The sequence below is a fragment of the Nicotiana tabacum genome, chromosome 7, assembly GCF_000715075.1.
Source record: "Nicotiana tabacum cultivar K326 chromosome 7, ASM71507v2, whole genome shotgun sequence".
In the NCBI taxonomy this organism is placed as follows: Eukaryota; Viridiplantae; Streptophyta; class Magnoliopsida; order Solanales; family Solanaceae; genus Nicotiana; species Nicotiana tabacum.
The window spans coordinates 95,143,560-95,215,648 of NC_134086.1; the positions used below are offsets into that span (position 1 = coordinate 95,143,560).

Consider the following 72,089-nt stretch of genomic DNA (forward strand, 5'->3'; position numbering starts at 1 on the left):
ATACGATGCAGAAGCTCTGACCCTAGTGGAAGTAGGAGAACCAACTTTACGGTTCTTCCGAGCAATTGAAGAAGCAAATAATAAGGCTTTGCTGGTAATGCTGGAATTGCTCGATGAGCGTAGGGACTTAGCACATGTGAGGATGGTGGCTCAAATAAAGGATGGAATGATATTATAACCGGAGGGCTAATCTCTGCTACTTTAAAGTAGGAGACATGGTTTTGAGAAAAGTGAGTTAGAACACTCAAAAAATCAACGCTGGGAAGCTGGGTTCGATGTAGGACAACCTCTGTCAGGTTTCAGCTATCACCAGTAAAGGATCATACAAGCTGGAGAATCAAGATGGAGTCAAATTTCCTAGCAGCTAGAACATGACTCATCTCAAATGGTATTATTACTGATAGATCCTACATGTACCGAAAGTATGTGCTCTACTCTTTTTTCCTTCGATCGGTTTTTGTCCCAATCGGGTTTTTCTAGAAAGTTTTTAACAGGACAACAACGAAAAGCAAACTACGACGGGAGCCTCATCAACAAAGTTAAGACCTTTAAATGACAAGACATCAATATGATAAGCCACTATGTGATGGTTAGATAATCTTTGGCTCGATGGCAAAGTCCCTAATGGGAAGCAAAGCTTGCCATTGAACTAAAGATTATTCAACCATTCACAAGTATTTTTCTCAACGGAGCAAGACTTTTAGTATTCCAATTCGCATACTTCGCACTGAATACTGGAGGGAATAATATGAGAATACGGCAACGTGATTGCCACAAAAATCGAAACTACAATACCTGGGAACAATAATGTCTCATCGAGACCGGGGACTACACAGCCAGCCCCGCACAAACAAGTTGTACAAGTAAGCCACATGTATTGTTAATTTCTTTTTTAAGCAAACAAATGCTTATATACTTTTAAAGATATAAGGAATAAAATAAATTTATTTTATTTTTATCGTGCTTCTTGTCCAAACGATGAAATTTATTTTATCATTTGAAAGTTAATAAAAAACTTCAAATGCTTGTGTCAGAATTAACAGGAGACATCCTCTTCAAGAGCACCGTAAACATAAGAGGGCCCTCTCTTATGAAACCCTCATAGTAAAGGGTTGGTTCCAGAAGAATTTATGCCCAGAACCCAAAAGCTATCAGACAAAAATACATCTGAAGCCTTATCTAATTCAACGCAAAAAGAATAAACTTTGTGCATTATTTAAATAAAGGTCTTCTTTATTTATCAACATTGTACAAAAGACAAAGGAAAATAACAAAGAAAAGAGAAAAAAGTGTCAACTTCATCGCCATCAAAACTCGGTGGAGAGAGGCATCTACGCACCCCCAGGGAGAAGTGGGCGGATCTAGCGTCGGTGCAGGATCTTGGCCTTCATCAATATTTTCTTCAAGTTTCTCCTCGATTCCTGAATATTTGGAGCCGGTACTAGAAGAATCAGTTGCATCATCCTGAGCCGAGAGACGTTCTTGAGCAGTTAACTCCAACGCTCGGGCCTTGGTGATTTCATCAACGATATCAATGATGACTGCTTTGGCCTCCTCCAAGGTTTTCCTCTACATATGATACATAGAGTATGTCTTTTCAAAGATGAGAGAATCCCCTTGGTGTTGGAGCTTTACCTTGAGTCTGTCAACCTCAGCTAAAAGGCCATCTCGCACGGATCTTGTGGGCCAAGGATAAATACAAGATCACAGATTGTAGACATGTGAACCCGATTTTTCTCCATGATCTTCTTATACCTCTCTTCCACCCAGGACAGTTTTTCCTCAGTAGCAGCAACCTTTTCGACTTTGGAATTCAAGGCTGCCTCCAAATTATTCACTCATTCAATGGAGGCAGACTCGCGCTCGGCAGCAGTAGCATAACATCTTGGACCTCAACCCATTTAGCTTTAGCCTCTTGAAACTGTACATTTAGCTGAGTGGGTTCTTGGCTAAGGCCATCACTTCTTGCTCGCTTTACTGCAGCCGAACCTCTAGTTCACTCGCCTCAACAACTTTTGCTTCCAGCACCGGGAGGCGAGCAACAATTTGGTTCCTCTCGGACGACACCTGATCCCGCTCGGACATAATTCCCTCTTTATCGAGGATCAATCTCTTTGGTTACTCTTGGAAAATAGTTGATCCCTCTCGGACATAAGTCCTTCTTTAGCGAGGATCAGTCTCTGAAGGCCCTCGGAAGTAAGGAAGTTGCCTGCTAAATGTATATCAAAGTTAGAAAACCCCAGTATAACAGATCAACAAAAAATATTAGTAGGAGAACAAGTGTGGTATTGCTGCTGCATTGTGCATGGAGTTGTTCAACATACACTCCCTAGAAAGGGAATGTATCTTCTTCTTATCTTTCTCTGAAGCCAGTGACTTCAGGTAATCGTCAAGCTCCACTGGCCTAGACAGAAGATGGCACTCCTTCAAAATTGAGAGAATAACGCTCCACCTTCCTCGGGGATCCGGAGAAGAGGGTGAATAATTGTGCCCCAAATTCCCGTGATCGAAAGACTAAGGAGGAGAAGCAGCTTCTTCTCGGACATTGATGGCTGGTGGAGGAGATGTAGCTATTGTTGGTGATAAAGGCGCGACTGGTGTGGAGGGGAATGAAGTTGATGGTGTTTTAGGCTGACAAGTAGCTGCGATAGGGGCAGTGCTGATTATTGGTTGCTCACCAACCAAAGGCAGAAGAAGGCCGATTTCCTACCTCACAGGACCAGTAACAGCAAAAGGGATCGGAAAGCGAGAATTGGCATTATCTATTATCTCAGAGCCTCTTGCAACAAGGGATCAGCATATGCTGGATCGGCCAAAACTGCAACTTCGAGGCACATGACACAACCCTGCGGGAGTCGTGAATCAAACAAAAAGATATGGTTACTAAGTTTTCTTATGTACATACAAAGGCGGAAAGTAGAAAGAATCAGCATACCGTATGTCACGACCCAAACCGATGGGTCGCGACGGGTGCTTGAGTCCTACCTGTCAAACACCCCTAAGCATGCGTCTAGGGTATGAACCTGTATAATATCTGTTGAATTACGAAGATAACATACATGAAGGAAACTTTACAACAAGGCATATGTACGTATATATGCAGAATACAGTGGACGAGCCGGCAAGGCTGCAATAGACAACTATACATCTAATAACTGAAAGCCGACAAGGCTGCAATAGACAACTATACATCTAATAACTGAAAGCCGACAAGGCCACATACAACCCAACTAGACATATTGTCTACAGGCCTCTAATGGAAACACAACTGTACAAAGACGGGACTGAGTTACGTCATTCCTATATATATATAAAAACGTATCGTACCAAAATCAAAAGCAGCTCTGGATCAAGTGGAGCACGCCAACACACGCTGATCAAGGATCCTAAGAAGGGGGACCGTCAACTTGCCTACCTGCACATGCGAGCATAAAACGCAGGCCCCGTGAAATAGGGCGTCAGTACGAAAAATGTACTGAATATGTAAGGCATGAAAATTAGTACATAAAAGACATAGATGAAACATGGAATATAGAAACACGTTTTTAAATCTGAATAACTTTCTAAATTCTAAAACACTTATAATGTCATGTACGTGCGTATAAATGTCATGCCATGCATAAGTATGGGTGTACATTATATCATCAAGCCACTAAGGGTATCCCATCATATCGTCTCGGCCACTGTGGGCAACATCATCAACATATACCAGCTGATCAGGTGGTGGTGCGTATATAACGCCGTAACCTTTTCCCATATCCCATATACATATATTTACATATATACGCGTATATAACTCCATCTAGTCATGGGTCAATGCACATGTATGAATGGGTGAAATGCATTAAAATATGTAAAAATCTCAATATTCCTTCCAGATAAACTTTTCCAACTGTGTATTACTCTGAGACCCATGAACAGAAGATAATAAAAATTCACATGGGGAATTAAGAATATAGACACCCCGAGTATTTCTATGAATAGAGTAATTTATGGAAACTGTACGTTTGCTCGTTTCTTCAGTATAGTTTGTATCATGCCAAAAGAAAGAAGGGAGGGCCTTCACATACTTGGAGTAGGGAAAATCCGTATGATATTTTTGGAAAAGATTGCACCGTACTCCTTTAGAATTGCAAAAAATTTTACGTTGTTAAGCTTCTAATAATAATTCTCGTTGAATTTGATAGAAGAAGCCTCACTACTACTGTTTTGAAATTCAGAAAGCAATGTTCTATTGTAGAACCTTCAAAATAAATGAATTGGAATTTTGAGATTCTGAAAGCAACGTCTGTTGCAAAGCCTTCAAATGAAATGAATTGGAATTTTGAGATTCAGAAAGCAACGTCTGTTGCAAAGCCTTCAAATGAAATGAATTGGAATTTTGAGAGGAGTACGCTTTTGGTTCCTTCGAATTTTAATTCATATTGGATTGTGACAAGACAATTTAGGATAGTCATCCATGCTCTTTTATGCCTAGGTCGCCACCTAGGCATAAATGACTACTTAGTCACTTCTTGACATGGTGGCTTCTTGCCACGTGTTTGGGGGATAATTTATAAAAAAAAATTATCCACTTATTACTTAATTGGGTAATGTCCCGTTATCTGGTAATTAACCAATTACCCGTATAATTTAAAAATTACCAAAAATTTCTTAAAATTCTACTTATTTTTAATATACTTTATACATTATACTACCGTGGTCATATGGTACCTTGCATGTACTAGTTTATAATTATCGGGTATTATCGCTCGACCCGTATTTTTTGTCAAATTGGCCAATTTTAACGAAACTCGTTTCCTTTAATTCGTGTACCCTTTATCCTTCATAACACTTACTTATCGCTTATTATAAATAGCATAAATACGTTAACCTCAAGATAATCTCATCCCCGAGTCTACATCGATCAACTGAGGATGAAACTTCTAACGTACGAAAACACGAGATGTAACACCGCGGTTCTTGGCCTTCCATCCGTATTTAGGGGCCATCTTCTTCTGTTGACGGGTCTCTAGCGTAATAATATCTAGAATCTTCTAAATCCATTAGTTCAGGCCTTCAATCCTTGGTAGTGTCCACCGAGTGGCTGAAATATTGGAAATAAAAAGGTTAGGAATGACAGGAAACCGTCTTTTTACGGGGAAAAAGATAGATTACAAACTTACGTGAATGAATCCATGATTTGGGAAAAGATAGAGTTGTGGCCGGGATGATATCCCTGGTAGCAATAACGAGAAACCGCTCTATCCACCCACGATCATTGTCATCATCCATGCTGGTAAGCAGAGCATGGTGTACGCACTTGCTAAAATTTATAACTCCCCCATGAAAGATTTTGGGGGAGTAGAGGTTCATAATATGCGCCAGGGTTAGGGGTTTTCCCGTCTCCGTGCACAGCTGGCGTAGACAAGCCATCGTTCGCCACATAGAAGGTCTTACTTGTTCCAACCAGACCTGGTACCGGTGGCATAACTCCAAGATCACGGGGTCAAGTCCCCCACTCAAAGAAAACGGACCCAAAGTGAAGGGGTACGTATAGATATGCATAAAAAATTCTTGGTAAAGGTAACCCGCTCTACCAGGTCAATGGTAATGATGTTTAGGTCATGGCAGTTACAATCCTCCTTCACAATACTCGACGGGGTAATAGAAGAGGGATACCTGCTAATAGCCCAAGTTCGAGGATTTGCAGAAGGGAACTTCTCTTGGAAATTATTAATAGTGCTCAAGTGTTTAGGTGTGATGGTGCATACTGTAGGGGGTCAACATTAACATCAACCTCCTTATCCATGCTTCTCTTTGGGCCTCCATCAAAGAGAAGACCAGAGTATTCAAAAAAAATCAGTAAAAGAAGCCATAATAGCTGGAATATGACTGAGTTTTGAAGAAAGTCATAAAGAGATGAAAGCAGAAAAAGATTGAGATCAAAGAAGGTAATGAACTTATGAGGGATTTGGAAGTGAAAGAGATAAGATGATGATTATAAGTAAAGATATAGATGGCAAAAATCATGGTTATGATTACCTCGAAAATCGGCGAAAATATTGCTTAACCGTGGGGCAACACTGTTCGGGATATTAAACGCTAGATGACATACGTTTTATCAAGCGTCAGAGATTACTCAAAAGGCTTCAGAAAATTTTCCGCCAAGAAAGGAATCTTCACCAATCCCGATGACACAAAGACGTGCCACCAAAAAGCAGGGGGGCTATCTGTATAGGGTAAAATCAGTTTATATTGAATGATCGAATGATAGAGTGATATGTGAAACCGGAGACATGCGGAAGATAAATCAAGTAAGAATTAAGACCGGGAGCAACAGCTGCAGCTAACATCGGATAAGTCCCAAAGGGAGCATAACCAATGTTGAGCAGGTCGAATGGTTGTCACTAGATGGCATTTAATGAGGAATATTCTATAATATGAAATAGGTAGTCGTCGCAGAGAATTTTGGCATTCATGGCCTACCGTTACATGTTTATCAATGGGCCCATTTATTGTCATTTAAGAGGGGCTTGATCCTAGGATCTTGTTTCTTAGGCATATCTATAAATAGTGGTTTCAACAACCATTGGAAGGACACGAAAATCTCTGGCAAAACTTATGCTATATTTTATTCTCAAGCTAAATAATACAACATTACTTTCTATTTTATATAGCTCTTATTTCTGTTCTTAGAAGCATCACTCCCGGAGCTAGGCTTGTCATTTCCTTTGGTTTTAACGCTAAGTCTTATTTTTAATCTTATTTATTTATCGTTTTGGATCAAATCAGTTCGCTTTCAATTGTACCGTTTTACAGGTAAACAAAATGCATATAACTTAACTGAATTTAGGTTTTGTTCACTAATTGTGTAAAAATCTTGTCATCATATTTACTTATTATTTATTTTATGTTAATGATTAAATTACATATATAAAGTTAGTTGTAATTACCTTATAAATTCGTAAAACTAATAGAATCCTAATATTCATCTCTGAATTTTTATTAAACTGTAAAAATATCAACTTTAATGCTCATAAATTACAACTTTATCAAGTTCCTGGAAGGAGATAGGATCTGGTTGGTGACTACCTTTATAGATTAGATAGTAAATCTTTTTGTTTTAAGATGTAGTTAAGAGTTAAAGAAGATCTTCACCTTTATTTAGGAAAATCTTAGAAAAATTCGCATGTATCTGAATTCTTCAATTTTATTTGTAAGGATATTAGCATCAACATTCTTCTTCTACTTCTTTTGATAAAGAAGTATAATGAGACAAACAACAAGAAGACGACTAAGTCCAAGCTAGACCTAGAAACGCAACTATTTCTCTAGCAAAGATGATTAATTACACAACAAAACGTGTTTACGTTTCACAATATCTTTTTTCCAAATGCTTCTTTTCAACATTCATCATTTGATTGAACCCCTGGACTGTAGTTTGTAGCATACAATTTCTGGAACATATATCAAAACAGAAATACAACATTTAAAAGGACCAAAAGAAAAACTTCAACTATCATGTAGCACCAATCTTCCCTATATGGTAAGGGGGGGAAAAATTTCACAAACTCAACATGACAACATCCTTGGCTTTATTTCAGAAAATCATCAGCAAACTAGCCTTATTTTACACAGTACAGATAAGGGGTACAGATTCTTGAGTAATCTCCTCATTTAGACCATAATCCTCAGCTATCCACAGAACTGAATGAGCCAAAACGATAGGCAGAGCTGCAGCCAAAGTGATCAAAAGATGGATTCCAGCATCAGTAAGAATTAGAGCAAGGGATGTCCCAATGGCTAGAAGTGGCAGAACAATAGGCTTAGTATCGAACACGAAAAGCCAACGAAACAGAACTGTATTAGCCACTGCTCGAAGCAATAACAAGTACAAGATTGTCACTTCCTTCATGGCAACTAAATAGACTAATGAAACCTTACGTTCAGGAATAAGCGCGATGAAAAGAACTATCCACACAAATTCAGCATAGTAGAGCCCGAATTTGCCTAAGTTTCTTATAATTCGGGCTGCAGCTGATTCAGGAGTGGAAGGGATACTAAATGGACATGTAATTTGGAAGGAAAATGGTTGGTTTTTTTCAAGATTCGAGCTTTCTTTTGATTCATAAGGTTTGGTTTCGGAAGGAGGATTTGCAGAAGTGGCTGATGACCTTTGCACTGGACCATAACTTTCCATTGGTGAAATGAATGTGTGAGTGAGAGTATGGAGATTAAGAGTCTTGATTATATAAGGTAAAAACGAGCCATTGTCCAAGTCAATACTATGAATTTTCTTCTCTGACTTAAGCATAGACTTTGGAAAATCAAATACGAGAATAATTAGTCTTGGACCTGGTCATATATCATGACTTTTATCCCATTGGTACGTACTACACACATGGCAAAATTGAGTTGGCAATAATACTATTTGTCACCACTATGACTGAACCTGTTTTGACCCCTTGTATCAAGGCCATTCAATAAAACCATCACTTATTAGGTATACACACATCACATGACTTGACCTTTGATTATGGTTTAGAACTACCCTCAAGTTTGAGCTCCGTCAGATGTCAAGGAAAAATAAGGCTTTTTGGGGTGGGTTGGGGGGGGGGGGGGATTTCAAAGTTCTTGTAGAAACAAAGAACAAATTTTAATTTTCTCTCCCGTTTAGTAGGTTGGTTGATACCAGAGTAGTGACACATATAGTGGCAAAATGTGACAAGAATATACAGTGTTTGAACTCTATGTTGGATTTCAATGAAAGAGTGCCATAAGAAAATTTGGACTTTCTCCCAGAGAGACAACACATTTTACATCCACGTCCCAAGTTTTCTCAAAAAGATATACTGAAGCTTTGAACATGTCAACTATTTTGTTGTGACCACCCAGAAGAAACACACCTTTCTGCAAAGATGATCCAATGTCAGCAACCAGCTGAAATTTCCAGCTTCATTACATAACATGTAACGAGCACGGCTGATGTCTGACCCTTCGTTCTCCATTCAGTTTTTGCAAAAAGGAATCGTGATAAGACTAGATATTATGCCTCATCAAAATTTTCTGACCCACTACTGGATGCTTTCAGGGAATAACCGGGCATCCTGGCCAGCTTCTATTTGTGATATCCGTGTTTCTTATGTTACCATGAATAAACACCTTCGGTCCCTTTACCTACATGATGCAAACAGGTTAAGGTAAGAAGGATGCTTCCCAGAACATTACAATTATCATTTGACATCGTCTAAGATATCCTTACCAGTGATATTGAAGGAAAACCAATTCGTACATGAAGCCGAGAAAAACCATCCACGCTCATCAGACATTTGAATCCTTTGATATAAAAATTCTCACTGTAACAGCAGGATTGGCAGGGATGAGGCTGATGTACTTACTATAAGTAAAATCCATTTAATTAAAACGCTATCAGTGAAGAACGAGGCTTGATTGTGCTTAAAAGCTAAGCCTTTAAAGCTGAAGAGAATAGAAAGAAATGTGAAGACACGAGGTACAGCTACTATTCTGATTCAGCAATTGGCATAGAGTAAAATTCTTATGTTTTTACAGCCAAAAACCAATCACGAGAATATTGAAAGGCTCAAAACAAGCCTTTGAATCCATATTGTCAAGTCATTCAAACCCATTGACAGCTCAAAGGTATGTAGAGGCAATATAGGTCCATGTATTTCGAAACCCCCGAACTAGATATGGTCAAGACAAACATTTTAAGAGATAAATTTATATAATTGTAAAGCAGCTTTCTTGGGTGTCATGAAAGGCTTTAAAAATAAATTCCTAATTAATACTAGAGTAACAGACCTAGTTTTCATCAGTAACACCAACTCTATTAGTTTAACAACAATAATGCAATAGCCTCCTTACACTTCAGGGATCCATGCCCCTTAAAGCATCTACGCATCATAAAAGAGACGTCAATTAATTCAGATGCAAATTTGTTTGTCTGATAGATTTTTTAAGAGTCTGGTCCCAGGATGGAAAATACGGAATGTCACACAAGCAATGCCTCTCCATTATAGATATCAACATTTCTCAAGGAGGCACCGGAAAAAAAAATAAAGCGTCATCCTTGGCAAGGTGATAATCAACTCATTTACAAAGTCAATTCAAAATTTTAACGAACTCATCATATCATGTTCTGTAAATTCAATGTCATCCTTTATCGAGAGTTATTCTTTTGGTATGTGAAGCTTAATCACCATATTTCCAGAGATAAAGACCACCAAATATGTGCTTCTTTTCCAAGGTAAGTACAGTGATCCATTTGGGTCATGCTAAGGTCCATCATTGCTCATTTAGAACTAATCCCTAGTTTTGCAAATCATGCATGGGTTAATGAGGATCCTATAACGGGGAGGAGGGGCAGTGGTGTCACTGAAAGCAAAAGTATCTTCCGTCAGATGACACTGAAATATACCAAGCATACTTGGAAATAACTTCAGCTCTGCAATCAAAGAAAGATGACAGCTATATAGAACTTGCAGCGGAAGTGTTTGGGGAGTCTGAAGACCAAAGCGCTCAAGCTACCCGATGATCAAATCAAGCTCTAATTCCCAACAATCACCTCACTCTTTCACACTCTCTACATTGTCTTTATTTAGACTCAGAATACCACTTCAACTCATTAACTTAGAAGCTACATGCATCAGCCAACAAACCACTAACGACTGATCATAAGGGCTTAGCCTCTAAGATATAGAGAAAACTGGAAATGTTTCTTTTGTTCCCCAAAACACTGTCTTGCAATCTATTTCAAGAATTATCACAGCCATTAAGATAAATAAATTGCAAAGAACTCACTTCAGAAGATATGTGAAATTTCTCATCTGAAAGTCTTCCAGATAAATATTTTCTTCTTTAGAGTACCTGAACCCAAAAACATAGCAATCTTGAAGCTAAATGAAATTGGAAGGAAAAAAAGAGAAACAATAACATAAACTTTGAAAGATGCGCAGTTGTTGAAGGTTAAAAGTATCAATCAGCCATAATCCTTGCAAATGCTATTACTTCAGTTAAGCAAACCAAAAATCTATATTTTCTCAATTACTAATCAAATGCCGTACTCTCTCCCTGTCGCAATTTATGGATGGTGTTTGACTGGGCACGGAGTTTAAGAATGAAAAAAAGACTTTTGAAACTTGTGGTCTAAAACAAGCCATAAAAATTATGTGGCTATAAATCATTACATTAAGGGTAAAACGAGAAGTTTAAAGTTAAGTTATTTACTAAATATAGAAAGGTATCATTCTTTTAGGAACCGACTAAAAAGGAAAGAATGTCCATAAATTGGGACGGAAGGAGTATCAGTGAAGCAGATCATCCAATTCCTAAATTCAATAATTTTTCTTTGGTAAAAATGTTCCAATTTTTGCTTCTTTTTAGTTCTAATCAAAAGGGATAAAACTTATGGTTTAGTCTAGGGAAGCATTTTCAAAAGATTGGATTTTTCAGAAAGCCCAGGTACTCAAAGGACTTTCAGACAGCTATCTGGAGTAGCTTTTCTAGTAAGAAATTAAGTGTCTTTTCTCGAGTTTTCAACAGATACAAATATGCATTAGTACACAGTTTTGGGAAAGGAGATCCTGCAAACGATTTCTTCAAATGAGATCTCCTCCCAGGAAAGACCACTAAGTGAATTGCATCGAGATGATAAAGCATACCTCCATGGATAATTATCTTCACAAAATCGGGATATTCCATTCATCGCTGAGAAAGTGTCAATATGAACCCAGAGTTCATCCGAGTTCTTTGTTATACCACCTAGGTGAAGATTCAACTCGAGATTGTAAGCAAGAAAAACATAAAAGTTAGGAGAAAATCATAAAGTAAAACGAATGAGAGAACTAATAAGTTATACTCCCTCCGTTTCAATTTATGTGACATAGATTGACTCAGCAGGGAGTTTAAGGAGAAAAAAAGAAACTTATGGTCCTAAAAGCTTAAAGGATAAAAGCTTTATGGGGCCATAACATTTATGTGGCTATAAAAGCTTCTCATTAAGGATAAAATAGGTAAAACGGAAAGTGTAAATTTAAATTGTTTCCAAATTTAAAATGTGTCTTTTTGAAACGTACTAAAAAGGAAAATGTGTCATATAAATTGAAACCGAGGGAGTAGTGACTAATAGAGGTACATAATAGATCAGCATTGCAGGATCACTGGAAAGTTAAAAATATAACCCAGCTATTAACAGAGCTCCAATTAACTGCTTGAGAACTACAAAATTACTATAAAGTTAGCGCCTCCAGATTAATTATGCAAGACCAAGATCTCTTGTTCAGATTTAAAGGCTGTTAGGAAAAGAACCCAGTAAAGAAACAGCTTTTTTGCATTAAAAAAGGACCACATTTCTTCAATCCTCAAGAACACCATGAGCGTTTATAATCATGTGAATCCATTTTAAATTGAGTACCTTTATATTGTACATTGCTATCTTACTTGTCCCCAACACTAAGGTACCGGGCACTTTCAGGGACTACCACTTCCACTCTTTTCCTTTTTTTTTTCCTAATAAAAAATGTAGTTAAACAAATGAAAAGGAAGAGGAAAAAACAGGACATTATTTTGTGATTTTTATTGGTTTGAACCTCATAAGTATAAGAGGACCAAGCAGTCCATGGCTCATGTCAATCTCAAAAGAATGTGAATAAAACATAGAGAGAGCGCTCACCTATCCTATGCAGAGGTTTTAGAGCATAACCACTAGGATAGTTTTCATATGATGCCATGAAAAAAACTGCCGTGCAGGCTAGACTAAAAAGTAAAAAATGTGTCAGAATACACCCAAATAATCAAATCTGCAGTACGAGCAAGTCCATCCCCATCATACCTGCCAAGCATTAATCCCAGCATAGTAATGTACAGAAACTTCCAGAATCTCTTTTTCCGGTTATTATACCTGCATAAAGTTGAGACTTGAGATAATGCAACAGAATACGATCTACACAAATAATAATAAAAACCTTATGCAATATTGGTGAGATTCGAAAAGAAAACTTCTTCTGATACAACAGCATACTAAAAGTTCAGGCAAAGACTTGAAGCACCATGAGAAAGACTTCCCTAGATTTTGTCAACAATACATGTTAGCTAACATCAATGACACAATGGTGGCAAATACAGGTTGACTGATTGCTTAAGTAAATCCTAGATCTCCACTTCAGAGTGCAACTAGGAAATGCTAGATGTAGGACGAAGTCCAAAGTTCTGAAGGCGCAACCAACCACTCTTCAATATTTTATAATGCCAATCATTTATGGTTGAAATAAGATTCACACAGGACCGGCCATATGCTACTCTAAAGAGAACGACTACACATGTATATACTCGTATAAAAATGTCTTTTGGAACTCAGTAAAAATTAAAGTGAGATCATGCTAAGCATAAGAAACAACATACACTCTGCTAGCTGCAACAGCTGCTGCGAAGTTGAAGATGGGAATGGAACTAATTACGAAGCGGAGCTCCTGCAGCATTGACGATTATCAAATGAACAAATTACCACAATGTTAACATCAACTATACAACTCAAACACAGAGCTACTAAGCTATACCTTGTGCGGAAGCTTCGAGTACAGTAGAACAAATGAGAGAACTGGAAGGATGTAGAAGAAAACCCTTCTGTCCAGTAAAACCCCAAACTGGAAAAAAGTAAGATCAAATTCAAGAAAAGAATCAATCGGACCAAGTGAAATAATTGATACCTCAGTCCTAGAATAGCAAAGTAGCATTACTGCTTCCAAAATATTAATGGTATGCACAGTTTGCAGTTAGCAGTTAGCACTGCCTAGAAATTTAACAGCACGATGGCTACCTTCCTGTTGCTGTTACATGAAGCAAGAGGTCATTTCCCTATATTTGTGGCTATCCTTACATGCTAAACATCTCTGAGGACGAATAAAAAAGGTTCTCTTCAGACTGCTTTTTACTCAAAAGTTCCAGGAACTATTGAGCTATGACTACCTCGAACTTCATTTAATGGGGCTAACTTTATCATTGCATTCTTAAGGGGATTTAGGCCTCAATTGCTGCTTCTCAGATACCTCTGGCTTTCTCTTTGACGATTTATAGAATGGTGGTCCTGACAAATCCCACCATTTTTATAACTGGCATGCATAAGCTGAAATTGTTACATGAAAAACATACATACCAAAAAAAGTGGGTATGCTGCAAGCAGTGAGCGGGGAAGCGCTGATGTGAAATACCAGTGGAAAGGATGTGTCTGTTCACATTTATTAAGGAACACCAAAAGATATGGAAACCTTTGGTAACAAAAAGTCTAGTTAAAAGAGTTCTGCTCAAAAGTTAACATCAATGGCATAATCTATCAAACAAAAAAGGCTGCCCACAAATAAAAGCTTCAGGAATAAAATCAAATCTATCAGAATAATATAAAATAAAAAGGCAAATCACGGAATTCACAGGAAATGCACACAGAAACCTTTAGCCAGAACAGGCAAAGCTTTATATCAAGACCTCCTTTACTGGGAAGGGGAAAAAACGCATATTTGTGCCGACAGATACTAAGACCATGGGTTATCCAGTAGAACACCTTGGAAATACATAGAAACTAAATGCTTAATTACATTTACCAATGCAGGATACACCCCATTCAGAACTGCGGTTCAAAACAGAGTTGAACCAGAAAACTTCTAGCTCAGGCCACAACAACCTTCTCCACATGACTGAATCAACAAGAACAGTAAGGCCTGTAATATAGACAAATTATTGTTTCAAACTTTCAGATAACATGACATCCGTATTTCAAAAAAAGACTTTTTTCCTGATAAAGTATATAGCAGATAAACTTGGTAATTACACAAGTTACTTCACCAAATAACTGATATTCCTTAAATATTGTAGTTTACGAACCTATAGAGAGGAAAGCAGCAGCTAAGCAGGATGTCAGTGCTTTCCAGAAAGAAACCGATTTAGTCTACACATAAGAAATAAATATCCATATTAAGCAGAATAAGCTGCATAAGCATACACCTCATAAGGTTATCAAAAATTACAAAACAATGTCACGAAACAAATTCCACAAAGAAATTTATTCTGAAAGAATCTATCCACTTCATTATGCAGTACTCGCCACTGGATATCTTTTCTTTCTTTCTTTTTGGTCATCCAAAGTTCATTTGAGTTTGTACCTTTCACCCATACGAACAATTGTCAAAGCAATCAGGTGTGACGTGAATGCATCAAGTGCATGCAACTCTATAATAAGAAATAAACGTCATATTCTCGGTGTAAGTGGACAAATAAGTCTTTATACAAAAATTCTCAATGCAGGAGATGAAAAAGACTAATAAAAGCAGGGATCAGTATCAAAGAGTAGGAAAGCTTTGCCAGCAATTGAGACCGAAATATTTAGAAGTATTGCAAAAATATTTGAGATTAAATTGACAAGAGAAGCAAACCGCTAAACCATGTGCGCGTGATTTCTCGCCTATCATGAGCTTGACTTGTGCTCTAAAGTCGTAATTATTTATTTAACAGTTAGCGTTTTAACAACATTCGAATAGAACTCAATGTTGTGCGCTAGTTTTCAAGGTCAGATAGGGCTTTGACGATATAGGGGTTGGCAGAAGAAGTAAAGCAGTCAAGATTCCTATAAAGTGAAACAATTCTTCTTAGGAAAAATCCAGGTCCTGTGGAAACTAATTTGAGCAGACAATAACAATACATATGACATTATGCATCACTCACATGAGCTCAAATGATAAGATTCCTTCCTATCAAGATTAAGTTCAGGTGATGATCCCATTCCTCTATCCAACCAGCCATTTCGGGTGTTGCTCCAAAAAGAAAGGAAAAATAAAACTCAAAAGAGCAAGTAATGACTCTTAAGTAGACAACGGTTCAGCTCACCAGCAAGAGCTCCAAACCCAAAGGAGCAATGAGCAGAAGTATGTCGCATCTGAAGACTAATGTTGCAAACACCTGAACCAGAAAACAGACAGTTAATGTGATAACTACAAATAGTCATTCTCTATGGTTGATTTTGTTTTTTGCCTTAGCAATTTTAATTATTGTTTGATAACACAGAATAATTACTCATCTTTTAAATCATTACAGCCGTATGGACTAGTCAAACTAGGTATAAACTTAATATTTTACTCAGAATTCCTTGCTCTGTGGAATTGACACCCGGACTCAAAAGTCAAATTATATTTTGCAGCGACAGCTTATTCTTTTTAGGGTGTAGTTGGACGTGATCAATTGTCTAATTATTCTGGCCTTGCTCATTCTTGGCCAATTCCTCAGGTTTGGCTGGCAGGTGTCTAAGATGTTTTAATAGGTAACACAGAAAATTGTGAAACTTGCACAAGAAAGAGCACTCAGGAGCATTGCTATATTTACAAGAGCCTAGAAAGGGGATACAAAGACCTAGAAAGAGAAAATAGAATACACTTATTGTTTATATAATAACCCACAAGTATTTTAAGCCCAGATAAATGTGCCTAATACATCTTTCAATTCTTTTATTATTTTTACTTTTTCAATTTTTGGATCATTCACAAGTTGCATTAACAAACAAATAGCTTTTTTCATTGTTTCCAGCAAGCTTGTTTTCCCACCAAATACCACAAAGCTCACCACTTAGAGAATGTGGAAGGAGGCTTTACTTCACTGTTTTTCCTAGTTCCTTTTTTCTACTTTTCTGTTCCCAAAATATATAGCTGACAATGAATAAGTTACTTAAACAGATAATGACAGTACAAAGTACTGAAGGTGGCACATTTACATAACTTGAAGATCTGCAAACACATGGCTTCTAGCGAAATCATACTAATCATTTAACATGAAGATCTGCCAACACATGGCTTCTAGCGAAATCATACTAATCATTGTTAAATATGTCTGTCACATAAAATGATTTGATAGTTAAATGGTGAGGCAAACTTACCATGCAATTTAATGCTGCATATAGACTCCCCTTAAACCAATAACCATATGCCAAATTCACTAGGAAAAAAACAAAGTGTTCAATCAATGCTCAAATTCACTGAGACTAGCAAATTGCATGAAGTAAAGTGACAGTAGAATCAATGCTCATATAGCATGAAGTGACTATGTAGAAGGTATTAAGGTTTCAGTAATAGTGTGTATTATGATCCATTTGTACAAGACACCACAAACATAGGCACGATATCAACAAGAAACAATATGGAACAAGTAGAACCTTGTTACATAAGGTGTAATACAATGCTTGCGATTATAAACTCTGCAAGCCACTGCTTAGTTTAGTTGCCGCCTTACCATTAGAAATCTCCTGGGCCACTAATTATCCTTTCTGGTTTGAGGCTTTAAGGTTTGTGGCTTTAGGGGGAAATCTAATACTACCTAGAAACTTTTTTTTAAGGTTTTGTGAAATTATAGAGTTGTTACATTCATAATTTGATGAACATGATTGTTCTCTATTTCCAGCAAGACTAGTGCATTTGGAATGGATCTTCAGATCCAACTTGAGACCATCATCAGCCTACAAGTGATGAAGGGCAGAGAATGGCAGGACATTTAAGCTGTTTGGAAAAACCAAAGTCATTCATGCAGAGAGGCCAAGCATAGTCTTACTTTGCACAATTGTTAAGCGCTGAGTTAATTTTGTGGATCCTTTCATACTAATAAAGAAACACATGGGCCTTACTGACTGAAGAGGAAAGGTTATAAATAAGCGTAGAAGTAGGCCCCTTCTATTATCTAGCAGCAGCTTACTAGTTTTCTTTTCAGGAAGTATGGTCATAAATTTGGGATTGATCAAAAAGAAAGATAACATTCAATTCGAAAGGAGAAATAGTTAGCTACTTTAGTAGTGAAAAATATGAATTTACCAATACTTACCTAAAGAAAATGCCAGTGTATTTGGAAGAGGACGGGTGCAATAGAACAGCAAATGAAACTGTGATGCTGTCAGGATAACAAAGAATGCTTCAACTTGAGATCCAAACTTCTTCTTGATCTGCAGAACCAATTTAACATCACATCATTAGCTGGCACCTTTTACTTCTCCAGCTCAAAAAAAGGGGCAAGTTTCGGAGTACGGGAGTCAAACCATTCAATTTTCTCAATTAAAAACACAATTCCCTTTGTCAAAAGAAATTACATTCTGAAACTACACAAGTACTATGTCACAATTTTTTTTTATGACAGCGATGTCCAGGCCAACATGTATTCCACCTGGTACCTTCCACCAGCACAGACACCAAGTTCGAAATACATTAAAAATGTATGAAAAATTGTTTGACTCCCAGATAGTGCTAGTGTCATATAAAACAGAAAAAAGGGAATAATAACTTAAAACAAATTTAAATAATGCTGGAAAAAAAATACAAAAAAAATATTGCTACATTTGATCAGATGGATCCTGGACATACATATTAGATACTGTAGAGACTCTGAATTTATCGTGCAACATGTCTTTTGAAAACGATGCTAACACTTTTCTGGACTTCATAGATTCCCTAAAGTTTTAGAGGGGAGCTAAGATCCTTTTGCTGAAGATATTTCCGCACTTTCCTGGTGCAGTTTAATGAAATTTCATACTTATCACAAACAAATGGAAGATTCATAAGAGACCAAAATACTTCAGCCCAACACCTATCTGAAAACATGTCAAAGTTGATGGATAGAGTTCCAATAGAAAAGCAATTCGCTATATTCTTTGTATACAATCGGATACCTGAATGCGAAAAAATCGCAACGTAGACAGAACGATACCACCCAATACCAGTCGTACTACACAAACAAACTCGGAGTCAGTCACTACAAAAATCACAGAGCAGATAACGGAATAACACGTCAGATGCTTTTAGGCTCACTATAAACAGAAATTAATGGTCAAATAAACAAAGCACTCATAGAGAATTAACACCATTCAATGTTCATATGAAAGTGTCTCTTTCCAGCCTAAACGTTGTAAATTTAAACTGAAAACATGTCATCCTAATTATTTATTGTGTTTCATTGTTCATATGAATCCAAGAAAGGAAAGCAGACATGAGATCACTTTACAGTAGCCAAGACTTGTGCAAGCCCTGTTCCATTTTAAAACTTCTACACCAGACTATTCACTAATAATGTAACATGTTCAATCATATGACCATTGTGTATCAAATGCCGGGAAAATGAATATACACGTGCCTATTTATTGGATATTAGTAGATTAAGTTACCAGCAATAACTCAACTCACTGTTGTCATTTTAGCTTAAACGCATTAGTGATCTCATTTCTCAGGTTATTAGTGCTTACTTCCTCTAACAAAGTCATTCATTAAACTTGACATTTTCTACTTGTATCAAAATATGACTACACGAGAACCATTGAGTTTAACAATAAGCAGCTAATTACTTTAGCATCAAGTCCAGCTTTTCAGATTACGGTTCATTTATTCACAGTTCCAGCTTATATCACCAACCTCCTCCCACAAAGCAACACCCCAGTTAACTTGTACTCGTAACCTGCTAATTGCTATGAGTAAGTTACGTTGTGTAAAAGGTGACATCCCAGACAATGGTAAAGCAGAAGATTGCAACATATTTTTACGTTTGGCATCCAAACCAAGGCAATGTGAGTATAAGTTGGAGATCACCAATATGTTATTGAAAAATTGTAGGATGTAATGTGAAATTTCTTCTGGTTTTTATGTATGCCAAGTTAAAACAGAGATGTTTTTGAGTTTCAAGTGATGAAAAAGACATTCACGGCAACAGACGCGGTCAAAAGTTCATACGTAAAAATCACGCTTCGACGAGTCAAACCTCATCATGTTTTAGACTACCAGACACCTTCAAATTAGATTCAAGCTTCAATTATAATCTCGAACCACACAAATGTTCCCTCACAATACCATACCTGCATAGAGACTATACAGCTTTGGCAAGTGTAGCAAATTCATTAAGAGAACAGCTGGAGATGCCAAAATAGATACAAGAAAAGCCCCTGCAATATAGATGGAATTTGCAGAAAAAGAAGTTAAATTTTGGAGACAATGAGCGGAAATAAACCTGAAGACCGGACTGTGCTTTAACTGACTAAAATGGTATTAGAAATATAAATATGCATCTAAGACTAGACACTCTATGTATTTTACACATATTCCTTCTGATAGATAAATCTTTTGCCTCATGTATCGCGCCTTGAGTTTATCCAAGTAAAGGAATAACAGGATCAGCACCTGTTCTTTTCTTCTTATTTTCTTGACAAGGTAATGTGCAATTATATGTATAAGAAAATGGACCTTGGGTAACTCAACCCAAAGCTAGCTCATGAGGTGAGGATTGGGGTGGGATCTTCTAGATCATAAGAAAACCCACATACAATATCTGCACAAGTGTGTGACTGATAGGAGGACTTGAACAGGCTACATAAAGTGTTTAACGACTAGGCAATCTAAAAGCTTAAAGTGTTATTTATCATCTCTAGTCTAGCAATACATTAGGAGCATCTACAAGCAACAAGCTAAAAATCTTTTGCAGTTATTTGACAATTCAAGTTGGCCATCTTTTTTTCTTTTTTGATAACTATTTCAAATTGGACATTCATGCCAAATCATCACATGGTAGAAATAAGAACCATAATCTCTTGATAAGCTTAGCTGAAGTAGAAAACTTGCCGACAAATGTGCGAGGTACAACTCCAGGGAACTCCAGATGATCGTACTAAGGGTGCAGAACAAAGATAGGGAAGAAAAAAAGAAAAACCCAATGAGTATAGGAAATTCACCAGAAGTGTGAGTGATAAAATTAAAGGGGGAAAATAGGAAAATAGAAGATCATTACCTTCTCTATCTGATGCCTGTGGTACAAAATATCATGCATAGCCTATTCAAAGAAGGAGAAAATGTTAGCACCACTTGACGGTACAACACTTTTCAGCAGAAAAAGGAAAACAAAATAGGGGAGCATAGTCAGCAAGCACGGTGAAGAAAAGAATTAAAATACAGCCTCCAAACTATGCAGTTCTAGGATATAAGATAGCCTTCAAACTATACTATAAATATTTTTTTCTAGCCTTCATACATTCTTCTGTTCGTTTACCTCCTAATTAAAACCATTATAATACACAAGGAATTTACCAAAAGTAACCAAAATTACGCAATCTTGTGATTTTAAAGAGAAATAGCAGTAATCCAATTCATCTAAATAATAATAAATCACCGGTAAATGAATCGAGACTAAAAAGGTAGTACCTGGACATTGAAACTTTCTTCTACCTTAGTGTAAGGTACCATGAACACGTAGAATGCAGCAATTGATCCCAATACCAAATCGTAGCCTATAAAGAAGATCGTTTCAATAGGCTTACTACTTGATTTCACGAATAAATTACAAGTTCAAAACAAAACGGAAAAATAATTATTGGGAATGGAACTAAGAATTTTACCATAAAGCTCCAACAATTTCTCAGACTTCCGTGCCATTGTAGAGAGAAACTGAATAACTTAACGTTTGTGTTTTTATCGGTCCCCGAAAGCCAGTCAAAATGTCGGAAAACAGAAGGTAACAAAAAGGGCAAAACGACGACGTACAAAAAAAGACTTGTTATATTTGAATATTTCATAAAACTATAGATTTATGAAATTGAGAGTACTTGTGTACGCTCAAATTCTTACTGCTATGCAATTAAATAGTAGCAGCAAAAAAAAAAGAAATTATCCCATTTTAGTTACATGGTGGATAAATTAGATAATCCACAAAAGGAAATGAATTTCAAGGTTGAAATGCAAACATAATCCTTATGCTTCAATAACAATTCATCAAGCTAATATGATCACTGACTTAAAAGTGTTCTTATATTTCGCGCTCATATAAAAAGTTTCACTAAAATAAAGTTTTGGATAAGTTATCCGCAAATTATATCTAATCTAAATCATAAAATATTAAAATACTTCAAAATATCAAAAAAATCATAAATGTAAGTTTTTTTCATCTTTTACGTTATAATTTAGTCTAAATAAATGCACATTTGCTGTTAAACAAACTAGTTTAGTAAAAGAGTCAAATGATATACTCTACTATTTATCTAATCACACTTGAGAGACTGAGAGAGTGATCTAGAATGATCAAACAACTACACTTACAATAATAGTTTGATTAATTATATATATGCACCCATAACAAAAACATTACGCGAAGAATTCCTGCCGTAAAGGTGCCTGTTAGAGAAAGAATATTGAAGATTTAGGAGACTAACTCATCACAGAGCCGTCACACCCATAAATTTCAACAATCAGTCTTCTATAACATCAACAAGATATTTAATCTGTCTGTAATAAAGCATTGCAAGCATCACTTGTGCAAAGACAAAAAGGCCTAATATACTACTAAAACTATTTCTAAAATAGTTCAGTGCAAAGTTTAGTCATGTCAGCTTATTGGTAGTTGGAGTCCCCTACTAGATAGTTCTATAAGATTTCCTATGCAGATTGGTTGGATGTGGCTGGATCAGCAGCAGAAACAGAGAGGCTTCCCATCCATGCTGGTGGCAACATTCCAGTTTGCTCATGCACAGTCTCAAGTAAAGGAGGCAATGCCTTGTAAACAGAAGCCAACTCTTGCAATCCAGCTTGTCCGCTACTGGTTCCATCTACCATCTGCCCAGCATTGGCACCATTAGTCCAGATGCTGATCTTTGGCTGAAGTCCCTTGATCCCTTCAGCATTGATTTTGGCAATGTCTATAAACATTCCTCCCTCAATCATCAGGTAGTCTCGCAACGCGTTGTAGTTTCCTCCCAAAGCTGAGAGCAGATTGCGGACATAGACTCCCTGTGCTTCTGCAGTAGCAACCAGTCCTTCAGCCTCTTTCTTCTTGGCGTAGAGTGCAGCATCAGCAGCTAGTTGAACGGCATACGTCTGAGCATCTGCTGCTAGTTTCTTAGCCTCTGCAGCTTTTCTTTTTTCATAAAGCTCTGCTTCTGCTTCCTTCTGCTTTTTGTACAGCACCGAGTTGGCCTCTTGCACCTGAATAAGTGTTTACATGAAAAACTTTGGATGAGTAATAGCATGATGCATAAAGGATGGATTCATATGACTGCATAAAGTCTTAGATTTACAACTGAAAATAGACAAGGAAAAGAGTCACTTCTTTATACTCCTGACAAAATATACCTATTGGATAAAGTCCACAATGAAAGAATGTAATTGGAGACACTAGCAAACTCACATAACAGTTAAACTTGAAGTCATCACATTATACTGATTTCCGGAATTCTACCTTGATAAAATAACAAAATTATTGATGATCACTAGCAATCTAACCTACTCTTGATAGACCAGAAAAGAAAAAGTCAACTCCAGAAGTTTGTTTCACAGGCTCTAAAAAGAGGCAGAAATGAACTCACAGAAATGTATTAGGAAATAACAACTTGCCTTAATCTCATAGTCAACAGTAGCCTTACTGAGGTGTTGTGCTTTGAGGCTCTCTGTCTTAGTCAATGCATTCTTCCTCTCAACTTCTTGCTGTAATTCAGCTTCCCGAAGTGCCACAGCTTTCTGGGCTTCGATCTCAGCCATTTTTGCCTGCTGAGACCACCGAGCCTTCTTGGTTGCCAGGACAGAATTTGCCTCAGCCACCTCAGCTTCTCTCTGACTTTCATAGATCTTAACATCAGTCTTGACTTTAACCTCCTCTTTCTTTCCGACACCATCCCTTTGTGTGGATATGACCTTTGTCTCAGCATCAATCTTGGCAGCATTTTGACGTGTGAGACCTTCTCGCTCCTTAGCTCCTATCTCACCCTTCATTTTGGCCTCAGCAACATCAATTTTTGCTTGGTTTGCAGCTTCCATTTGGGTTTTCTGCCCCAAGTAAGAGAAGTATTCGTGGCCTTCAACATCAACCAGTTGCTTAATGTTAGCATTATAAATCAGCAAGCCAAACTGGTTGAGCTCAAGCTGAACTTTGTCAAACACCTCCTTCTTGAAATCTTTTGTGCCTTTAAAGATTTCCTCCATGGTCATGGAAGCAGCCAAAACACGAGTCTCTCCCTCGATGACACCTTGAACAAGGTCCTTCACATCGTGTGAATCACGTTGATGGTGGGAAAGAAGTTTAGCATATTTGACAAGTCCCTCAGGGTCATTTACACAAGGACCGATAGTGAAAACAGCAGGGAGAAGGAAGGGCAGCTTCTCAGCACTTATAGCATTGACTTCAAAAGTATAGTTCACAGGAGTAACATCAATGACCCGACATTTCTGCAAAGGCCATACTAGTGCCTTTTTTGTGATCTTCAGTTCATTAATACCAATCCCGGTAATCACCAGGAATTCAGATGCCCTTGCGACGCGGTACCACATGTTTGCAGAATTGCAGTTCTTTGATCTTCCTAACATGGAAAGTAGAGGTTGTCAAGACCCACAACACCATACACAGACAAAAAAGTTCATCAAAAGGTTCATAACAATAGATCAAAACAGTAGTTATTAGAAAAATAGCCAAGGAGAGTACTACAACATAAAACATTCTCAACAATGCATCACTAAATTTCTAGTTTATGAAGGAAAAACCGTTTAGATATCTCATAATATATATTTTACTCAGACTTTACAGTAGAAAAACTGGCAGCAAAATACCAATCAAGAGATTCAAGACAAAGAGACAGAGTCTCAACAAGCTTAAGCCGCCACATACAAAGCATCATCAAATGATCAGCAAAAGGCTGGTCATACGGCTACCAAGCAAACAAACTTGCCGGCAGATGTCTAGCTCGAAATACCTTTTTCCTCTTCAGTACAGATCAAGTTTTAACTTATCCCAAAGTGTTTTTCCGAACTCTTTTCTCTCTAAATCAGAATACCTCCAGAAATCTTCCTTCTGGCTCATATGACAACAGATCAAACTAAAGAGTAGCAGAAATACTACTCAGGTCTGCTATTGCGACAATCACGATTGCTAGTAAAGTCAGGAAATTAAACGCCAAAATGCACATACAACATTACATTATCAACAACAACAAAAAAATATCATCTTAATTTCTCAAAATGGACAAGTAGACAAATTACAAAGCAAAAGTTGAACAGGACAAGAATACACAACTACTGAATGGGAAATAAAGAAAATAAAGGATCATTTCAGTGAGAGCAAGTTACTGATATTAGTTTCAACATTCTGTTTTTTTTTTTTTTGGTTATAATAGTTTCAACATTCAGCCACTCGATACATTAAAATGCTGGTGCAACCAAACATGGACAGAGGAATAAAATGTAAACTAAGCCCCCTTTTTAAACATATTACCCATGTAACCAAACTATTTCAGACTCTGCAATTTGTAAAGTATTGTCTCTTCCAACTTTGGTTTTTGCACTACCTTTTTGGTTTTTTCGAAATACAAATGAACATGTAAAAGAGAATCAAAACTTAGACGAAACCACAGCTCTTTGCAGGGTTTTAAGAAAAATGATTCTGCATTTCACGCTTCTCTCTTTGACCTCTCTCTCTACACACACACTGTAACACACACCCCCCAAAATTACAAGGCTAAGAAAGAAATCGTACAAAATAGCACCAAAGAAAAGGAAGATAAAAGCGAAAACATGTTCTAGTTAAGGAAAAATGGTTTTACAGTATAAGTGAAGGTTGCCTCTGAAATTTTTTTGAAACTCAAGAAACGTCTCCAGTCCCTAAAGAAAACTTTGTTATGAATGGATGGACTGTCAAACACAAATTCCATTTTTAGGGGTAAACGGAACATGCAATGAAGCTTCCCTCTCTGCTATTGCAAAAAGTTACTGTATTACTGAACCAATGATAACACGACACGTTGCTTTTACATACACTTTTATCATTCAACCATGGTTAATTCATGCTTTTTTCACCTTAATTTTTTTGAATACTTAACTATGGTAAAATGAGTACTCTCGTTTCCTCTGTTAGTATTTAGTTTGTTAAGCAATGGTTATAATAACTTACCTTTTTTAACCACATGAAAGAAGCTGCTTCGAGAATATTGGCGATTCAAATTTTCTTGTTTTTACTCTGTATATATTACCATAAATATATTATCGCAAAGTTGAAGTTTCACTAATTTTCGGCCTCCATTAAAAACATGTCTTGTTTATCAAGCTAATTATATAGTTTTAAATTTAAATTACTTTTGGGCATTAACCTAATGATTTCAATTTAGGGTCATTGATACTAGTATCATTTTCATATCTTAGTTGATACAGTCAATACTATTCTTCTTCTTTTTTGTCTGTAATAGCCATAGTTTTACGTTTCATTCCTATAATAAAGAATGTGAATACTTTTAACACTAAACATGATGGAGATATACAGTCGAGAGAAACACTTTGATGTGTACATTTTATCAGTACTATTTTGCTTTTTTTTGTAGAGCCTCGCAAAATGGACATATTTTAAAAAAAGAAACAAATTTCAGGCCGTGGATTGTACTAACCCGTACCAGTAGATAATACTCTGCCCACGAGTATTATCGATGTTATATTGGAGGTACGGTAACTCTCTGATATTCATGATTCTACTCTCTTTTTTATAAGGTAACAAATTTTATCATGATCCTACAATTTTCATTTTATCGTTGCTTTTTCTTTTTTTTTTTTTTTTTGGGGGTACTATTGTAAGATAGTTTGTTATTGGCAAGTTGGAAGTGGGATTCTTCCCACATCGGAAGAAAGAAGTTTCGTGCATGTTATGTGAAACACCCCGGGACCGACCTTACTCGTACCGTGCTTGTTAGCCTCGGAACTGATCATTATGAAATAGCACATAACAGGCACGAGATTGACTCAACAGGCACGAGATTGACTCAATAGGCACGAGACTGACTCAACAGGTACGAGATTGACTCAATAGGCACGAGACTGACTCAACAGGCACGAAATTGACTCAACAGGCACGAGATCCTAAAGTTAATTATTTTTTAACAGAAAAATCAAATTTATTTGAATTTTAAATTCAAAATTCGAATAAATAGTCGTGTCTGTTTGTGAAACAAGACATCTTTTCTGAAAGAGCCTGTTGGTTGCCTATAAATACACAAGAATTCCAATGAAATGGTATAGAAAATCACAAGTGTTATTGCAGACTTTGTTGTATCCTGAAGAGAATCGTTTTGTATTTTCCCTAAATTAGTATACAGACGATAACTCTTTAAGGACAGTCGATTTTCACGCCTCAAAGCCAATTTTGTTTATTATTTTTTAACAATTCAACATTATCAAATTTGGGTGTAAAAGATAAGTACTTCATATTAGAATTATTAAGTGAACATAAATCATAAACTTTTTCTAATTTGTTATGCTTCATCAATGCCTACCCATGGCATCAAATTATACGAGTACTATTGTAAACGTTAAACTGCAGGAGGCTTGCTAAGGGGAAATATAAGCAAGACAGCAACCAATTATCCTATTAGCCATAAATATTTTATTCTTCAATTATTGCTCAGTTAATTGGTGAAATTAGGGGTGTACAAAGGAAACCGACAAACCGCACCAACTCGATAATCCGAGTCAAACCGAGAAAAAAAAACCGACTATGGTTTGGTTTGATTTGGTTTGGTATTGGAAAAAAAAACGACCATGATTGGTTTGGTTTGGTTTTAACTAAAGAAAGTCAACCCGAAACCATACCAACCCGACATTACATATATAGAAATTTTAGATATATTTAATATATAAATATACTTATTGTAATGTAATTTATAAATATTTCTTAAAAAATTTCATAATTTTATCTTTTAAGATATTATTTCAAGGTTGGACTTAGAACTTTTGAATGTTCCAGTAAGTTTTATAGCCAGTAATATTAGCAACTTAAATAATGCTAACAAAAACGCAAACCAAAATCAAATCAATACTCATACTAACAAAGACATTCAATTCAATACTACGAACGACAATGTATTGAATATCTATTTTTGTTTTGTAATAATTCATATAAAAATGCATAATCTATTTTTATTTTTTATTTAGCGTTTAGTCATGTAATTAATACGCCCTTATTAGTCTACTTATTTTTGCATGACTTAGTACTTTTAGATTATGCTTATTTTTATTATGGCTTTTTAATTAGCAATATTTATATTACATAATTTTATGTCTTTATTGTTGAATATTTTAGGATAATGCCATGACACATCTCATATTTTGTATTATTTTCTTGAAAAACACTTTATATAGTTGTATCTTACTAGGATTAACGAAATATTTTAAGCATAAGTTATATGTTTTGTGCTATGAAGATTTTACCGGAAAAAAAAATCCGAAAAAACCCGAATAACCCAACAACTCGAGAAAAACCGAGATTGAAAAACCCAAGTTTTATTGCTTTGGTTCGGTCTTTAGATTTAATAGCCCGACACAATTGATTTGGTTTGATAATTGCAAAATTCGAACCAACCCGACCTATGTACACCCCTAGGTGAAATATTCACCGGAATTACTGTTTTCGGTAATGGAAATTAGTTCTCCGAAATTGAGCTAATGCTATTAATTCGAGAATTACGTTGAAGTAACAACAACTTATGGCATAGGGTTGGAACTCTACAGTAAATTCTTTTTATTTGTCTGATTTTTTAATTTGATGGATAGATTTTACTTTTGTACTTTTTGCATGTGCAAAAGAAATAGCCCTACTACGGTAAATACTCATTTATTTCGTGAACAATTATTTGATAGCCCTATGGTAAATACTCATTTTTCCATGGGTATTTAATGCATATTTTTACTATATAAATCACTTAAGTATGATAAGTTGAGTTGGTTTGGCCAAAACATCCAATGCGGGTACTTTTGTACCAACATGTTGGAAGTAAGTAATTAGTACTCCACTTTTTCCACATTTTATGTGGTATTATTACAATTTAAGAAGCTAGAGATATTTTTTATTCTTAAATATTCTTATATATTTTGAATTAAGTATTAAATATTATGATTTATAATAATTTTTATGTGATTTCTGAATAAGTAAGAGTTATTTAATGGGGGATTACATATAAATACAACTCACATACATACATTGCAACTAAGTGGCATATATTTAACTTTGCAATGTTGTAGCCTAAATCTAATAGGCTAAGATTCAACAGTCAATTCCAAATAGGTTCTCGAAATTAGTATTCATTTTTTTTAAATGCTCAAGCTTTAATCTAATTTTCGATTTGTAATTGTGACTCAAATATTAGTTCAACAAACCAAATACATTTAGGTGGTGAAGAATTAGATTTTTAAGATAATTCACTATTGTTGAACACGCTTAAATAAGTGGGTTTAAATTTCGAATATGGTCTTTTAGAAATTTGGAGTAGATGTTGTTTAGACTTGTTAGAAATAGTATAAGGAGGTTGTATACAAAATTTGAAGTCATTTAATAAAGATTTAGACTAGTCCACCGTTGTTGAACAAGCTTAAATAAGTTTATTTAAATTTTGAATTTGGTTTTGTGAGAAATTTGGGGTGGGTATCCTATAGACTTATTAGAAATAGTATAAGGAAGTTGTATACAAAATTTGAAGTCATTTAATGGAGATTTGGAATGGTTTTGAACAAAAATTACAACTAAAAATCGTGGAAGAAGTTCGACTAGAGACGTTTATATAAAGGTGTATAAAAGTGTGTAATAGTGTATAAGAGGTATTTATATACCCATATACACCATTACACAATATTATACATAATTATATAAATACTGACTTCGTCTTCTTTCTTGCGTCTTTTTCTGAAATTTAATTCAAATTTTGCTCAAATCTACTCCAAATCACTTCAATTTTTAATTTTGAACTCTTCTTGATATTTTCAATCATTTGGAACAACACCCAACAACTAATAAATTCAAAAAATACTATTTTCGAAAGAGAAGTGATGATAGGCTATAATTACGTATTTTATTCGCTTATTACACTCTAATTTACTGCACTTTAATTGAGTTTGAGCTTTAATCGCTAGTGTTTTGCACTAATTATGTGTTTTATGCCTTGCAGGAGTGATTCCGAGCTATGTAGATGTTATGGAATGAATTCAAGTGATTTGGAGCTTTCAAGTCTGAGTAAAAGCCCAAGGAATCAAGTCGAGATCGTGTTCGGGGATCAACAGATGATAGAGCAACAAAAACGACGAATCAAGTAGGCATATTGTGCACTGTCTAGTAAAATGCACATAACTTTTCGCTCAGAAATCTATTTGGGCTCCACAATATATTGTTGGAAATCTAATTCAAAGGGATACAACTTTCATGTTTTACATTTTCCAAAGTCCACACAGAACAGGGTGAAAATTGCGCATCAAATGCGCGGCCGCGCAAATGGGGCAGAACACTGGTCAATATGCGCAGCCCATCCGCGTTTGATCCACGGCCGCGCAAGTTCTATCCGGGAAAAGTGTCCTTTTTCGCGTAGGAGAATGGTTTTTATTGGGGGCTTAACCCTACTTGGTATATATATATATGGAAAACGGTATTATAAGGACTTTTGACATAATTTAGCCCTAAGGAGGCTAAGGAGACCGGGAATTCGACCTAAGGAGGCAAGAACACACTAGGAGCAAGGCGGAGAATTCTTCTACGAGTTTTTCACTTCCTTCTTCCTATTTTCATTATTGTTCTAGTATTGTAATTTTGCATACTATTATGAATAACTAATTTGTTATCTAGAGTTTTGATGGAACCTATTGAAGGATGATTTTCTTGTTACGTTAATATAGATTTGCCATAGTATTTTCTCTATTTGTTCAACTACGTTATTATTGTGGTTGGTTGAAGAGCTCTTAATCGACTGTGCCTATTTAGTAGGTATTGCTCGGAAGAGAGTACATATTTAGGTAGTTGTTGAACAACATCACTCCTAATGTATATGAGTGATCAATACAGAGGGTTTAAAGGTGGGATTAAGGATAACGAAACCTTGAGTGCGATCTGAGTGAGCCATAATTAATTCCAGCCAGCGTAATTCGGGAGAATATGTCTAGTAAATTGTGGTAATTATTCGGAAGAGAGTTATGACAGTCAGATCGCTCATGATCGGTAGAGATTACTTAGGCGAATTTATAGAAAACGTAGCGGGAAGGATTCCGACAATAGGGGAAATCATAACTCTAGACCTACTTAATCTTGTCTTTAACCCTTAGTATCTTTAGTTGTTAATTTACTATTTTAATTTGTTAGTTAATTAGTTAAACACAAGAATCTTAATATCTATAAGTTAGGAATTGTTCAAGCTTGTCGTCTTGGTGATAGTGAACAGTTGTAGCTAGGCCTTAGTTCTCTGTGGGATTCGACTCCAACTTGTAAACCGGATTATATTTGCAATGACCGCTTACTCCTTTTTATAAGTCATAATTGGGCGTGATCACGAAGCTTTGAGTGGCCTTCAACGGTGGAGTTCTATTCTTCAATTTTCTATCATCCATACGCATACATTGCAACTAGATAATACAGTTATAATATTGCAAATCTGTAGCCCAAAAGATAATAGTCAAAGGATTTAAAAAGATTTTTTTCCCCACATAATCAACTACTTTTTTCACACAAAGGTAGCAAAAAATGTAAAGCAGAAGCTCTAAACAACTAAATCGGGTAGCTTCCAATAATTTCTTTTCAAATCATATACACATTGAGCCAAGCCAGGTAAAGATTTGAAATATGGGGAAATTTGCGTTATGTGGTCCAGGGAAGCGATTCTAAGTGTAATTGTTTCGTTATTTAAAATCCCAACAATTTTATGTTTGAATTCACACTAGAAATTAAATAGTTTGACTCTCATACTCCAAATCCTATCAGTTAACATCGAAGGGAGGGATGTATGGTCAAAATCTGATCAAGGGGACCTCACTTGAAAGAGAGCAATCAAGAATTAATTAGGCCGAGGTCATGCTTAAGAAGTAACGTTGGCGAGCCGAGTAGCTAAGGTCAAGATCGAGCATTCAGATCGGCCAAAACGGCTAGTTTAGCAATAAGATAATTTAAAGGAATATTGCTGCAGAATATTCTCTGCACATGTACTTTCAGTAGGTAAGGGATATGTCCCATATAAGTAGGGAGGGAGAGAGAGAGAGAGAGAGAGAGAGAGAGAGAGGGACATATAATACTCAATATGATAAGCTCTCTCTTGGAAAAGTTGACTCAGAAGTAACTACAAACATTATCTCTTCACAAGATCCGATTTGTTGTTGGTCCCAAGCTTTCTCACATCAGATTCGATAAAATTTCTATATTCCTACGTTTGGTTACCTTACATCACGGTTAGAGGGAGAATCATCCACCTCATTGAACGTTTGGGTGAATCATTCTCTCCATTTACATTTATTGTCATTCATCATATTTATTGCTTGTCCCCATCCCCTCATTCATTCATAACAATATCATTAAACACTCCCTTAGTATTTAATAACTTTGAATGCGGTTTTTATATTATTTCTATCCACCAATATTGGATCTAGGATTTATTATATTTAACTAGAATTTACATGTTATCATTTATTTAATTAGTTTAACAAAAAGGTTCAACACTTTTTGGTCAAACAATTTAGCGCCGTGTGGGATTTTCTCATTAAAATTTTAGTTTCTTCTACATCTAAAAAAAGAATGCACAAAACTTTTCAAAATCTCGTATCTCTTTGTTTGCACAAATCTGACATGGCAGGCAATGGAGAGGAAAAGAGAAAGGCAATAGCCGATCTCACCGCCAATCTCCTCAACACCATTAACGAAGTAGACGAAACAGAGGGTGAAGACATAACACCAAACACTTCTCCTAGGCGAAACAACTCGCCTCCACCTCCCGACAGCGTCACGACCTCGCACGGAAAGGGTGTTTCTACGTCCATGACAGAAGAAACACCACCATCAGTGAAAAAGTTATTTGAGGCATGATTGACAAATATGCTAACCGGCTTCATCGACAAGCCCACTCGGAGGTCGAGTAGGGAAGAAACAAGAGATGAAGTCACATTAACGACTGACGAACAACACGCTCCCCCGCATCAGGTATTACTCAAAATGTTAGTGATGCAGGTAATGACACCCTCACAACCATTTTGAGGAAAATGGAGGAGATAGATAACGAGAACAAAATGCTCCGTATCCAAATGAAAGAGCACCAAGAAAGGGTAGACAAAATACCAGGTGCCCCAAAACTTCTGCCAAAAATAGACCCCAGTTGATTTGTCGAACAACCATATAGCGACGAGGCTGCACCACACGCCATACCAAAAACTTTCAAAATGCCGCCATACTTGAAAATATATGACGGCACGACGGACGCGAAGGACCAGGTGACCCATTATGTTATTATAGTGAAAGGAAACGACCTCGCAAAAGAACAAGTATCATCTATATTGCTAAAGAAGTTTGAAGAGACCCTGACTGGCGGAGCCCTGACTTGGTACTCGCAGTTACCTATGCTCTCCATAGAAACGTTCGAGGGAATGGCCGACAAGTTCGTCACCGCCCATGCCGAGGCCAAAGTAGCAGAGGCGAGGGTGAACGACATATTCTCCATTAAGTAATCGCCTGACGAAGGGCTCAGGGACTTCCTCGCCTAGTTCAATCGTGTAAGAATGACCCTTTCGAATGTATTTGAAGGAATGGCGGCAGCCGCATTCCAGAATAGGCTAAGTAGAAGTGGATTGCGGGCGACGAAAAAATTGTTGAGCCGACTCATGAAATACCCTTCAACCGCTTGGGATGAGATACATAACGCCTACTATGTCGAGGTAAGAATCGACAAGGATGATCTCAACGGACCTACCCAGCATCTGACCTCGGTCCAAATAGAGTCTAGAAAAGATCGGAGAAACGACAGCAAGAGGGATCTAGCAGAATCCCGACCAAATTGAGAAAGACATCAGCCTTATGCTAGAGGCACCCTCATGTCGTCTCCACGCCACGATGAAGGTCCATCCAGTCCACGAACGGGAATTCACTGAAATGAAAGAGGTATTCCCCCTTATTATCAGCTCACAATTTTTATGTTTCCCCATTAAAAACAGTCTACGCACTAGAAAAGCTCGGCCCAAAGGTAAAATGGCCATAGGAGATGAAATCCGATCCGAACACCAGAAAGTCAAATGTCTTCTGCGAATTCTACCAGGAATAAGGTCATAGGACCGAGGACTGCTTCGCCCTTAAAGAGGAGGTCGTGAACATGCTTCACCAAGGGCACCGGAAAAAGCTAATGAGCGACGTGGGAGAGCCAACTTAGCCCGAGGGCGAGAACAACACCAGGGGCCACCCAAACCACCTTCCCCAGCTCAGACCATTCAAATGATCATCAGAGGAGGAGACGACGCATCTATCAATATCGTGAAGTTCACCACCACCCACAAACTCAAGCGTTCAATCACTTACGAACGGTATGGCGAACTCGAAGAAAGTATCATCTTCGATAAGTCAGATACCCACGATTTGGTCTTTCCTTACTATGACGCCCTTGTCATTAATTTACGTGTTTTTGATACTGATGTAAGACGTATCATGGTCGATTATGAAAGCGGCACATGCATCATCCATCTTCGAGTTCTCACCCAAATGAAGCTCGAGGACAAGATAGTGCCACGCTGCATCACACTAACGGGTTTTAACAATGTAGTTGAGCGGAAATCTGGAGAGATCACACTGCCTATCCTAGCCGGCAGCGTCACATTGGATACCACTTTCCACATCATGGACCAGGATACAACGTACAATGCCATCATAGGCTGACTATGGATACATGCCATGAAAGTCGTCCCCTCTAGATTATACCAAGTTATTAAATTTCCCACCCCCTGGGGAGTATTCTACATCTGGGAGAGCAATGCACTACCCGAGAATTCTATTGCATCGCCTAAGACTGCACATACACACAACAGTTGAAAGGAAAAGTCGAGGAAGCATAGCAATTAACAAAGTCGGGGTCAGATGGTGATGAAAAGAGAGACGTCATCAGCGACCCTAAAATCGTAGAGTCTATGGGGTCAATCGTAGAGGACCTCGATCCCGTCCAACTAGACGACAACCACAACAAGAAAACTTTCATCGACCATAAACTTCAAGATCCATGTAAATTTCATCAATTCTTAAAAAGTAACATAGACCTATTTTCTTTTTCCCATGCGTACATGCCAGGTATCTCAAAGGAGATAGAAACTCACAAGTTGAACGTCGACCCATTTTACCCTAAGTAAGGCAAATTAGACGAAAGTTCAACTCTGCAATAAGCGACGCAGTTCGTGAAGAGGTCGAGAATTGTTAGTGAATGGTTCTATTAGAGAATCAAAGTACCCTCAGTGGGGCACCAATGTGGTCATGGTGAAAAATAAGAACGGTAAGTGGCAAATGTGCGTGGATTTCATATATTTGAACAAAGCCTACCCAAAAGACTCATTTCTGCTGCCCCACGTCGACCAACTCATCGACGCCATGGCCGGGCATGAACTGCTGAGCTTCTTGGATGCCTACTCAGGCTACAACCAAATCCACTTGGAAGAGGAAGACCAGGAAAAAATCATCTTCATCACCCACTAGGGAACGTATTGCTACAGGGTGACGTCGTTTGGGTTAAAAACGTGGGGGCAACGTACTAGAGGTTAGTGACCAAAATTTTCAAAGATCAACTTGGCAAGACCATGGAAGTATATATAGACGACAAGTTGGTCAAGTCAAAAATAAAGGAAGACCATATCGACCATTTGAGGGAGGCCTTCGACATACTCAGAATGTACGACATGAAATTAAACTCTGAGAAATGTGCTTTCAGTATGACATCTAGAAAATTCCTCGACTTCTTGGTATTACAACGAGGCATCAAGATCAATCCCGACCAAATAAAGGCCATAGAAGGAATCCCAGAAAATCTAACCAGTAAAAAATAAGTGCAAAAGCTGATTGACCGGATAGCTGCCTTGTCAAGATTCATCTCGCAGTCCTCTGATAGGTGCCATAAATTTTTTGGCGTACTCAAAAAGGATAACAGACTCTAATGGAATTCTCAGTGCGTCGGCGCCTTAAAAGAACTGAAGGCCTACCTGTCTTCACCACCGTTGCTCGCTAAGGCAGAACCCGATGAATGCCTCCTTGTCTACTTGGTCGTGTCCGATGTAGCAGTGAGTGCAGTCCTGGTACGAGAAAATAAAGGTATGCAATCTCCGATCTCTTACATTAGCAAAACTCTGGTCGACGCTAAAATGAGGTACCCCTACCTCGAGAAGTTAGCTCTGGTCCTGGTCCTAGCTTCACAAAAGCTTAGACCTTATTTCCAGTGCCACCCTATCTCGGTGGTCACAACTTTTCCTTTAAGGAGTATCCTGCACAAACCCGAACTGTCCGGCAGATTGACCATGTGGGCCATAGAGCTAAGCAAACACGATATAACCTATCAGCTGAGAACAACGATAAAGTCGCAAGTTCTTTCCAACTTCGTCGCTGACTTTAGTGCGAAGATAATGTCCTAAGTCGAAAGGGAAACCTCCAGTACTTTTGCCAACATACACGGCCAATGGGTTTTGTATACCGATGGCGCTTTTAAAATATCAGGATTTGGACTGGGACTCGTGCACATGGTCCCAACAGGCGAAATGATTCGCCAGTCCATACGATGCCCTGATATGATTAACAACGCGGTCGAGTACAAGGTCATGATTGTAGGGTTAAAACTAGCACTCAAGTATAGAGCACAACGAGTCATCCTCTGATGCGACTCGCAACTCGCCAACATTCAAATCACAGGGACTTTCCAAATTAAAGAGCAATGGCTATAGAAATATCAGGCCGAAATTTGCAAACTACTACCCGAGTTCGACGAATGCCAGCTCGACCAAATACCCTGAGCGTAAAACACTGAAGCGAATGGCCTTGCCAAACTGGCAGCGGCCACTAAATGCATAACCGGAGAGGGGGACGTGGTCACTCTACTCCATTTATGAATATATCAAATCGAGGTATGATCTATAAACCTGACTTGGGACTGGCACAATCGTATTATCTCAAACTTGCAGGACAGAGTGCTCCCACCTGATAAAAAAGAATCCAAGAAGCTTCGAATGCAGGCGGTTAGGTACAACATCGCCAATAACAAATTGTACAAAAGAACATTTGGTGGTCCCCTAGCAAAGCGCTTAGGACTGAATCAAACGCAGCGCGTCCTCGAAGAAGTACACAATGGCCACTACGGGGCTTACACCGGTAATCGAGCTCTCGTCAGATGCCTCATACGAGCAGGCTACTATTGGACCATGATGAAAAAGGAGGCCACAGACTTCGTCAAAAGGTGCGAACAATGCCAAAAATATGCCCTCATGATCCACCAAGCGGGCGAGCATCTCCATTCAGTCACCTCGCCCTAGCCCTTCTTCAAATAGGGAACGGACATCGTCGGACCCCTCCCAATGGGACGAGGTAATGTACGGTTTCTTTTAGTTTTAAATAACTATTTCTTCAAGTGGGTAAAAGCAGGTGCATTCGCCCAAATACACGAGCAAGCAGTAATTACATTCATATGGAAAAACATCATATGCCGCTTTGGCATCCCCACAGAAATCTGTTGCGACAAGGTCCCCAGTTCACTGGGAAATAGACTCCCGAGTTCTTCGAAAAATGGCACATCAAAAGAATACTCTTCACACCATATCATCCCGCAGGCAAACGGTCAGGTAGAATCCTCCAACAAAACAATATTGAACATCATGAAAAAGAAGCTCGAGAATGCCAAGGGACTGTGGACAGAACTACTGTCGGAAGTGCTATGGGCATACCGCATTACGCCAAAAACGAGCATAGGAGAAACACCATATTCACTAGTCTATGGGAGTGATGTAGTAATACCGGTCGAAGTCGGTGAACCAAGCCTAAGATATTCAAATGAGAGCGGGCTAGACAATGATGAAAGCAGAAGGCAAGATCTCGATGAAGCCGAAGAGCAGAAAGACATGGCCTACATAAGAATGATAGCTCAAAAATAGCAGGCAGAGCGGTACTACAACCAAAACGCCAAGATCAGACCACTCAAAGTCGGGGACTATGTACTCAAAGCCAAAACACAAGCAAGCAAAGACCCATGAGAAGGCAAACTTGGAACCAATTGGGATGACCCATACAAAATCACGGTGGCGGTAAGCAAAGGGTCGTTCCAGCTAGAAACAATGGAGGGAAAACTACTACCAAACAATTGGAACATCACCCATCTCGAATACTTCAACTTCTAAGGATAGACGTCTCTCGGGTCGTACTCTTTTTTCCCTTACCCGAGTTTTGTCCCAGTTGGGTTTTCTCGGGGAGCTTTTAACGAGGAGACGAAGAGAGCATCTCGAAGTTAAATATAAGTTCATTGCTCGTCCTCTCAACTACTTTTCCAGGTCGACCAATGAAGGGACTAGATAGACTTGGACTTCTCCAATGAATGCACGAATATAGCAAAAACATGTAAACTTCTCCAATGTATGGAAATTCTTCAACGTATTCATGAATATAGTCAAAACATGTAAACTTTTCCAATGAATGTATAAACAAAGTGAAGTACGCAAATACATGAGTTTTTCATCTCTACCAAATTCATACATCGAGCCAAACTAAGAGTCAACATTCGATCTCATTCGAATCACTTAAGAGTCAACACTCGACCTCGCTCGAATCGACTCACATTCGTGTCACGACCCAAATCGGAGGGCCGCAATGGGTACCCGGTGCCTTACCCAACCGAGTACCAACATAACGTATCTTTCTTATCATACCATCATGGGTAAATGGGCCGGAAGGATCGTCATGATATAATCAGAATAAAACATAAAGGAATACTTGACATAGGACGACCCAACATGTAATACAAACTTATACATGTGACATATGGTCCTATAAGACCAAAATGAACACTCGTGCATTGAACATAGGCTAAAAAGGCCATACAATATTTCATATACATGACATCGGTCTACAAGCCTCTTAGGACAGGGCCCCGCCATACCAATCAATACATGTCCAAATCATACTGACCAAATAGGCAACTCTAGAGCAAGTGGAGTGCACCAACACCTTCCGTTGAGCTGATAGCTTACTAAAAGGGCTGTCAACCCATCGATCGAGACATGCAGGGCATGAAACGTAGCGTCGCCAGGCAAAAGGGACGTCAGTACGAATAAAGTACCGAGTATTAAGGCAGGAAAACATAAATAAGAATAGTAAAGGAGGGACTGATTCTTAACTTAACCATAAATAACAACACAAAATATAAGGTTACTTACCTTTGAAGAACCCTCCAAAATAGCCACAAGATGAAGAACTACGATCTAGCAAGCACCACGAGATTTCTAGCGTTTGGTTCATGTTTTTATCTTAAGTTTCACCCTAGAATCATGGAGGAACCCTTGGATAAAATTAGGAGGTATTAGGAACTGTTGTGGATGAAAAATATGAGTTAAAACGACATATAATTGACTTAAATACAAGCTAAAGTTTTACACCGACATTGTGCGTCCTATGGGAGCTTCTTTGTGCGGTCTTGCAAAAAATGCAAATATCTCTCTAATACAATATCATATCGACTAATGGTTAAATTTGTTAGAAACTAGACTCGTAGATCTTCAATTTGGTAGGTAGATCTTCCCATAATTCCAAGTATATTTGGAGAAACGCTTAGCTACATTTGACCTAATTTTCAGCAAATTTATGAATGTAACTTGTGATGACCATTGCCAACTCTTGTTCCACAACTTGCTTGACTTCAAAACGTAGCACATTGACTATCATACGACTAAATAACTAATAGCATAACCTCCTTAACATGTCACACCCTAAAGTACATCTTATAACATTCCAAACTTGTCGACTTTCGACAAAACTTATTTTCTTCAATTGGTTTAGCTTCTAACTTTCCAACCCTCTTGGTACTTGTTATTCATGATATTAAATATTTCTAACCTCCAAGGTAACATGATTAAATTACTTTATATGCTTCCAAATATAATCTTATTTTTGAGCTTACATTAATTGGCTTACGACGTACTCTCACGTACGAAAAAATAGGGTGTAACATCATTCCCCCCTTTGGAACATTCGTCCTCGAATGTTGATTAATGCACTTATATGTCTCTCAAGCAATAGCTCTTACGAATACTTTTATATTGTCTTTTCCATCTAGGGAGCTATTCGGCGAATAAATCCAAAGGCTAGGGCATTCCCCCCTTCCGGCATCTTTCCCACACCACGACTTGTGGTCGAAATTCTTCCAATCTCGTAACTCTTTGTACCTTCTTTCATGCAGACTGTATGATTATGACCTTGTATGTGCGCCTATGTGACTCTTCTCTTCTTTTTCCACCATCTTTTATCCAATCTCCAGGCCTCACTTTGTGAACATATATAGTACTATGACAAGCTGTCCCTCTGGGCATCTATAGGTGTACTAAAGTTCTTTGCACGGTACTTTGTCGAACTTACAACTTTTGCTATATCTTGTTTCAAAGCCTCAGTTATCTATGCTTATGGATTTACTACAAGTAGGTAGGTCATACTATACCATAACTCTTACTTCGGTTTATAATTACCAAGGTCTGCTACCCAACTCAGGTTACTCTCTCATTGCTTATCCTGTATGTATAAATCTATGTCCATTAATACTTCCTCATTATTGTTCATCTTAAGAATGACAACCTAATATCCTTTCGTACTTTTTAACTTTTATCCATCCATAATTGATTAAGCTTAATGTTGATCTTAATCTACTACTCATAACTTAAAACCTCTTACGTAATACATTGTCACTGGGGCTCACGTCTCATCGGGGAACATCTTAAGTGATTTGCTTGATCCACTTAGGGATGATACTAAACTTCAATAACCGTATTTCATAGCATCCTAACATGATTCATCTTATGGGGGTATTCTAATCCTGTGCAATTCATGAAATACATTCTCTTTAAATCATTACTCAATAAAAGGCCTAAACATCATCCACTTATCTATCACAATTACACCCTTGTTCTTACAGCAGGGCAGCATTTCTCTTTTTTTGATGGGCTTAATCTCAAAGCCTTACATATTCTTGTCACCATCTCACTCACATTTTCTTATCCTTACCTATCTACCTAAAATCTTGTCGCTCTACGATACTTTATCTTGCGACTTACACATATCTATTTATATTACTCGCAACCTTCCTTTAACTTGCTAGTACCATAGATTTCATTTTATGTCTTCTCAGTTTTCTTTAAATGTAAGCAAATACTTTTCCTGATCGTTCTACCACTTGTTGCGTGAATATTTGGCTTATCTTATTGCTCACGAATACTTGAATTTCCTATAACTCATATGATCTCAAATATCACTTTTGGTTTTTACTTCCCGTTCATTAGCCATGATAGGTGCCACTTTCTAATGGAGTGTGTGTGTGTGTATATTTCTTATGGAGTGCATACAATATTGTAGTGAGACTGTTGTTACAAGATCATTTCTTCTTCAAGTTAATATGCTTAGGTTGAAGCCTTCTCCCTTATTTCCTCATCTAGCCTTTCATGGTAGTACTTGGGGGAGATCCTCTAACTCTTGTAAAGCTGCAAGCTTATTACACTGTATACTCGAATTTTGATGTTCTCACTCGCCTATAATTATCCTTAGTTACTTACCTTCGCGCCCTTGTGCTCCTAGGGTTGCTTCTGAAATGAAATTTTTGACTGTCTCCCTAGTGGCACTCTCTTTTATTTATGTAACACTTATACGGTACATTTAACTACCCCAACTCCTATCTGAATATTTCTCAAAGATTACGATGTCATATTTGTGAGACTAAATTCCTTGTGTTGGGGTTCACTGCATTTATCTTGCATGATCTGTTGATTAATTTGTATATTCTTGTCTTTCCATAAATAGACTCTTCCCGAATCAACTACTAACTACTCGTTGGTCCATTCTCATATATATATATATATATATATATATATATATATATATATATATATATATATATATATATATATATATATATATTCCGCGTAATCTCTCTTGGGTTATTTTCTTTGTCGTAACTTACCTCTTCCTGACTCCTTATGTATCAAATGTTCATTCACACTTATTTATCAGTGACATCTGGTGTGGGAACCCTTACTGCCTCTCCCTGGTGGTGTGCTTGCATAATGTTTTGGAGTTGTAACATATCTATAGGGTCTGAATAAATTCAATATCATTCCTTTCGCCTTTCTAACACATTCTTCCTTTACTATTCCATAGTTACCTGAACCACATATCTCCGACTTAATACCATATCACATTATCTTCCCCCTTTAGGGGAGTACTAACATTTAATGCTATGAAGATTTACCTATGAATGTTTTACCTTTTCATTTTAGGCATCTTTTCATGACTCTATGGGCTCTTACTTGCCTTGCAGTAACCATTCTATACTAGGGATAACTGAATTTCTTACGCATGAAGGTGACACCCAGTGTAACTGGCACAATTAGTCCCTTAAATTTAACTCTACTCACAATGCTTGATTTAGGGAAGCGTCTTCATGAATGACCGTTAAAGGTTATTCTTTTGTTGTCTATTCTATTATTGCTGGAACTCAATCTCTGAAATTCTCACGATGTCGACTATTATCAAATCTTCCAATCCCTAATTCATGTTCAATATATCTTGCTCACTAGCCCATGATGATTTCTATTACTCAGGGGGTTTAACGTTTCCTTTCGGTAATCACGTTCGAGTCACCAACTTATTTCTCGAAGTGAAGGTATGACTTTATGGCTTATACTATTTTATCGTCTCAAGGCATGTCATCCTTCACTTGACTATAGACTCTGTCATTCTCTCATATTTTAATTTACCGGTATCATCCATTTATCACATCTTACTCTTAATGCTTCAATTACTCTCTTCTTATTCTCCGACTAATATTTCTATCTATCACTTTATTATGATAACTTCAACAAAATATTTTTTCACTTTTAGCTCCCCTTGATTCATCTCACTGGCTCTTCAGGTCACCTAGCATTCTCTCCTTATTAGGAACGGGAGTCATACAAAGGTAAATATTTATCCCTTTTAGGATTCCAGTGCCAATCTTCTAAATTTTTCCAGGCATTCTAGTATTCATATCTAAATATACTATTCTAGATTGCACTATTGGGGTGTCTCACAAGGAGAACTATTACCACATTTTCAATATCCTTCGGAAATGTTAGTTAATGATAATAATTCATCTACCATTTTGGGTTACTCTAACCCCAATTGGATCTTACTATCCCCTTCTTCTCTTAAACCATATCTGTCAACTCCCATAGGGCATAACTGAGATGGGTGTGGCCAATTGTATAGATCTCTATTATTGTTGAAGGTAACTTATAATACTTATGTTTCTCTTCCTGAATTGTAAAATCTGATAATCTTCACTAACTGGATACCTCGTACCCTTCTTTACCTTGCTTTTTTTGCTTGTTGAAACTTGTATCTACCTTCTGATTCTCTTATTGATTTTTACCATATGAGTGGATAGATATTCATCCTTTAGGGAACCTTATCAAGAATCTTACATGTCTTAGTACACACATAATCTACTGAAAACCTTACATTTACTCATCATAAGCATGATGCAAAATCGAGTTCCTCTAACTCAGCTCTTCTAGAGCCACATTCAATCTCTTACAAACTATCTTTGTGCATGTAGGTATCGTTGTATTATGACTAAAGTCAAATTTAGGAGTTTGAATTCTTATAACTGAGTTCTACCACACGATCTAAAATAAGAAGAAAGTCTTAAATGCCCTGTAGCCTCCTGCTTATAAGTGTGGTGCACAACACACCCATAAATAAGACTCTACTAGACACGGCTTGTAGACTCCCTAGGAAAGAACTGCTCTAATACCACTTTTGTCACGACCCAAATTGGAGGGTCGCAATGGGTACCCAGTGCCTTACCTAAACAAGTACCAACGTAACGTATCTTTCTTATCATACCATTATGGGTAAATGGGCCAGAAGGGCGGTCATGATATAACCAGAATAAAACATAAGGGAATACTTGACATAGGATGACCCAACATGTAATACAAACTTATACATGTGACATACGGTCCTATAAAACCAAAATGAACACTCGTACACTGAACATAGGCTGACAAGGTCATACAATATTTCATATACATAACATCTGTCTACAAACCTCTAAGAGTACATACACATCATAAAGGTCGGGATAGGGCCCCCCATACCAATCAATGCATGTACAAATCATACCAACCAAATAGGCAACTCCGGAGCAAGTGGAATGCACCAACACCTTCCGCTGAGATGATAGCCTACTATGAGGGCTGTCAACCTGTCAATCGGGACCCGGGGGCATGAAACGCAACGTCCCTAGGAAAAAGGGACGTCTGTACGAATAAAGTATCGAGTATGTAAGGCAAGAAAGAAAAAATAAGAACAGTAATGTAAAATGAGATAGAGGAGACACAACCTGTAACATCTGAGTGCCTCTAAGGGCTACTGACATGAAATGCATGATACATATATATATAAACTTTTAAAAACGTACGCATTTGTGGGCATCATCATCATCATCATATCGTATCTGGCCTCGAAAAAGACTCGATAAAAATGTACTCGGCCATCATAGGGCTTAGTAGAATCGTACCCGGCCATGTAGAGCTCGATAAACCCAACTAATCAGTGGTTGTACAATAGGTGTCGTACCCGACCGATTATAGCACGGCTTGGTAGAGTAAAATAGATACTATATATAATGCATGCTAGACTCATGGAATCACTTTCTAAACCTTTCGGAGTGACTTAAGTTCGCTGCACCTTCGATTAACATTATGGACATCCATACCCTCAATATGAACCTCAGTAGGATTCAAGTATCATACACACTTGCTTAAAATAACTTTATAAGGAAAGAATAATATGGACAACCTTAGTTGCTAGGAGTAGATCCGTAATGAAATAGCGTATTCATTTCACTCTAGATCATGCCAAAAGTAAGAAGGAAGTGCCTTAACATACCTTTGAAATCTTCTATCCAATCGTCAAGCAAGCTCAATATGATCTTCTTACGTCTACAATGAGTAAACCGACTTCGTCGTCATCATATAAACGTTGTAACTCTTATATTTGGAAACCAATATTCTACAAGAAAATGGACAACACCTCCCATGTTTGTGCTACATCCCATATGTTACCAAAAATCACCAAACAACCCAAACAACAATAATATAATTCACAATAATCTCTCTGATTAAGTCAACAACCATTTTGGAGCGGCAAACTCCATTTACGATTAACAAAATATGGTTTGAATAAAATTCCTTTTCCATGAATCATCCTACAACATATATAACATCATACCTATGCTTACCATATCATTTTCAACCCAAAACATTGTAAGCATAATCTTCAAATATAGTCCGCACACTTAGCACCTTAACCTTTATCGTCAACATCTTATTTTTCATGTTATCTTCTTCAATCCACTGAATTAGCACATAAATAAGCTTAACAACAGTAGCCAAAACATAATAAAACTATTTATAACAATTTTCAGTCAAAACAGACCATATATATAACCTCTAACACAGGCCACAAAAAAATAATGATTCCTTATGATATGTCAATTACTATCTTGTAGATTTTCACTCAAACAACTCAACTTACACATGATTGACCTTAAGAACAACCAAGAACATGATTTACTTACCTTAGGTAGTAGATAAAACTTGAAATCCCCAGCTGGTGTCCTCACAACAACCCTTAATCACACCATAACACTATAAGAGTTGTATTCTCTTCTTGAATAAACTTTTGTGTTCAAGTTGGTGTGTAAACACTTGTATTTAGCCTTGAAACTTTAATATATATTAAGGAGGGACTTATTATTATCTTAACCATAAATAAAAACACGAAATCTATGGTTACTTACCTTTGAAGAACCCTCCAAAACAACACTAGATGAAGAACTACGATCTAGCAAGCACCACGGGATTTCTAGCGTTGGGTTAATGTTTTTATCTTAGGTTTTTACCCTAGAATCATGGAGGAACCCTTGGAGAGAATTAGGAGGGTTTAGCAACTATTATGGATGAGAAAAATGAGTTAAAACGGCATATAATTGTCTTAAATACAACTTGAAGTTTTACACCGACTTTGTGGGTCCCATGGGAGCTTCTTTGCGCGGTGTCGCAAAAATGCGAATATCTATCTACTCCAATGTCATATCGACGAACGGTTAAATGTTTTAGAAACTAGACTCGTATATATTCAATTTGGTAGGTAGATATCCCCATAATTCCAAGTATATTTGGAGAAACGCTCGGCTACATTTGACATAATTTTCAGTAAATTTATGAATGTAACTTTTGGTGACCTTTGCATACTCTTGTTCCACAACTTGCTTGACTTCAAAATATAGCACAAGACTATCATACGACTAAAATTACTAATAGCATAACCTCCTTAGCATGTTAATAACCATAGTCTCGCCCTAATGTACATGTTATAACATTTTTAATTTGTCGACTTTCGACGAAACTTATTTTCTTCAATTGGTTTAGCCTCTAATCTTTCCAACCCTCTTGGTACTCGTTATTCATGATCTTAAATATTTGTAACCTCCAAGGTAACACAATTAACTTACTTTATATGCTTCCAAATATAATCTTATTTCTGAGCTTACATTAATTGACTTACGACGTACTCCCACGTACGAAAAAATGGGGTGTAACAATTCAACCTCATTCGAATTAATCAACATTCGACCTTGCTCAAATCGACCAACATTCGACCTCGCTCGAATCGACTAACATTCGCCTCATTCGAATCACTTAAGAGTAAACATTAGACCTCGCTCGAATCGACTCACATTCAACCTTGTTCGAATTAATCAACATTTGACCTTGCTCGAATCGACCAACATTCGAGCTCGCTCGAATCGACTAATATTCGACCTCATTCGAATCACTTAAGAGTCAACATTCGACCTCGCTCGAATCGACTCACATTCGACCTCGCTCGAATCGACCAACATTCGACCTTGCTCAAATCGACCAACATTCGACCTCGTTCGTATTAAACAACATTCGACCTCGCTCAAATCACTTAAGAGTCAACATTCGACCTCGTTTGAATTAAACAACATTCGACCTCGGTTGAATCGACTCACATTTGACCTTGTTCGAATTAAACAACATTCGACCTTGCTCGAATGGACTAACATTTGACCTCGTTCGAATCACTTAAGAGTCAACACTCGACCTCGCTCGAATCGACTAACATGCGACCTCGTTCGAATCACTTAAGAGTCAACACTCAACCTCGCTCGAATCGACTCACATTCGACCTCGTTTGAATTAATCAACATTCGACCTTGCTCGAATCAACTCACATACGACTTTGCTTGAACAGACTCACGATCGACTTCGTTTGAAGTTATTAACATTCGACCTTGTTCGAATCAACTAGCGTTCAACTTCGCTCGAATTAATTAACATTCGACCTCGTTCGAATTAACTAAGAGTCGAGAACTCTTTCAAAGGAAAAGCATTTGAAGAAAAGCGAAAATACAGTAAAAAGTCATTCCATTCCAAAAAATAGAGTATCTTACAGAGGGTCAGAAATACCCCCCCCCCCCACACACACACACAAAAGAGAAGAAGAAAAAAATAAATAAAAGGAACAAAAACTAAGTACACAAGTCTCACACTACATCATCTCCGCTTGTGCCATCGCCACCTTCACCACCCGGCCTAGCAGCACCTTCTATACCATCACCCGTGCCATCCACATACTCATCGTCGTACCAAGAATCATATGAAAGCCTGTCCAAGTATTTTCATCATCTTCGTTCCCCGGCGTGGCGGGGTCATAATCACAGGCAAGTCTGGTGATAACTAGGGATTTTGACACATTTTATACTCCTTCTTGCTTACGTTTTGATTATAAATTCAAACAAAATAGTTCTAAAAGGCTCATAAGTTGTGCTTGATTACAGGTTTGATCAACAAAGTGACAAGATGTCAGAGATTAGCTCAAAATAAGTGAAACTTACACAAGTACCAAAGACAAGACAAAATCAGAAAAAACAGGCCTAGTGCAGTCGCACTACACATTGTGCGGTCCGCACTAGGGAGATTCAGAGAGTTGGTATTTAAGGCATTAAGCTAGTGCAGCCACAGAAGGTTTTGTGCGATCTGCACTGAAGGCAATGTGGCCGCACTACCATTTTGTGCGGTTCGCAGAGCCAAGGTTCAGAGAGGGTGAACTTGGAGCTTTCAAGCTTGTGCGGTCCGCGGTCTAGTTTATGCAGACCGCACTAGAAGCCTCCGCGGCCGTAGTCCATTCTGTGCGGTCCGCAGAGCCTGAGTTCAGAGAGTCAAGTTTTTTAAGTTCAAGAGCCTAGTGCGGCCGCACACCATTTTGTGCGGTTCACACTAACCCCGCAGGGGCAATTTTGCCCAAATTTTCTAGCTTAGTATAAATAGATCCTTTTCCATTTTTAGGGTATCAGACATTTTAGAACAGCAGTTGCGCTCGTGGGAACATCTTTTGTAGCCATTTTGGGCATTTTTACTTACTTTTTATCAATGAACTTTTGTATTTAGTTTAGCAATTAATTAATATGTGTTCATCTTCATCTATATCTCTATTTTTCTCTTCAAGCATGAGTAGCTAGACACATTAGCTAGGGTTGTGGCTCAACCCTAGTGTGGGTAATTGATGGGTGTTGTGATTTAGGCTAGATTGACTATGGGTGTTTGTTATTTGGGTTAATTTCATGGTTTAATTTATGAACTAGTGGTTGCAAACACTAGTTTGTGCTAAGTTGACTTGGGCTCTTCTTGAGAAAGAGAGCCTAAGTCTCCGAAATTGACTCAACAAGGAATTGGGATGGACTCAAGATATTTGATAATCCCAATTAATGCTGTATTTTGGGTCGGTCCCGGGCCTAAATGGGCCAAACGGGCAGGGCTTAACGGGCCTAGGCTTAATAGGCCGGCCTTAACGGGTCTGGGCTTAGCAGGCCTGGGCTCTGGCGGTCCCGGGCCTCACGGTCCCGGGCTTCGTGGGCTCAACGGGTGGAACCAGCCCGTGACGGGCCTAAGCCCATGTGGTCCTGGGCTAAACGGGTCGGGCTCGTGGGCTTAGCGGGCCTAACGGGCTTTTTTATTTCCGAGCTTTTTTTTTAATTTTTTTTTTGTTTAAGGCAATTTCTTGTAAACCATATCATGGCTATATAAATAATATATATGTAATATATATGTAGAAATCTAATTATTAAAGTGCTTGACGAAAAAGTAAAATAATAAAACAATAGTAAAACTAAATTGTCATGCATAATAAATTAATAAGAAAGTACAACATGAAGCATAAATATGTCTAATAATTGTAAAATAACACAAATTGTTGAAATATCTTAAAGACGAATTTGCGGATAAATACCATCAACACAATACGTTATATGTCTCCTTAAAATGCCTGTGGTACACCCTGAACGAAAATTTAAGACTCTTCCACAGTTCTTGCATTTTAATATTTGGCCTTCTTCATTTTCTTCAAGCACTTCATAGTAGTGCGAAACAAATAAGCGCACTCTTTCCAAACGAGGCATGATGTAACTTGAAAATTAAGATTGAGACTTGAAGTCTTGAAAATTGGAGATTGAGAGATTGAGAGAAATTGGAGATTGAGAAATGAGTATTGAGTATTGAAATGAAGAAGAGGGAGGGGGTATTTATAGTGTTAGAGAAGGTTAGTTTTGTAAATTGAAAAAAAAATGGCTATTTGTGCAATATGGCCGTTGGTGGTCATTGGGGGTGGGGCCCTCATTTTGAATTTTGAAAAATCTTGTTTTGTAGTATATATAGTATACTAGTATAGTATACTATATATAGTATGTTATGTATATATATTTCCAAATATAATTTCTTATAATGTTTTGTAGTATATATATATATAGAGAGAGAGAGAGATTTTCTTGTATAGATAGATAGATAGATAGATTTTCTTGTAGTATATATTGTATGTTATGTATATATATTACCTTATATATTTTCTTGTAGTATATATTGTATGTTATGTATGTATATTATAGCTTATAAATAATTGCAAGTTAAAGATATATATTACCTTATATATTTTCTTGTAGTATATATTGTATGTTATGTATATATATTATAGCTTATAAATAATTGCAAGTTAAAGACAAAAAAATATTGCAAAAAGATATTCAAGGGCATGTCTTATAATTTTTATTACCAAAAATGGTATATCTTTCTTAGTCTTCCTCCCCCCAATGGAATGAGCACAACAAGGTACTAATACCACCATTAAAAGGGAAAAAAACTAAAAGAAGATATGTCAAAAAGTACAAGGTACACCATAATCTACATTGTATCTCTAACAAATTTTATAAATCCTTCAAGGTTCGGAGGAGGTTGCGTTGGTGGTGGTGGAAAAGAAGCTTGTTCATCACCACTTCCGGGCGAAGCAGCATCCTCCGCAAGTTCTGCCATCATTTCTTCATAAGCTTCATCTACCGCCGGTTGTGATTCCGCAATTCCAAAGTTTCTTCTTTCCGAGCGGATCCAATCTCTGAACAGTACAGATTTTTCCAAGCTCTCCCTCATTAACGCTCTATGATCACCTATTTGAAGTCTTGCTTGACTGAAAGTGTTCTCTGATGCAACAGTTGAAGCTTGAATAGATAAAATATCCCGAGCCATCCTTACAAGAACCGGAAAATGTTTTTCTCTTGCCTTCCACCATTCCAAAAGATCAAAAGTGTCGTCTGGATTCTCCTTTTCAAGTCCCTGCGACAAATAAACTTGAAGCTCATTTAGATGTGAAGTTTCATCATAATTATCACCTTGAGAACCCCTGAACTCCGTCCAGGATTTAAGTGTTTTTAAGCCCGCAGCTCTTTTAGACGATTGTGAACTAGACGAAGTAGGGGTTGGAATATTTGGCCTAGCATGCTCTAAGGCAAGTTGATAATCATTATAAATTGTTTGAGCATTAATTTTAATTGAGGCTTTTGCATCTGCAAGCGTAGCAAATTCCTCATTTGAAAGATCTAAAGCCTTATAAATATTTGAGTATCAAAAATGAGGACATAACGGTAACCATCTTTGCTAATTCTTCATGATCTCTATTTGGATCGTAATATAAAATACCTCCGGTCACAGTGTTAATTCCCGGTTGAACTAGATTTGAACCTGTACTAGGGTTAACATCAGAATCTACATGTGTTCCCTCTAGTTGCGCTTTCATTTGTAAATATCTAGCTTTATCTCTAGGGTGTGTTTTTATGTGCCTAGTCAAACTACCCGTGCCGCTACGGTCTCCAGTATATTTATGTGCCAGTAATTTCCCACATGTTTTACACTTAGCCTTATTTTGTTCTCTTACTTCAGTAAAAAAATTCCAAACTAATGATGTTTCTAGGCGTTTAGGAGGTTGTCTATTAAAACTAGGGGTTTCTACATGTGGGTCGGGTGGTACATCAGTTGGGTTATTAAAAGGACTAGTAGGTATATCATCTAAATCCGGTTGGGTTTCATCTTCATCCTCATTTTCAAAGATAGTTTCATTAGGATAAAGAGCATTCATAGTTTCATCATCTAAATTTTCACCTGGTGCAACATTATGGCAAAATTGACTATCGAAAAATTGAAAACAGGGGTGATCACTATCAAGAATAATAGGAGCAGCAGGACGTCTACCAGGTCTGGGTCGGGGAGCCGGGGGAAGGGTAGTAGGTTGGCCACTACTTTCACCAATTTTAGCTTTACCCTTACCACCAAAAATATTTTTCAAAGAAAATGCCATATTAATTATAATTATACTAAATAAAACTAACAAAACTATAATATTAAAACTTAAGAGTTGGAACGCGTTTACCGAATTGCCGAACAACTTCTTGAAAATTGAAAATCATTGAAGACTTGAATACTTCAATTCACCAACTTCACAATTTTTCACAAAATTTCAACAATAAAATAAGCAATTATAGTAGAGAGATTGAGAGAGATTGATGAATTGGTGAGTAAAAATGAAAGAATGAGGGGGTATTTATAGTTGAGAATTGGGAAAAAGTGTAATTATATAAAGTTTGGGGGCCAAATGGCTATTTTTTAAACTTCCAAACTGTCAAAATTGCAGCCCAACGGCTATAATTTTAATTTTTGACCGTTGGTTTTTTTAAAATTTTTTTTTAAAAAAAAGTAGCCGTTAGGCCCGGTAAGACCGGCCCAGGCCCGCCAGCCGGTCCCGGGCTCGTGGGCCTTTTTGCCATACCCGGCCCGCCACGGGCTTTTTGCACTATTAGGGACCGGCCCGCCAGACCCGTTTATCCCGTTAGGACCGCGGGCCCGGCCCGATCCTGGTCCCAGCCCGACCCACCATACAGCATTAATCCCAATTAAAGGGTTAAACCTCGAGAGAGTAATACCCGACTTGAACCCTAGTTGTTTTGGCAAATATGCATACCCAATTGGTCTTGAGAAAGTCAATTGGGCAAAATCACTCTTTATACCGAGAGGTGTAAAGTGGGTAGTATAGAGTAACGGTTATAATATATTCCCTAATCATATCAATCGTGTCATAGATGCAATTACCCGTCAATTGGCCACCTAGGCGGAAGTCACTACCCTAGTGCCTTTTAAACCATTAGATACAACTTGTAGCATTTAACTCTTAGCTTAACCTAGTTGCAATTGTAATTTATAGTTTGATAATAGTAGAGTATAAAGAAAACCCAAAAATTAATAGAAGTGCAATTTGGAACAATCACGCAATCTTAAGCTAATTAGACACCCAATTCCATTCCTAGCTCTCTGTGAAAATCGATCCCGACCCACAAATCGGGTAAAAGCTATTGCGACCCTCTCTCGCTACTTATTAGTGGTGCAGAGTTGGCATCGATCACTTTTTGGCGCCGTTGTCGGGGAGCTAACGGTTTTGGCTATCTATTTAGTTAGTTTTGTGTATTGTTCTTCTTTCCTTCTTTGTTACTTACTTGTTTGTGTCACTATTTGGGTACCAATATGGCTTTGAACAATGCTAATGACTCTCTTGGAAACGTGATTATGGGGGAGGAGGTAGATGATGTTGAACAAGATGAGGTGCCTCTTGTACCTTAAGGACAACGTAGAGGCTGAAATGCCAATGCTAATCCAAATGACAATATTCCAGACCCTCCTTTGCAACCTCCAAGAGTGGCTCCCAGAGTATTACCGAACCAAGGCTATGCAAGTGCTATTGTCCCACCCAGAATCTGGGCGGGCAACTTTCAGATAACTAATATGATGTTGACCTTATTTGAGCAGCGTGGGTACGTCACGGGCGCTGCGGATCAAAATGCCTACAAACATCTCAAGGGGTTCGTGGATACATGCTGGGGGAGCAAACAGACGAATGTGTCCGACGATGCTCTTAGGGTGAGACTTTTCCCATTATCACTTCGGGGGAAGGCATTAGATTGGCTCGAGAGACTTCCCAACCATTCTATCACAACTTGGGATGAGTTGGCGGATAAATTCATTGCTAAATTCTTTTCACCCGGGCATATGGCAGTACTTGGAGATGAGATATTGGCTTTCAAGCAAGAGCCTACGGAACCTTTGCATGAGATTTGGGAGAGGTATAGAACGATGGTGAAAGAATGCCCCAACAATGATATGACCGACGCTATGATCCAACAAACTTTCTACCGGGGCATCAATACAACAAATCAATGCATAGTGAACCAACTTGCCGGGGGCAACTTTATGAAGTTGTCGTATGATGAGGCATGTGATGTACTTGATGAGATGGCTGACACTTCTTCTGCATGGAAAAGTAGAGCCAATGTACCTTAAGGTGACCCTTCGGTTATTCATTTGCACAAGGAATTACATAACCATGGGCAAGCTATAGCGGAGTTGACAAATACTATGAATCAATTGGCTAAGGTGCAGTTGCAACAAGTCCAAAAATCCTTGCCAAGTGAATGCCATGGAGGGTGTTAATATGCTTGTGAACAAGAGAAGGCAAAGAAGGCAACAAAACCAAGGGAATTATGAGCAATTTGATAATGGATGTGATGGGTTTCAAAATGACAGTTATGATGACCAAAGTGAAGAGGTTCAATATGTAAACAACTATCAAGGCCAACGGGGCAACTCTTCCAACCAACAACAATGGAGACCTCAAGGCAATTGGGGCAATCAACAACAAAACAGTGGTAATTAGGGGAACAACAATCAAAACAACAACTGGGGAAATAAGAACAACAATCAAGGCAACCATGGGAATTGGAATGGTAATAACAATAATTGGGGTGGCAATAATAATCAAGGAGGATGGAACAATAGAAACCAAGGAAACCGGGGGCAAGGCTTTCAAAGGACCCCAATGTACCAACAACCGAACAATCCACCACCATTTCCATCTCAAGGTCCTAGTTCTTCGGGTAATGATATGGGTAGAATTGAAATGGTGTTCGAGCAGATGATGAAGAAGAATGCGGATTCTGATGCACAGTTAGCTTCTCACAATACCTCTATCCGGAACTTGGAGGTGCAATTAGGCCAAATCTCTCAGTTATTGAATTCTCGCCCGAAGGGTGCTCTACCAAGTGATACGGTAGTGAACCCAAAGGGTGGGAACAATCATGTTATGGTGGTTATAACAAGAAGCGGGAGAGGTGGTGATGTGAATGCCTCTAAGCAAAAGCAAGTCGTAGATGATGATGTTGAGTTGCAAGATGACAAAGTTCCTTTGGTAGTTGAAGAAGTGGTTGATCAAAATATGAACAATGAAGTTAGGAATGATATTCAAGAAGTCGAGATGAAAACTCAAAATGATGTGAACCCGTCTAGGGAACAGATAATTGACATGTCGGAGCCGGTTGTACCTAAAACCAAGGCACCTTTGCCAAGGCCACCTCCACCTTATCCTTAAAGGCTCACGAAGAAAAAGAATGATAATCAGTTTAAAAAGTTCATTGACATGATGAAGAGCTTATCTATTAATGTGCCTTTGGTGGAGGCACTTGAACAAATGTCGGGCTATGCAAAATTCATGAAAGACTTGGTCACAAAGAAACGTTCTATGGATTGTGAAACTATAAAGATGACTCACCAAGTTAGTGCTATAGTGCATTTAATGGCCCCGAAGCTTGAAGATATCGGTGCTTTCACCATTCCTTGTACCATTGGGAGTGCGAATTTTGCCAAGGCTTTATGTGACTTGGGAGCTAGTATCAATCTGATGCCTTACTCAGTCTTCAAAACTTTGGGTATTGGGCAACCTAGACCGACTTCCATGAGGTTACAAATGGCGGTTCGATCGATGAAGCGACCTTTGGTCATTATTGATGACGTGCTTGTCCGGGTGGACAAATTCATATTGCCAGCCGACTTTGTGATTTTGGACTGTGAAGTGGACTATGAGGTCCCTATCATTTTAGGGAGGCCTTTCCTTGAGACAGGGAAGGCATTGGTTGATATTGAAGCGGGTGAGCTCACTTTTCGAGTGGGAGATGAAAAGGTCGTCTTTCATATTTGCAAATCTATGAAGCAACCCAATAGCACCGAGGTGTGCTCATTTGTAAACCTTGTCACAACTATGATTATGGATGACACCAGTGCTATAATCAACGTGAAGGACCCCCTTGAGGTCTTGCTATTAAATCTTGATGTCAATGATGATGCAAGCAGAGTGGAGTGCGTGAATGCCTTACATGGGATGGGCTCTTATTCCTATGAGCCTAGAAAATTGTCTTTGGATCTTGAAAACCGGAAAACTCCACCAACAAAACCATCAATTGAAGAGCCACCAGTGTTGGAGTTGAAACCACTTCATCCACACCTCATGTATGAGTTCTTAGGCTCACACTCTACTTCACCAGTTATTTTTTCTTCTTACCTTACTAACATGTAGGTTGAGGCCACTTTGGTGGTGTTTCAAAGGGCAATTGGATGAACTTTGGCTGACATTCGGGGAATAAGCCCCGCTTTCTGTATGCACAAAATTATCTTGGAGGATGATGCAAAACCTTACTTGGAGCATCAAAGAAGATTGAACGAGGCAATGCAAGAGGTTGTGAAAAAGGAGGTGATCAAGTGGTTGGATGCCGGGGTTGTGTATCCCATTTCCGATAGCTCGTGGACTTCTCCAGTGTAATGTGTACCAAAAAAGGGTGGTATGACTGTGGTGACAAATGACAACAATGAACTTATTCCCACTCAGATAGTTACTGGATGGTAGGTATGCATGGACTACCGGAAGCTGAACAAAGTGACCCGCAAGGATCATTTCCCATTGCCATTCTTTGACCAAATGCTTGATCTCCTTGCGGGCGTGCCTTTTATTGCTTTTTGGATGGATACTCGGGGTATAATCAAATCTTGATTGCTCCAGAAGATCAGGAAAAGACCACATTCACTTGTTTGTATGGAACATTTGCTTTCTCTAGGATGCCTTTTGGGTTGTGTAATGCATCGGCTACATTTCAGCGGTGTATGATGGCCATTTTCACCGATATGGTGGAAGACTTTTTGGAGGTGTTCATGGACGATTTTAGTGTTGTGGGGGACTCATTTGATGAATACTTGAAGAATCTTGATTGGGTGTTGGCCCGTTGTGAAGAAACCAATCTTGTCCTCAATTGGGAGAAATGCAACTTTATGGTGGAGGAAGGCATAGTGTTGGGCCACAAGATTTCAAAGCGTGGTATTGAAGTTGACAAAGCCAAGATAGAGGTAATTTCAAGGCTTCCTCCCCCCATTTCCGTCAAGGGGGTAAGGAGTTTTCTTGGGCACGCAGGGTTCTACCAGAGGTTTATAAAAGATTTTTCAAAGGTGGTAAACCCCTTATGCAAGCTACTAGAAAAGGATGCAAAGTTTGTGTTCGATGAGGGATGTATGCAAGCATTTGAGCTTCTCAAGCTTAAGTTGACCACTACCCCAATCATTACCGCACCAAATTGGAGCTTGCCTTTCAAGCTCATGTGTGATGCAAGTGACATTGTGGTTGGGGCTATTTTGGGTCAAAAGGTTAACAAGATGTTTCATCCGGTGTACTACGCAAGCAAGACCATGAATTAGGCTCAAAGGAACTACACGGTTACCGAAAAAGAGTTGTTGGCCATAGTGTGTGCAATGGAAAAGTTCCGACCGTATCTTATGGGGGCCAAGGTCATAGTGTACACCGATCATGACGCTCTTAGGTAATTGATGGCAAAGAAAGACTCTAAGGCAAGATTGATGCGGTGGGTGTTACTACTTCAAGAGTTTGATCTAGAAATTGTGGACCGGAAAGGTAGTGAGAACCAAGTGGCGGACCACTTGTCCCGTTTGGAGGAGGAGGGGAGGCCTTGTGATGGCCTTGAGATCAATGATTCATTTCCCGACGAACAACTCCTTGCGATGTTAATGAATGATATGCCATGGTTTACCGATGCTGCCAATTACCTTGTGGCCGGAATAATCCTGTGTGAGCTCTCTTTTGACCAAAGGAAGAAGCCCAAGTGGGATAGTTTGGATTTCTATTGGGATGAGCCATACTTGTTCAAGATTTTCACGGATGGTGTGATTCGTAGGTGTGTCCCGGAGGAAGAACAATTGAGTATCTTAGACGCTTGCCATTCCTCACCCTATGGTGGCCATCACGGTGGGGTGAGGACCGCCTCGAAAGTTCTTAGTTGTGGGTTCTATTGGCCAACCTTGTTCAAAGATGTGGGTGATTTTGTGAAGAGGTGTGACGAATGCCAAAGAGCGGGTGGAATTTCAAAAAGGGATGAGATGCCTCTCAATACCATTCTTGAAGTGGATATCTTTGATGTTTGGGGCATCGATTTTACGGGTCCATTTGTTAGCTCTTGTGGGAATACTTACATTCTCGTGGCAGTTGACTATGTCTCAAAATGGGTTAAAGCCGTGGCTTTGCCTAACAATGAAGCCCGGAGTGTTGTTGCATTTCTTAAGAAGAGCATTTTCACAAGGTTTGGCACTCCTCGTGCGATTATTAGTGATGGGGATCTCATTTTTGCAATAAAGCTTTCGACACGTTGCTTTCTAAGTACGGTATCAATCACAAAGTTTCTACTCACTATCACCCTCAAGCAAGTGGTTAAGTGGAAGTCTCCAACCGGGAAATCAAAGCATATTGTCAAAGACGGTCAATGCAAATAGGACCGATTGGTCGAAGAAGCTGGATGACGCTCTATGGGCTTATAGGATGGCTTTCAAGACTCTTATTGGTATGTCTCCGTATCGATTGGTGTTTGGGAAAGCTTGCCATCTACCGATTGAATTAGAGCACAAGGCCATGTGGGCTTTGAGGAAGTTGAATTTGGAATGGTATGTTGCAGCCAATCTTCGTGTGGAGTAGCTTAATGAACTTGATGAATTTAAATTCCATGCCTACTCCAGTTCGTCCTTGTATAGGACAAGATGAAGTACATTCATGATAAATATGCTCGTGGAAAGGAGTTAAAAGTAGGTGATTTAGTTCTCTTGTTCAACTCTCTATTATGTCTGTTTCCGGGAAAGCTCAAATCCAAATGGAGTGGACCGTTTGAAGTTGTGTTTGTAACCCCTTTTGGTGCTCTTAATTTAAAGAACAAAAATGGTGAAGTCTTTAGAGTTAATGGGTACCTGGTCAAGCATTATCTTGGGAAAATTAATGACAGCCACTTGGTGGCACTTCTTCATTTCAAATGATGTGATGGTAACCTGCGTCGTACCGCGACGTTAAATCAGGCGCTTATTGGGAGGCAACCCATGTGTTTTTCTTCTTGCTTTCTTTGATTTTCTTTGAAGTATAGTATTAATTTTTGGGCTAACTGGTTGTGAGATGTTACAGTGTTGTGTTGATGCAGTGCAAGACATAGTGGAAAAAATGCACAGGTCTCTAAAGTTGCCAGTGCAGCCGCAGTACATTTTGTGCGGACCGCACTGGTGTGGGTAAAATGCAGCCTCTCTAAAGGTTTGCCACCGCGGCTGCACTACATTTTGTGCGGTTCGCGGTGGACCTCTACGGCCGCAATCCATTTTGTGCGGACCGCAAAGTGTTGCCTTCTCAAACTTGAACAAAACAGTTCAGTGCGGACCGTGGTCCATTTTGTGCAGTCCGCATTGGTAGGTGAGACTGGGCCCCAGGGGCTTTTCTATAAATAGACCTTGAGGGTCTCCTGTTTCCCTTTTCGAAATTTTAACTCTCAGAGCATACTAATAATGTTCATCCCTTGCATTTGATCGTAATTACTTGCTTGTCATTGATTAGTTTCACTTCATCTCATAATCTGGTAACAAAATCTTCCTTTTCCTTGTTTAATTTTGTAATTTTGTTTAATTTTTGTTTTTTAGCTTCTGTTCTTCTTCCTCCCGTATTTATTTCAATTGCCTAGGCTAGAGTAGTTAAATTTTGAATTTATGAGGACTTAATTAGTGTAATAGGCTGGGTAATCATCTAGGGACTCTAATTAGGTTGAAAAATGGACGTAAAGGAAAAAACTCATGAACCCTAACTCAGTGCCACTTCTGGGCACTCAGTACGGACCGCAGTCATTTTTGTGCGGTCCGCGGTGCCTTAGTATAGTCTGCAGTACCATTTTGTGCGGACCACACTAATGAACTTCTGGGAAGCTGAACCTTGGACAGTGCGGCTGTACTACATTTTGTGTGGACTGCACTGGCCCCTGTGCGGCCGCACCACTGTTTTATGCTGCCCGCACTGGTTAGATACAGAGAATGGGTAGTCTGAACCCCATATCTGTGCGGACCGCACCACCATTTTGTGCGGACCGCACTGGCTCCTGTGCGGCCGCACTCCATTTTGTGTGGTTCGCACTGGGGACTTCTGAGGACTTCTGCAACTATGTTCCCATGTTCTGCAACACTGAATTTTCACTGCTTCTATAATGCTACAACTGATACTAACAAGTTTATTTGATTGTGCTTGTAGATCATGGTTAAACAACGAGGATAATGCTCGAAACAACCCGGCAGAGGTGTATCCTCCCGGGGTGGGAAGTAGAAAATGGTATGACTCACTGCCCAAGCGAGGCAAAACATCAAGAATATGAGAAAGGCCATAAAAGCAGCTGACAGGGCCATTGACATGTCGGGGAGTTAGTACGAGCCCTCTCGGGAAATCTCTTCAGATTCTATACCTGAATACATCCATGACTGGCCGGAGAGGCATCGATTGAGAGACTCTTCCACCATCACCTACATACCAAGCACCAACACATGTTTCTTCTGGGTCGTCTGAGGGATCAGTAGTCGGTAGTGGGGAATACTCCACCTCTCCCACAGCTTCATTATCCGGGGAGGGTGCAGGAGGAGGTGAGGAGGATATACAGGGAGATGAGGAAGTAGAAGGAGGGGGTGTGCCTCAGGTGGGAGGAGTTGCTAGAACTAGGAAACCCAAAGCTTGGGAGGATAGGTTTGTAAGTGAAGTGGCATACCATAAGTTTAGGGAGTGGTGGCCGGTGAGAAAGTTGATACTGGAGCGGAGTTTCATTGACACAGACTTACTACCCCACAACCCCAACGTGCAGAGATAATTTAGAACTAGAGTGGGTTGGGATCACTTCCTAGATTCTTGTGTGGACTCCAACGAACACTTGGTCAAGGAGTTTTATTGCAATGTAGCCCACATCAAAAGGGCTCCAAAGTGACCAAGGTTCGGAACCTCAAGGTGTTATTTGATGGAAAGTCGATTAATGAATATCTAGGCTTCAATGAGGAGGATGAGACTCTGTATATGGTGAATATGGAGATGGGCGAGGAGGTCTATCCATGGCTAGCACAGTACCTGGCAATCCCAGGTACCGTCCCCGATTGGTTGACTGCTGGGGTCAAAATATTGAGACGGACCTTGAACTTTGAAGTGAGGGGATGGGAGACTTTTGTTTGCAGCCGGTTGGACCCTACCACTCATGACAACACCTTTCCTCTCCACCGGGCTGTATTAGTTGCTTCGATTATGGCGGGGCACCCCATAAATGTGGGGAATGTGATATCCCGGATTATCACGATAGTGGGTGCGGAGCATGACCGGAACTACCCTTTCCCCAATGTCCTCATTGAGTACTTCTAGGACCTAGAAGTGGACAAGAGGACATATGACATCAAGGTCAAGGCAACAGACCCATTTTCCTAGTATAGCATGAAGGGGGATGACAACCCCAAGAGCAAGAACTACAAAGTACCAACTACTGCTCCAATTGGCCAGTCTGAGGAGCTAGTTGAGGTAGTGGCTTCTGCTGAGCATACCTCCACATCTACAGATATCCCTCCCGGTCTATCCATATCCTCAGCCATTCCTCCTGGCCCATCCACATCAGCAGGCCCGGTGATCCCATCTACCCGGGCCCATCCTATTACTGCCCACCGTCTGAGCCAGGCACTTTTAAGTATCAACAACTGGATGCAGTCTGCCTCATCCAAGTTATCCATTTTGACTACCACTATAGAGGCTCAATCGGTTCCCCCAGCTCCACAGGTGCCATAGTCGATAGAGGATGCGCTCAAGGAGATACTTGACAACCAGAAGAAGATCCTCGATACTCAGGCTGCACTCTCAAAGGCAGTTGATTCACATAGCAAGTCTCTCAAAGAGCTTTCTCAGGAGCACAAGAAGTTAAGGAAGACACGGGCCTCCAAAGAGTCAGTAAAGGTGTTTCGAGCTGATATAGATAGACTAAAGGCGGATCAGCTGCCTTTAGACTTGTTGCTTGATGACCTAGTGCCAACAACTCACCCACAGTCGAAGCAGTCACAGAGGCCTCCGAAGAGGAGGAGGAGGATTCCTAGAGCTGATGAAGCTATCATCCAGTTGGCGGACCCACCGGAGACTTCCTCCCGTCAGCCACAGGATGTACCAGTTCCAGAGCCTGTCGAGGTCCAGGCCCAGGTCCTAGTAGCAGAGGAGAAGACCACCGGGAACCAGTCTGAGGTTCCCAAGCACACAAAGGACCCAGGGGCCACCCATGATCCTATACAAACAGACATGGCTTAGGGAGTCTTCTATATCCTTTTTCTTTATCTTTTTGGTGCTTATTTAGACTAGTTGTCATTGGGGACAATGCCAGCTTTCATTTGAGGGGGTAGGCCCTACTATTCATTTGGTGGATGACTGTATATATATTGATACATTTTTATGCTTTCTTGATTTTTCATCTTTGGTATGTATATAATTTGATATTTAGTTACATTTATCGCACTTTTATTTTACTTTGGGTCTATATATAAAGTTACGTTTCATTGTACATATTCATCCCATCAATTGTATATTCAAATCCCCTCTTGTATATATTCATTCTATTTTCCGCAAAAGTTTTCATTTTTAGCTTCTTATTGATGTTCGTAGCTTTTTGTTTTGTTTTGGACGTTTTCAATAAGCCTTTGGTTTTCTTAATGTCACGGTTCTTTCCAAAGTGGAGTGTTGTGTGAACCGGGTGGCTCTTCGCAATGATGGATGGCGTGATAACCTTCTTAAGGGTTTGAGTCTGTTTTTCTTTTTGTTTTTAGTAATTAGTAGTTAAGGGTGCCTCAAGCAAAGCTTCACTTAGGCCTAGCACATTTGCCTTTGATCTCATGGTCAAAAACAAATTATTGTGTTTAGGATGGTAAAAGTTGTGACCTTGAGACTCTTATGTTGACCTATAATCATCAAGTGATTTTTTAGGACCATTATGTTCTCAAATCGTATATAAGGTCATTGTGGGCCCCCCGACTCTATGTCTTTAGCGATCCCTTAGCTTGTGTAGTAAGTAATTGAATTGCAAATCCAAGTCCCGAGCCATTGGTCTAGAACTTGCCCTGAATGTTTGTTGAGGCGAAATCCTAAGTGAATTTTGACTAAAGACATGATTATAGGCTCTCCTTGATCCAAATGATAGTTGAACAATTCCACAGCCTACCAATGATAAGATCCCTAGTTAACCCTTTTGAGCCTTAGACCTTTTTCTTTCAAGAACCATGATACAAGCATATACCCGTTCTAAAAGATACCCTCTCTTGGCACCCGATCTTTCCTTTAGCACATGATAAAAGTATAAGTTGGGGGGAGGGATGAGGATTGCAACAAAGTGGTAAAAGGGCACAAAAATGAAGAAAAGGAAAGGCAATGAAAAAGAAAGAAAAGCAAAAAGACAAAAAGAATGTTCAAATTGAAAAAGAATAAAAGGGATTCAAGAAAAACAAAGAATGAAAGGTGTGGAAAGTTGAAAGAGGAGAAAAAGGTTTGAAATGCATAAGAAAGAGTGACAATGTGTCTCTCTAACCCCTTAGAAAGAAGTGAAAATGACTCAAAGAGTCAAGTGAATGGATGCCAAATGAATCAAAAGAAGTGCTTAAGGAAGATGGAACCCACTTAGACCAAAACATTTCCTACCCTGAACCAAAAGCCTTCACAATGTCTCCACAAAAGTCCTATATGATCTTTAGTTGAATGAAGCTTACATTAGTGGATACTCACATAAGGGGCAAGCATATGGTGCTTAGAGCCGGGCTTGTGACTTTTTCTTGAGAGAGATGAGTGAATTTCCATTAACCTCATTTTGCGTGCCACTATTCTAAAGGTAAGGTTTGCTTAGGGAGAGTTGAGGATGTGTGAGTTTGGGTTCCACAATGACCAAAGTAATTGAAAGAGTTCCTTGATGTGTTGAGTCAACTCTTGATGCTCTTGTGTCGCACTTAATCCATGATGTTTCAAAGGTTAAATGTTGTTAATGACTCATGTGTGTTGAGGGCAATTGTTAGTCTCAATTGATGCTAGTTGAGGTTGCTTTAGGACAGCTGAAAATTTCTTGGATTTTCCCTTAAGGGGTGGGTCTTATTTTATTTGCTTGAGGACAAGCAAAAGATTAAGTTTGGGGGAGTTGATAACTAGGATTTTGACGCATTTTATACTCCTTCTTGCTTTTGCTTTGATTATAAATTCATATAAAATAGTCCCAAAAGGCTCATAAGTTGTGCTTGATTGCAGGATCAACAAAGTGACAAGATGTCAAAGATCAGCTCAAAAGGAGTGAAACTTGCACAAGTACCAAAGATAAGACAAACTCAGGAAAAACAGACCTAGTGCGGCCGCACTACACTTTGTGCGGTCCGCACTAGGGAGATTCAGAGAGCTGGTATTTCAGGCATTAAGGTAGTGCGGCCGTAGAAGGTTTTGTACGGTCCGCACTGACGGCAATGCGGCCGCACTACCATTCTGTGCGGTCCACAGAGCCAAGGTTCAGAGAGGGTGAAGTTGGAGCTTTCAAGCCTGTGCGGTCCGCGGTCCAGTTTGTGCGGACCGCACTAGAAGCCTCCGCGACCGCAGTCCATTCTGTGCAGTCCGTGGAGTCTGAGTTCAGAGAGTCAAGTTTTTTAAGTTCAAGGTCCTAGTGCAGCCGCACACCATTTTGTGCGGTCCGCACTAATCCCGCAGGGGCAATTTTGTCCAGATTTTCCAGTTTAGTATAAATAGATCCTTTTTCGATTTTTAGGGTATCACACATTTTAGAACAACAGCTGCGCTCGTGGGAATATCTTTTGTAGCCATTTTGGGCATTTTTATTTACTTTTTATCATTGAAGCTTTGTATTTAGTTTAGCAATTAATTAATATGTGTTCATCTTCATCTATATCTCCGTTTTCTCTTCAAGCATGCGTAGCTAGACCCATTAGCTAGGGTTGTGGCTCAACCCTAGTGTGGGTAATTGATGGGTGTTGTGATTTAGAGCTAGATTGACTATGAGTGTTTGTTATTTGGGTCAATTTCATGGTTTAATTTATGAATTAGTGGTTGCAAACATTAGTTTGTGCTAAGTTGACTTGGGTTCTTCTTGAGAAAGAGAGTCTAAGTCTCTGAAATTGACTCAACAAGGAATTGGGATGGACTCAAGAGATTTGATAGTCCCAATTAAAGGGTTAAACCTCGAGAGAGTAATACCCGACGTGAACCCTAGTTGCTTGGGCAAATATGCATACCCAATTGGTCTTGAGAAAGTCAATTGGGCAAAATCACTCTTTATACCGAGAGGTGTAGAGTGGGTAGTATAGAGTAACGGTTATAATATATTCCCCAATCATGTCAATCATGCCTTAGATGCAATTACCCATCAATTGACCACCTAGGCGGAAGTCACTACCCTAGTGCCTTTTAAACCATTAGATACATCTTGTAGCATTTAAATCTTAGCTTAACCTAGTTGCAACTGTAATTTGTTGTTTGATAATAATAGAGTATAAAGAAAACCCATAAATGAATAGAAGTGCAATTTGGAACAATCACGCAATCTTAAGCTAATTAGACACCCAATTCCATTCCTAGCTCTCTATGTAAATCGATCCCGACCCACAAATCGGGTAAAAGCTATTGCGACCCTCTCTCTCTAATTATTAGTGGTGCGGAATTGGCAGCGATCACCTGGCATCACGTGCTTTAACACGGGCATCTTCGAAGTTTGCCTCAGGAACCATCCTCGCCGCCATCAATTTTTTGTATATGTCTAGCTTTGCCTCATCATGGATCCACATATCGCGTAAATCACAAGTAACATTGGGGAAAGCAGAAGAATGAGAGGAAGAATGTCGAGCCAACAACCGTGCCTTCTCAGCCTCAAGAGCGGCAACCTGTTCACTTAGGCTCAGAACTTCTTTCTCAAGCCCACCAATTCGCTCATCAAGCCACATCTCCCTTAGCGCGACCGTTTCCCCAACCATTGCACGTTCAAAACTAAGGACGCGGATAGAGCTCTCTAATGTCGCCGCCTTTGCCACAACCGCTACTCAAGCCTCCTCGACCCCACCAACTCTACCACTTTCTCAGTCAACTTACCACTTAGGCCGACAAATCTAATTGATCTTTGCTCAAGTTCAGCCCGTAGGGTCGCCACTTGCGCTTGAAGGTCGACGCACTCGGCCACGACCCTCTTGCTCACCTCGAGCTCGTCATCCTTGGCCTAAGCAACCCCTCAAGCTCACTGCATCTACTAATAGTTCGCACAAGCTCCTCGTCCTTATGACCCAATTTGTCTCTAAGGGATTGAAGGTTACCACCTTCTCTAAACCATGCACGCATCTCACGGTACTTGTCACGATAACGGACGTACTTCGAAACCATCTTCTGAAAAATAACCTTCCGCCTCTCTTCTCAGTAGGAACTCTCAATCTCCAAAACAAAAGTCTAAAAAAAGAGAGAATAAGAAGAAAATTAGTAAAGATAGAAAGAGGAAAAAGATGCAAATCATAGAAATAATGAAAGAAACTCACCCTCAAAGCCATCCCAGATATACCCGATGACAGGTCAGAATCCCGAAGCGCCTGAAGGGTCCTATTTTCGGCAATAGAGCAAAGAGGGGCAAAGAAGGGGACCATGCTCAACGTATCCTCCAACAGATCACAGTCCAAAGGGATAACGATCGAACAAGAGGACCCATCCGTTCTCACCTCAACCCGAGTAAGCCCTTTGTCGAATATGCTCGCTTCCTCAGGGTCCACGGCAGAACTGGATTCGTAATCATCTACTATCACACTCTTTGCCCTCTCCTCAGCCGAAAAGGAATGTTGGCCTGCCCTGATGTCGACGGATCTCTCCTAAGAATGATCATAGCCGCTTCTGGTTGCTCCCCTTCTTCCACAGAGGTGATCTCCACGTCTGAAGGAGGCACGGTCTCTGCATCCAAGGCTGTATTGTCCCTCAGCTCAGCTGCGGTCAACTCAGTTTCACCCCCCGTCGGCTCCTCTTCAACCACCCTTCCATCGACCTCTATCCTTTGTCTTTTCAGCGGAGCCTATTTGTCTTCGCCCTGGTCCGATTAATCGACTAAGTGAAGCATTGTAGAAACCGAAACCTCCGCCAGCGGGGTAGCATCTTGGCGACTAGGACCATGCGAGGTCAAGAATCGAGGAGTAACAACGGTCTGAGCAGGCTCACTTGCAGCCACAACGAGTACATGCCCGACCGAAATACCTGACTGGCAAAAATCAAGCGTAGGAGGTGTCGCCCTCCTTGAAGATCTCCAACCTACCAACGAAGAAAGACAAATTAAAAACAGAAGGAAAGAAAGGACGATACCATGGTCGAAATTAATAAGATCAAAGCAAGGTGACTCACTGGTCGCAGGCCTGCGCTCGAACCTCTCATTAAACTGCGACCACTTGTGAATCCCTACCGTGTGAGGCAAAATCTAACTCACCCAGTCGCGAATGTCAACAACTAACGAAGGAGGGTCCCTCGACTGCAAAAAGAGTAATGGAGAATGATCAGATCACCAAAAAGAAACAACAAAGTCATTTGGGAGAAAAACACTTACGAGCAAAGTTTCACTCCTCGCGGAATCCACTGGGGTTTAATACCACGTGCTCGGTTCTCACATAGAAGAAATTGTCCCAAAAATGGTGATTGGTTTTATCATCCATCTTCACCACCAATCCCTTGGTCCCACGGTGGTGCAGGTGTATCAGTGCCTCTATGAAAACTTAGGGTGAAGAGATGAAACAGATGGCGGAGAGAAACACCATGGTTGGCCAGCTTTGCGTACTTGATAAGCATAAGGAGAAGTTTGTATATGTACGGGGAGAGCTGAGCCGGGCATACACCGTAATAATGGCAAAATTCCTATGCCAAGGAAGGAAGTGGAAGTGTATAGATGACAACGAATGGGTACGCGTAAAATGAGTCATACCCTGGGCGATGTACTTGCACTACATCGCTACCAGCAGGGATAAGTTCGACGTGGGTTGAAATTCGCCACTTAGTCCTAAATGCAACGAGCGTTGTTGTATCCATCTCAGAAACGATGGGTTCAGGCTCACCCTCAGGTGGGTTCTTGAAATCTGCCCTGGCCTTTCCAGAACGTTGAATTATCTCATCCACGGTGGGGAAATTCTTGTCTTCTACCATGGCTGCTCCTTCTTCACGAGGAGGCATGTCCACAACTAAAGCTACAGGATCAGAGGGGGCACTAGCCATTTTCTGATTGTATGTGAAAAGGAAATGCAAAAGTGAAAAAAATGACAATGGCAGAAAACGCTAAAGGGAGAAAGAAAACAAAGGTGCCGGAAATTTAAAGAAGGAAAAGCATGGGTTTCAAAAGCTTCAAAAAATGCAACAACGCAAGTAAGAAATACCTATCCCTATTTATAAGAATATGGGCACCCTGATCGAGAAAGCTCAAATGCTGTAATATATTAGGAACATACGTCGTAATAACGCATGATGAAATGACGTCATTTCAGATTGACGTAACGGTCAGATAAGACTCTTAAAGCTCCATGTCATCATCTCACCATAAAAAGGTCACTTCTCGGCCGACATGCTCAGATTTCTCAAAATTGCAACTGGCGAAGTTCGCCCATCGAGCTCGTCCAAAGACAAACCCTACGGCTGGAGGGACTAACTGTATAGGTCAAAATCTGATTAAGGGGACCTTGCCTGAAAGGGAACAATCAAGAATCAATTAGGCCGAGGTCATGCTTAAGAAGTAACGTTGGCGAGCCGAGTAGCTAAGGCCGAGGTCGAGCATTCAGATCGGCCAAAACGGCTAGTTTAGCAATAAGATATTTTAAAGGAATATTCTGCGGAATATTAATTGCACGTGTACTTTCAGTAGGTAAGGGATATGTTCCATATAAGTAGGGAGAGAGAGAGAGAGAGGGATATGTAATATTTTGTATGATAAGCTCTCTCTAGAAAAGTTGACTCGGAAGTAACTACAAACAATATATTTTCACAAGATCCGATTTGTTGTTGGTCCCAAGCTTTCTCACATCAGATCCGATAAAGTTTTCTATATTCGCACGTTTGATTACCTTACATCACGGTCAGAGGGATAATCATCCACCTTACTGAACATTTGGCTGAATCATTCTCTCTATTTATATTTATTACCATTCATCATATTTATTGCTTGTCCTTATATTCTCATTCATTCATAACAATATCATTAAATACCCCCTTAGTATTTAATAACTTTGAATGCGGTTTTTATATTATTTCTATCCACCAATCTTGGATCCCGAATTTAATATATTTAACTAGAATTTACTCATTATCATTTATTTAATTAGTTTACCAGAAAAGGTTCAACACATTTTGGTCAAAGAAAGGAGTATTAAGGAGATGGAATGAGGAGAATTCAATCATTTTGGTCATAGTTGAGCCATTCTTTTTTCTGTTGTTGTATTATATAAGAGACAGGTTGGAACATGAATAATATACTGAATTTAATATTTGCATATAGCGAATTTCAATATTTGTAAACACTAGTTTGTATATCGGTATTGCAAATACTGAAATTCGAATATGAAGTGTTATATGCAATATTGGTTTAAAGATACATTTTAGGTGAAATGCTACTCCTTTCGTCCCAATTTATATGACACTTTTCGCTTTTGTCAGTTTAATTAATCTTCAAAGCTAAATTAGATTAGATCAATTCAAATTGCTTTTGTCGGTTTAATTAATCTTCGAAACTGAATTGGATTAGATCAATTCAATATTTTAAAATTTAAAATTAAATATTCAAAACTATAAAAAAAAAAAGTACTATAAATTTCAATTCTTCTCATGTCAATATCATAAAAAATATATTTTAAAGTATTAGTCAATGATTGTGTTTAAACAAAAGTGTCACATAAATTGAGACATAGGGAGTAGTTTGTTTTTTCTCCCAAATTTTATCTTTCGCAACTTTTTTTCCAAGTAAAACTAATGTTCAAAGACAACTTCACTTTGATAATGTTTTCCTCGATTTTAGCTTCAAATGCTAATTTTTCAATGCAAAAATTATTCAAATGCCTACTTATTAGTTTTGGGAAATGAAAAATATATTTGGACAAACCAAGAATGGCCCAAATGTCTAGAATGGGGATATAATGGTAACTTCGCACGGCTTTTGAGGGCATAATGGATATTTGTGCATTTTCGTTTTTCATATATACCCTTTGGCAGATTTTTCGTTTTAATTTTTTTTTTTTCAATAATTCTCTCTCACTAATTTAATTGTCTTACCTTCCTAAGATGCATGCTTCATCATTTTCTGTAAAGCACATATACATATACTATACTAAATACACTAAAATATACATATAATATACCAATTAATTAAAATACACTAAAATATACAGATAATATAATAGAGGAAATACGTATAAAAATTAAACTACTGGTATTTATGATTAAAGTGGTCACTTTCTAACCCTAAATACTTAATATATTTGGCCAAACCTAAAAAGCTTTTCCAGCCCCCATTTTTCTATCTTTGTTTTCTCTTTCTTCATCTCTTATCTTTCTTAGAGTTAGATTAAGGAATGGACCACGGGAAGAGGAATAATGCTTCAAAAGTTTATGTAGTGTTTCGTGGTAAGAGGCCTGGATTGTACATCTCTTGGCATCGGTGTGCTCCTATGGTTATTGGTGTCAAGGGCAGCATGTTCAAGGCCTTCAAAACGTATGATGATGCCATAGCAGCTTTTAATGAGTTTAGAAATGGACCCCAAGCTGATAATATATTAGCATCGAAGGTGTATGTGGTATTTCGTTGTAAAAAGTTAGGATTATACAACTCTTGGTGTGAATGTGCTCCTATGGTTATAGGTTTCAAAGGAAGCATCTTCAAGTCTTACAAATCTTATGTTGAAGCAGTAGCAACATTCAATGAATTCCAAAAAGAAAATGTTTACAGTGAAGAACAATCTTTAAGTTTGTGTGTTGATGAAAGTGATGTTGGAGCAAGTGCTATGTCATCTGTGTTGTTAGCTGAATTGTTTGTAGGGATGAAGATTTCAAAAAATTGTTCAGTTTGATTGTTGATAAGAGTATTTTGTTCAGCTTTTGATTATTGTTTAGTTTGGTTATTATCAGTTTGATTGTTTAGTTTGATTTGTTACTGGTTGCCGCATTCAATCTCAGTAGAATAGAGTATTTAGGATGCCAAAGCCTTTGTCTTTTGTACTCCATGTTGGAATGAAATAAAATATGTCTCTTGAATTTTTTTTAAAAAAATATATTTTGAACTGAACTGAATGTTTTAATTTGTCTATATTGTTGGAACTTTGTAAGTGCCAAAGTGTGATCATTTTGAAATTGTTTTAATCCGTACCACATTGATTCATAAGCACTCAACTATCTTCAAGTACTCATCAACTATCTTCATAAGTTCAGTATGTGCTATATTTTGCATCTTGAAGTACTAAACTATTTTCATATTTATAGACAATACATTTTCCTATTGTCCAATATTGGTGTCATAGGTTAAATGTGCTATATTAATTTGGAAAATAAATTGACCAATTTTAGAGGACTTAAGTAGTTCAATGTAAATGTTACTATTAGTACTTTCATTTCTCTAGGCATCAAACGAACAGTTGCAATATTGAAGACAATAGGACTGTTTTGTTAACTTGAATCAAACGATCATTATGCCTCACTGTTTTTTGAAGGGTTTTCTATACCCTTTTGTTGTATCATCAAACTCTATTTTTGCTAATACAAGACCCCAGGTAATCTGGAAAAAGATCATAAAAAATATAAAAATTAAAAAAAGATTCAAAACATAATAATAATTTCATTCATTAATATTAGATTGCATGATAACATCACCAAAACATAACAAGAAAAATAAAAACATCACCATAAGGGGTAGACAATTTCATAGACTATTAGAAAAACATCACCATAATCAAAAAGACAACATGAGATAAAACTTCATAATCCATGGACTACTCAATATTCTGGTTCACGAAAGGAGACTTTGAGGTCTTGGAGGCGGATTCGGTATCACTAGTGATAACAATGATAGATTTGCTCTTAGCTCCATTCTGGACGAATGGTGTGGGCATATCGTCAAGCATAGTATAGAGTGAAGTTAGGGGATGCTCCTCCAACATCACACTTTTTAGGTAATCAATGCTTGAATCACGAACCACCCTCTCAATCAATTCATTAATCTCATGCTTCAGCTTGCTATAGTCACTCTTAAGATCTTGGTACAAAATATTATGACTAACCAGTGAGCCATGGAGCGGTTGTTCAATAGCTTTCTTGGTCGGAGTCCTATCCATCGTTATGCTTAGATGTAGTAGTATTTTCAGTTTGATTGTTTTATGTAGGTCTAGCATATTTTCCGAAAAATATATAGGGAGGATTATAATCTCTCAATTATAATAGCTATTCCACTTTCCAATAGG

The 72,089-nt window shown here is 38.7% G+C and overlaps 3 protein-coding genes across 11 annotated transcripts; 1 reads left to right on the forward strand and 2 right to left on the reverse strand.

Annotated features, from left to right (window-relative positions):
- Positions 1–8,616: 8,616 nt before the first annotated feature.
- LOC107800663 (dol-P-Man:Man(7)GlcNAc(2)-PP-Dol alpha-1,6-mannosyltransferase) lies at positions 8,617–21,545 on the reverse strand. Of its 4 annotated transcripts, none has more exons than XR_012693436.1 (20): positions 21,389–21,545; positions 21,195–21,280; positions 20,785–20,826; positions 20,619–20,664; positions 19,859–19,945; positions 18,686–18,768; positions 17,848–17,965; positions 16,913–16,971; positions 15,874–15,945; positions 14,875–14,938; positions 14,608–14,711; positions 14,153–14,224; positions 13,557–13,643; positions 13,402–13,469; positions 12,833–12,901; positions 12,674–12,756; positions 11,664–11,779; positions 10,804–10,869; positions 9,245–9,338; positions 8,617–9,159 (listed from the first exon to the last, which is right to left on the reverse strand). XR_012693436.1 is itself a non-coding variant. In XM_016623884.2 (20 exons), the coding sequence occupies exons 1-20, from the start codon at positions 21,423–21,425 to the stop codon at positions 9,070–9,072; spliced, it is 1,500 nt and encodes a 499-aa protein (XP_016479370.1). In that variant the 5' UTR covers positions 21,426–21,544; the 3' UTR covers positions 8,617–9,069. The 4 variants fall into 4 exon arrangements, 2 of the variants coding, with proteins under 2 accessions (XP_016479370.1, XP_075073437.1); XM_016623884.2 differs by having other exon boundaries at positions 11,664–11,763; positions 18,686–18,741; positions 21,389–21,544; XM_075217336.1 differs by having other exon boundaries at positions 11,664–11,763; positions 21,389–21,544.
- A 597-nt stretch (positions 21,546–22,142) lies between these two features.
- LOC107800661 (flotillin-like protein 6) lies at positions 22,143–25,660 on the reverse strand. Of its 6 annotated transcripts, none has more exons than XM_016623881.2 (3): positions 25,571–25,660; positions 23,376–24,330; positions 22,143–22,967 (listed from the first exon to the last, which is right to left on the reverse strand). In XM_016623881.2, the coding sequence occupies exons 2-3, from the start codon at positions 24,303–24,305 to the stop codon at positions 22,422–22,424; spliced, it is 1,476 nt and encodes a 491-aa protein (XP_016479367.1). In that variant the 5' UTR covers positions 24,306–24,330; positions 25,571–25,660; the 3' UTR covers positions 22,143–22,421. The 6 variants fall into 6 exon arrangements, with proteins under 6 accessions (XP_016479367.1, XP_016479365.1, XP_075073438.1 ...); XM_016623879.2 differs by having other exon boundaries at positions 23,376–24,334; XM_075217337.1 differs by lacking the exon at positions 25,571–25,660 and adding an exon at positions 25,243–25,562 and having other exon boundaries at positions 23,376–24,334.
- Positions 25,661–70,211: 44,551 nt separating this feature from the next.
- Positions 70,212–70,706, forward strand: LOC142162184 (uncharacterized). Its single transcript, XM_075218506.1, has one exon. The coding sequence runs from the start codon at positions 70,212–70,214 to the stop codon at positions 70,704–70,706; it is 495 nt and encodes a 164-aa protein (XP_075074607.1).
- The last annotated feature ends 1,383 nt before the right edge of the window (positions 70,707–72,089 follow it).

Coding starts and splice junctions, on each gene's coding strand:
- LOC107800663 (XM_075217336.1), bottom strand. CDS start 21,425: ATGGCACGGAAGTCTGAGAAATTGTTGGAGCTTTATG. Junction 18,769..19,858: donor GCTGTATAGTCTCTATGCAG/GTATGGTATTGT, acceptor TGATTTTTGTAG/TGACTGACTCCGAGTTTGTT. Junction 12,902..13,401: donor GCTGTTGCAGCTAGCAGAGT/GTATGTTGTTTC, acceptor AACTTTATGCAG/GTATAATAACCGGAAAAAGA.
- LOC107800661 (XM_016623878.2), bottom strand. CDS start 25,347: ATGTTCATTTGTATTTCGAAAAAACCAAAAAG. Junction 24,331..25,315: donor ATTTCGAAAAAACCAAAAAG/GTAGTGCAAAAA, acceptor CATGTTAGGAAG/ATCAAAGAACTGCAATTCTG. Junction 22,968..23,375: donor CTGTTGACTATGAGATTAAG/GCAAGTTGTTAT, acceptor ACACTTATTCAG/GTGCAAGAGGCCAACTCGGT.
- LOC142162184 (XM_075218506.1), top strand. CDS start 70,212: ATGGACCACGGGAAGAGGAATAATGCTTCAAAAGTTTATGTAGTGTTT.